Source organism: Leptosomus discolor, chromosome 4, assembly GCF_034619465.1.
Source record: "Leptosomus discolor isolate bLepDis1 chromosome 4, bLepDis1.hap2, whole genome shotgun sequence".
Classification (NCBI taxonomy): Eukaryota; Metazoa; Chordata; class Aves; order Leptosomiformes; family Leptosomidae; genus Leptosomus; species Leptosomus discolor.
The window spans coordinates 13,144,886-13,214,905 of NC_141394.1; the positions used below are offsets into that span (position 1 = coordinate 13,144,886).

The window sequence follows — 70,020 nt, forward strand, 5'->3', positions numbered from 1 at the left end:
AAGATGAGCTCTCTCAGATGTAAATAGGAAGTGGCAGCAGGCTTATGTCCAGCCGGAAAAAAAAACGCACAGCAAGGAAGTGCCTGTTTCTTATGGCTTAGCTCGTATCGGGGCTGGAGGTTTCCACATTATATGAGTGAAACCAATCTACTACTGGGATTTTGGCAGCATTTTGCCAGTTGTCCTAAAAATCACATATATATGGGAAGGAAATAGTTTCCTGCAGAGGCTCTTAGCTGGAATGGCTCTATGGCAGCGATGGCTGCCACATGGCTTTTTGCATAGGTAATTGGACTGGGAAAAAAGGTCTAGAGGTTTTGGTTTGCTACTCCCAGCAGAGAATGCATGAAGTTCTGTGGTGCTGCTGCTCTCAAAGCAGAGCTTGAGGAATTTGAGTGCAGCAGCTCTGCTCCCACCATGAGTGAGTAGGACTAAGGGGAGGAGGAAGAACCCAAAGCAACCAGGGACAATTTTGTCAAGTCACTGGTAGGCAGAATGGCACCTTGAATATTATTCCTGCCCTGGGACATGCTGGATCACCATTTTTCATCCCATCTCCAACAGCTTGAAAGTAACTGAACAGCCAGAGTTTTGTGGGAAGTAGTTGCCTTCCATCTCTAGGGATGCATCTGCTGTTCTGTGTGGCAAAGGGAAGCCATTTTAGCAGCAGTTATGCCAAACTGCCCTCTTCCAGGTAAAGCATTGCATACAAAGGCCGCTTCCTTGCCACAGAAATGAACTGACTGAAGAAGCCTGTCCTACTTGGTGGCATCACATCTATGATTCAAGTCATCAGTGAAAACAACATCTGAAAAGGTGACTGTCTCATGCCCTGGGCTGCAGAACACACACCAGCTCTGGGAGGATGGCGCCATGTGGCACAGTTGAGTGGGTGACCTGATAGGGCTATGTAATGGGACCTGAAATGCTCACCCTGCTGCAATACAGAATTACAGTACAGTAGGGGTTGGAAGGGACCTCTGTAGATCATCTAGTCCAACCCCCATGCTAAAGCAGGTTCACCTGAAGCAGGTTGCCCAGGTCTGTGTCCAGGCATGTTTTGAATATCTCTAGAGAAGAAGACTCCATAACCTCTCTGGGCAGCCTGTTCCAGTGCTCTGCCACCCTCAAAGTAAAGAAGTTTTTCCTCATGTTCAGGTGGAACTTCCTGTGCTGCAGTTGCTGCCCATTGCCCCTTGTCCTGTTGCTGGGAACCACTGAAAAGAGTCTGGCCCGATCCACTTGACACCCACCGTTTAGATATTTATAAGCATTGATAAGATCCCCTCTCAGCCTTCTCTTCTCCAAGCTAAACAGACCCGGCTGTCTCAGCCTTCCCTTGTGAGAGATGCTCCAGTCCCCTTATCATCTTTGTAGCCCTCTGCTGGACTCTCTCCAGTAGTTCCCTGTCCCTCTTGAACTGGGGACCCAGAACTGGACACAGTACGCCAGATGTGGCCTCACCAGGGCAGAGTAGAGGGGGAGAAAAGTCTCCCTTGACCTGCTGGCCGCACTCTTCTTATGCACCCCAGGATACCACTTCTTGGCCACAAGGGCACGTTGCTGGCTCATGGTCAACTTGCTGTCTGCCAGAACTCCCAGGCCCTTCTCTGCAGAGCTGCTCTCCAGCAGGTCGACCCCCAACCGGTTCTGGTGCGTGGGGTTATTCCTCCCCAAATGCAGGACCCTACACTTGCCCTTATTGAACCTCATTAGGTTCCTCTCTGTCAAGCTCTCTGCCTGTCCAGATCTCACTGAATGGCAGCACAGCCTTCTGGTGTATCAGCCACTCCTTCCAGCTTTGTGTCGTCAGCAAACTTGCTGAGGGTGCACTCTGTCCCTTCATCCAGGTCATCGATGAGTATGTTAAACAAGACTGGACCCAGTACTGAACCCTGGGGAACACTGCTAGTTACAGGCCTCCAGCTGGACTCTGTGCCACTGATCACAACCTTCTGAGCTCTGTCCTTCAGCGAGTTCTCAATCCACATCACTGTCCACTCATCTGTCCCACATTTCATAAGGTTATCTATGAGGATGTCATGGAAGGCAGTGTCAAAAGCCACCCATATGCTAGTGCCTGGGGCTCCTGCCAGAAAGGAGGGTGTCAGTGCCCCTGAGTGCTGCTGGGTGCCACAGCCTAGTCAGCTGCAGCACTGCCCTCTCAACCTTCATGGACAACAGTGCCTTTGCTTAATATCCACTACCTCACTTGTAAAACATGGGGCTTTAGGGGTGCAGTTTGATATTGTAGTCCCCTCTCCAAGGGATCTAGACTTAAACAGCTTGTTTAGCTGTTTGATGAGACGTAGGAGTGGAGATTAGAGCCCATGTACAACTTGAGTGCCATTTACTTTTCATGTCTTTATTTTCCTTTGTAAATAAAAGCTCTGCAAGTTTTCTTGCCTCCAGCTTTAAAGTAGATTTGCTTTGGTGAAATCTAATTGCCAGCACACATGATCCCCGCAAATACGTGGAAGATGCATCAGTTTTCTTCTAGCAAGACCACTCACAGCACTAAGCCACCCAGCACCTCCAGGGGATGCTATGCAGCATCCCCTACCACTTTCCCAGGCATCTTAAGCAACCAATGCTCATCCTGACTGGCCACACAAGTCTCATGAAATACACGGCTGCTTTGCAGGATTGCTAGATGCAACACATGATGAGATGAACTTCCTTGCTTTGCTCAGCCAAACAGATCAGATGGTTTGCAGTGGCCCAACATATCACCACTTATCATCAACACGAGTTTTGCCGGCCAAATCATGGGACAATGCCCCATCATTTCCTCACATATGTTGCCTAGATGCGGCCGTCACTGAGCCTCAGTAGAGGACAGCCATCCTTGGAACAGCAATGACCCTGCATGGGTTTGGCTTGACTGACAGCTACCCAATGGTCATGGAAACAAGTGTTTTCCCTTCAGTCTCTTCAATCTATGCCTTCCACAACGGTATTTCAAGTTCAGTTGTTTGGCATGATTTGTTCTGATGTTTAAGTAACATCGTGTTATTTCCTTTACTAAGATTGTGTAGTGATTGTTGATGCACATCTCCCCATCAAATAAATGGTTTGTGAGGGTGGGGAAGAGGGGACTTTCTCCCAGAAGCTCCTGGAAGACTTTCTGTTCTAGAAGCAAATGCCATAGCTTGGTGTTTTCGTTGCCATCTCCTACTTTGCCATACCGGTTTAGGACTTGTTCTGAAATGCTTGTTATGTGGTACACGCTTGCCGAGGGCAGGCTCACTCCACCTAACTTTTTTATGTACAGCACTGACCCACATCTTAGCCTGCTCTCATCTGACTCAAAGAGGGAAGCAAGACAAGCCTCACATTGCAAGTCAGAGGCTAATTGTTCAGCAATGAAGCCTGCTGTGCAGGTGATGCTCTGTACATGCAGCGATAGGTCTGTCAGTGCGTTACTCAGTGCAGAGTCATGCAAAAGAAGGCCTGCACAATAGAGGTACTCTGTTGCCAGTGTCCTCCCACAAGCTAGGTTATACTGAGCGCGAACGCTGCCAAGGGTCATATCTCTCCTACGAGACAGGGATATGTCCAACGAGCTTGTATTGCCTGAGCCACCACTGTGTGGTAAGCCTGGCACCAGGCTGCAGTTGGCCAGCAGTTTGTGATAAGCAGCCTGGAACACAGTGCAGGTGGGGCTCCCACTGCTGCCACAGGCTTGCTGGAGGGTCCTGAGAAACAGCTCCAGTGGGTCAAGGCTGAAGGCGTAGGTCAGGAGGTGGAGGGAAGGAGTGCCCTCTGGACACAAATAGTTGCTGTAGAGCCACTTGAGGCTTTCGCCATTGAGCAAGAAACTCAGAAATCCTAGTTTGCGTTTGCTCTTAATAATGTATCTCCCCATAGAGTCCGTTAAGGTGATGAAAAAACTCTTGGCCTCATTAAAGAGGTGGCTTATTTTAGTGTAATTTCCAGCTTGCAAAGGCCCTTTCAGTCCCCTTCGATAGGAACCTCTGCCATGAAATACATCGCACAGACAGCTAATCAAACGCACAAACTTGATAGTACCACTGCAGTTCTGGAATGAGGCCAGGCCCAGCTTCTGGAGGTGTTCCAGTGCATCAGCAACACCCTCGCTGAACAACAGGGTAGCAAGGTTGACCTTCAGGTGGTAACTCTCCTTACTGCCAGGTCCACCTGACTTGGGACTGCACAGCTCTGATACCCTCTGCTCCTGCAAAGCCGCCAGCTCCACCACATGCTGCCACCACACAGTATCACTGAGCCACTCTATCTTCTGGAAGCACTGCAGAGCATTCCTTATCAGCTGCAGTGCATGGCAAATGTCAAAGAAATAGGTGATGCTGTGAGCAGAGCCAGGCGGATGCCGGAAAGTGCACTGAATCCTTTCAGGATCTATCCTGATCCCCAGAGCTCTGGCAGTCTCAGCACCACGAGCAGTGGCGCCTGACGTCACAGCGAGCACCGTGATGCCAATGTTGTTCAGCTTATTGATGGTCTGACGAAGCAGCTGAGCAAGTAAGTGGCCAGTCATGCTGTTCACAAAGAAGTAACCAAGTGGAGCTGTCCAGGGACTCGAGATGCCAACTGCCATGAGGATTATCGCTTCTGAGGCCAGCGGAGCTTCATCAGCATCAAGGACACCTGCTCCCAAGTCAACAAAGCCTGTCAGGCGCTGGGTCTGTGGGTCCCACTCCTGCTGCTTCTGCAGGGACATGTCTTGTACCATCAGGGCACAGTAGCGGTACGCCTGTTCCCCTCTCTCTACCTTTTCCTGAAGGCGGAGAAAAATGTCATTGCTGAAGCCTGCAGCAGCCTCACTATTAGACAGCCAACTAGAAAAAAAGAGAGGATGCCATTAGGAAAGGTGATTCTGAGAAAACTGAAGCAACAGTCAGCACCTCTTACCACTTAGGATACGTCAGCCATGTCTAGAGCTGTAGAGCATGATAAGACAGAGCCCTGCCTTTCTTAATGCATAGTCTTGAGTTTCTTTTCTCACACCCTAGTGATGGTAAGCCAAGCAAAAGTACTGACCGTGGATGGAAGTAACAAAGCAGCTTCCTGCCTCTCCAACGTATAGGAGATCAGGATTAACAGGAAAAAAAAATAATTAAACCAAACACAGAAGCGCACATCAGGCTATGCAGAGGGCCTGCAACACCAGGCTGCTTTCCTTCCCAACCGGCTTTCTCGACACTGTACACTGTAACCCAGTTTGGAGGATGTGAAAGCCTCGGCAGCCCATGTGGAATGCTACTCTCCTCCATACACTCTCCGTCCACTACCTCCTGGCACACCTTCGAGCAGATTCTTTGGAGGAAGCTGTGCAAAACCCCCACAGGCTGGAATGGACAATATGTGTATCTGTTGGGCATCCTTCAACTGCACTACAGGTGCTTGAGACTCAAAACCTGTAGGGAGAGAGTTTCTTCAGCTTTTGTTTTGTGTGCTATTACAACTTCAGTCCTTGTTAATGGGTCTGATAGCACTTCAGGTAGTAAATTCTGAACCTACATAATTACTTGCAATGGGTAACACAACTGAGTTATGTGGTACAGAAATATCTCCCTTCTGTAACTCTGAAACAGACACTTGTCAAGATTCACTAACTTCCCAGAGCCCTTGTGGGGCGAGGTGAGAAAAACCAAAGCACTCTGTCCGCTTTATGCAGTCCTTCACGTTCTCATGTTCCCTTCTTGACTTCTCCCATTTCCAGAAAAAAGTTCCAAAGTTTTCCATGGATAGTCCTATTGGTTTTGATTTCCTCTACTGACACTTATTCCTGCCCATCTCTCCTTGCTCAGATCTGGCTGTTGGTGGAGTAATGCAGGTGCTCCCTTAACACTGCCTCCTGCTGCTTCTTTTTAGATGACCTTACTTGTATTTGCCCTTCCTTCCATTATTTGGCTCATCCCTCCCCTCTCACAAGTCTGCACAGCACATCACAGGGCAAGAGCATGTGCCAATGTGGTAAAGCACCTCTGCTTTTTTGTATTCCTCCTTCCTCACCAGCAAACAATAAAACACATATAGACCCTGCAGCAGCTGAGGCCCTGAAACATAGCTTTTTTCACCCCGTACTCATCCAAGAATACTTGGCAAGCTCCACCCTTACTCTAAAATCGTTAATGTAAAGAATGTGAAATTCTCATGCTGTGACCCACATGCATAACACATACCAGCTCTCTGAGATGAGGGCTATCAGTATTTCTTAACATTTACTTTCCATTCTGCTTCTGTTACAAAAACAAAGCCGGGAAAAACTACAACTGCTCAATGTTTTCAGGACAGATCTGTTACACCTATTTCTACATGAGTACCTGGAAATACATTCAGAATGAATGAATGAACAAAAACTTGCTTTGTCAGGCTGTAAGGATGAGGGAGCGGAAAAATCTTCCGTAGATAATCATAGGCCTTAATATGGTAGAGGTGGAGAATACAAGCAAATTGCCTCATTTCTGGTGAGTATTCTGCCATCTGTCTCCAGCTGTGCAACTCTAACGGCAAATCTGCTTAAAAAAAAAACCCAAGAGGTCAGCTTTAGTGAAGCAAATAAATAGCTCATAACTTAACAGAGGGATGCATAATACACACACATTGCACAATAGAAGGCAACAGGATGGCCTCTGGAAACACTCAGTCCTGAAATCTGGTGCGAAGCGTACAGCTCAGCAAAACTATCGCTGTGCCTCACCTCTTCCTAGGGACAGGTGGTGGCCAGGGAGTGTGTGCCCTACCATACTGTCTGAGGCTGAGTCCCCAACACATCTTTTCCTATCTCATGTCATTACAGAGTTTTGAGTAAAAACTGTCTTACATGTGGGTGCTGCTTAAGAATTGACATAACAGAAGAGAAGCCTTTAATTTATGGTTGGCTCTGCAATTTGAAATGGCTTCTTCAAGTTATATTACTAACGTTAACAGAGCTCACTTCTTGTCAGCATAAAAGACAAGGTTTTCCTAGATAAATATACCCTAATCTTGAGTCATCTGTCAGCTGAATGGTGGCACAGTTTAACAGCCTTGGTTACAGGTCTTACTGAGCACTGTAGCCAGCCTCAAGTAACTGAATTTTTCAGGGAGATTTTTTCTTTGTAGGAATGGTTCTTGCATTCCAGACCTACAAATCACAAAGCCTTTGCGCTATAGCACAGGACCTAGGGGTCTAACAGTCAAGGATTACCGATACCATAAAGTCAAACAAATACATAAAACTGGGGTAAGGGAGTACAGACCCTGAAGCACTATGCCTTAGCAAATGCCCCCAGCAGTACCTGAAAATTGGGCCTGCAGCAAACGCAGAGTTTCCTCAGAAAGCTGCTGCTTCTCCGCCAGTTCCCGGAGGATGCTCACCACCGTTCTGGGCCGGTGTTGGGGGAAGCATCTCCCGGCCGCAGTGATCTGCTGCTGCGTGGTCTCCAGCGGCGGCCGTGCCTCCCCGCCCGCTGCCTGCTGCCCCTTCAGGCTGTAGTTGTGGTCCCCGGCAGTCACCCCGGCGCAGGGGCTGGGGAGAGGCTGCTTCAGAGCTCGGACGGGGGCCCCGAACCTCCGGCCAGCGCCCAGCGACTCCTAGGCGGGGAAGGGAGAGGAGAGGTCACCGCATACCGACACGGCCCGGCTCGGGCGGGAGAGAGGAGCGCGGCCGTTACCCGCACGCACTGAGTGGGGGAAGCGGGAGGGCACGGCTCCCCGCCGCAGCTTCCGCCGCAGCCCGTAGCGCTCGAAGTCGGCCTCAGCGAAGTGCCGCGAACAGAGGATGGCCCCAGGGCCAGGCCGCCAGGCCTGGCGGCTCCGCGGGTCCACGCGGTTCACGGCGCGGATCCATTCGCGGCGCTGCGCGGCGTCCACCGGGAACCTGCGGTAGACGGAGAAAGAGAGAAGGAAAAAAAAAAGAGAGAGAAGGTGGGGGGGAAGAGGGAGGGAGGCGAGGGCGGGTGGGCGAAGGCTACCCGCCCAGACGGGGTCTGGGGTGCCGCCGCGGGGGCGGCCACGCTCACTGGTGAAAGGAGATACCGCGCTCCCGGCTCCGCCCGTTGTCGCGGGCCGTACAGCCCAGCGCCGAGCAGCTCCGCGTCATGGCTACCTCGCAGCCACCACCGCGGCCCGCCCCCACGCGCCGCCTCTGCACGGAGCACGCTCGCCCATTGGCTGCCACCGCCCGCCCTCCCAGCTTCCCCTTCCCATTGGCTCGCGAGCCACGACCACGGAAATTGCTTCTCCCTTAGGCGCGGCGGCCGTCGCTGGTCTTTGTAACAGCGATTCCGCCTCGGTTTGACGTAAGCAGAGGAGGTGACGGTAGGAATTGGAAGGCAACCAAGCCAACCGGTAGCGGCGGTGGAGGAAGAAGCAGCCAATTACAAACGGTGATCCTTGCAGCCAATGGGAGAAGTGCTTCCAGTACCTATATATGGCGGGGGCGGGAGAAAGGGCTCTTTCCCGCCGCGAGGTGCTTGGTTGGTGTAGGGTTGGGCTGTACGGCTGAGAGATGCCCGACAGCGGGGTCGTTGTCTGCGGGCGCTCAGTCTTGCAGAGGCAGGAGCCGCAGCCGCGCCATGGGGCCGGGGCAGCGTACTCCCCGGGCACAGCATCGGCCTGCTGAGCGGCCGCAGAATTAGGCGGCGGAAGGCGGCAGCGGAGCTGTGCTCCGGTTGCCGTGAGAGGTGGGTCAGGGGCCGTGTGCGGAAGCTCCCCCAGCTACGAGCCGCGTCCCCCGGACTGTGAAAGCCGGCGGGTGCGGCGGTTGGGTCGCTAATTCACGGGTGTTGGTGCTATCCTCCTGCCTCGAAAGGCGGAGGAACCCCCCTCCCCCCGCTCGCGGGTCGGGTCCCTGTCCGATGATGAGCCTCACTGCTGTTCACATCATGACAACGCCGTGATTACTGCCATTGAGCTGAGGAGGACAGGCGGCACCGGAGCCCCCGTCTTGCAGGCGCTTTCCCCCGCTTCCTCTAAACCCCAGCGGGGCAGCCGCCCCTAACGCCTATCTCCCTCTTCCCCAGGGCCGATCGCTGCTCCTACCCCGAGAAACCCGGAGGAGACCCCGAAGAAGGAGGCGACCGCGCCCCCCTCCCCCCATTCGCTTCCTGCGTAGGGAAAGGTGGAGCCCCGCTCTCCGCGACCGGAAGGCGTGGGGCGCTCCCGGAAACCGGCAGCGGGCGAGAGGCGGTGCCGTGGCTGCCACGTTGGAGCGGGCCGGGGACGGGTGAGCGCCGGGGACGCGGGGGGGGGGGGGGGGGGGCGCGAAACGCTCGTTTTCCACTTTTTTCCCTTCAGTTCGTGTCGGAAACGGGGCGTATGTGCCGATCGACGAGGCGCTCGGTGGCCGTGCACGGAGTTTCCGACGGGGAAACCCCAGGGTGTTGAAATAAGACCCGAAAAGGAGGCGGTGGAGGCTTTTAAACCGTTTTTCGCCCTCTGATCTGCTTGGCTTCTCAGGGTATTTGGCGACAAGGGTCTAGTGAGGGTTTTCTACAGGGTGCGTTTGTGACGCGGGTTAAGGCTGAAAGCTGCTGTAGGGTGCCCGATGTGTGCCTTGATGCTGCTGGAAGAGGGGTTTTCAGAGCAGTTGAAGCTTTGCCCGCATTTTCCTGTGTTGTGATTTGTTCAGCAACCATCAGTTTCCTCTACGTATCGATGTTATTCTGTCAAGGGAGGCTTGTTCTTCCCCTTCCCTCTGGGTGTGCACTGGAGAAGATGGCTTAGGAGTCTGTCTGCGGGCTATCTTTAGGAAAACGATCACCCTGGCTGCTTCTGCCAAATCCTAATGCAGCTGCTGAATCCATGGCAGTGTGGTTTCCTCGTGCTCCGTTTAAGCATTACCTTTCTTGGCTGTATCTTTTAGTGAAATGAAGCTGAAGGAAATTGATCGTACTGCCATGCAGGCATGGAGCCCTTCCCAACAGCACCCCATTTACCTGGCCACAGGTGAGTTTTTGGGAAGCATGTGTTAGCAGGCCTCAGGCTACATGTGGTGGCTGCCATGAAGTGGTCATACTTGAAAGTTGTAGGAGTTATTTTGTGTCCTGAAGGCTGGAGTGGAGTATATGGTGCAGTGTCTTTAGTGGAGTTCTCAAGTTGTGCCGTGCATGAAAACATACTCTGCATTCTGCAAGTGACAGCAAGCATCCTCTTCTTTTTGCCAGGGTATGGTGACAGCAACCCTAACTGCTAGTTCGCTCTTCTTTTCAGCTCATTTGTAACTTTGATTGTTTTCTGTTCATCATCAGGGAGAGAGAGGCACTTGCCCAAAGCTTTTCCTGTCCATATTGGTTAAGAAACCCCTAAAGGGAGAATCATATCAAGGAGAGTTATGTAGAACTACATCTAAGTAACAGAAACCTGACCTCATCTCAGAGTCCTTTTTGCGAGGATGATGTTTTTATGCCCCTCCTTGTTCTGCTTTTGCAGTTGCTCTTTTGTGTGCCGTGGCTTTCTCACTGCCAAGCCCACTTCTTTGCAGGTACATCAGCTCAGCAGCTAGATGCAACCTTCAGTACAAGTGCTTCTCTAGAAATATTTGAGTTGGACTTATCAGACCCTTCGCTGGATATGAAGTCTTGTGCCACCTTCTCCTCCTCTCACAGGCAAGCAGTGGGTTTTGAAGGGAAAAGTAATGTCTGTGGAACTGTTAAATGTGGTGTATGTGGAAAGGCCACTTCATGAGGCTTATGTGCAGTTAGAAAAGAGCAGAAGTTCAGCGCCGAAGGATGAAGGTGTGTGAGTGCCACTGTTGTGGGACGGTGAGGTGTCATTGTGAAGGCAGTGAGCTTGGATCCAGAGGAGTTGTAAGCAGCACATGCTCTGTCATAACCTAAAAAATCTGACATTGGCTGGTAGGTTTGAATATGTATGCAGACCGTTTATCCTGAGGAGCCTCTGGGATTCTCCAGATAACAGAAGGAAATAGGAAATTAAGAAAATACAATTGCAACTTTTCACATTACCCCATCCTGTTTGCATTTACGTATTTCAGGAAGACTCCTGTAACATAACTAAACTGGGTCATGTTGTGTGTGTAGTATCATACCTCACCCTGCAGCTGGGAAGCCAAGTTCCCAACTTTACAACTCCACTTAGCTCCAGTTTCTTACTATGCGTTTGTCCAAAGAAATATTGTTAGCATCAGAGAATCCAATTTCCACCTTGGCAGCACTTGCACTGGCTCTTTGGTGACTGGCCCAGTGGCTGCCACTCGTGGGTGAGCTGAAACAACATACGTGGAGGTGCAGGGTGTTTCTATGGGTAGAGAAGGAAGTGAAAAGTTTCATTGCCATTGGATTGGATTCGTGACTTTTTCATACCAGCTATGTCAGCATAACTACTCTTTGGCCTGGTGACCTGAAATGACATGACTGGAGGTGCAGGCAATTACAGCATTTTGCCAGTATGTTCAAGTGAGAATTTGATGCTTCTAGGGAAATGATTGCCGTCTCCCCAGCCTCTGACATGAGTAGAAATCTATTGGACTTGAGTCTTCATTCTAAAGCTGTAACTTTTAAGGCCTAAGGAACTACAACTGTTTCTTAAAGTTCTTGACCAAATGCAGTTTGGTGGGTACCTAAAGGTTAAGTGTTGTCTATAAACAACTTGAAATTCTGTGAAATTCTGTGCGTTTGCGCACAGTAAGGTTGTGACCCTGCTTAGGGTTGCTCTCCTGATTTGGGTAAATAACGGTTGCAGCAGCATTTGCAGGAGGCAGCACAAGGTGTTAGGCTCCTGGCTTTGTGCCATGTCAGTTTTGTTGTGATGATTTGTGGGGCTGGCAGAACAGTTGTGCTGTCAGGCAGCTCGCAATCTGTGCCCTGCAGTTGTCCACATTTTAGTATGTGGGTCTTGTGAGAAACAGCCACAGTCTCTGTTTAATGCCCTGCATTGTAGGCAAAGCTGATGTTAACCATGTTACTGACCTGCTGAGAGCAGGATGAGGTATTCAGTCTTTAAAAATTTCTTTGTTCTAGCTTGTTTTAACTATGAGTGAGATTCTTCAAGGCTTGCCAAGTAACGTTTCCTTACTGAACTTCAGGAAAACGCTCCTTATAGCCAGGCTGCAGTGCTCCTTTGAAAGTGCTTTCCTTGGTGAGCAACACAAGAACTTGACTTTGTCCTAGAAAATGCATTACAAAGGACAAGAAGTGTCCTGGCCAGCAATGTATACGTCAGGCTTTATTTTGGTTTGCAGCAAATGAAAATGTCTGGGTGATTAAACCCACAACAGATAAATCCTGCAATAAACCTTGTTAATTGTCCTCCAAGGAAAGTTTTGCTTTGCCTTTGTAGAGCCATACTTTGTCTTGGAAAGAGCATAGGGCAAGAGTAAAGTAATTGCACAGTTAACTCTGTTTTTTGTTCCTCACCGTTTTCTGCCTCCATTTTGGATTATCTTGAGTCCTGTTGAATCTTGCTGGTGGTATAATACTAGTGCCCAGACAACCCTGTCAGTCACTCCATTTCTTGTAACCTTGCATAGTTAAGCGCAGAAGTATAAAAATCATATGCAGGGAAAAGGTCTGTCCAAAAGTTCCCGTTTGTAGCATCATTCTTTGGTGACGCCCCACTGTAATCTGAACACTGTACTAGGAGACTGAACACTTGGCTGTTGCAATATTTCTTACCCAGCATATGTTCTTTGTCTAGCTTTCTGCAGTATGTATTTTATCATGCTGTATTTGCTGTGATTTAAAGAAATTACTTGAAGGTTGTCCAGGGATAACAAAGAAGTTAATAAGACAGTGAATGCTGAAGTAACTCATTGCCACCTTCCAGTCAATGTGGGTTTCCTTTCTGCTTGCATAAGAGCTGATATGTAAGCATGTCATTTTATGTAGAGGAAATTCGTTCTTTGCATGGCTGAATACACAGGAATGCTGTTTCAATTATGCAGCGAGTTCATTGAGTAGATTTGGGTATTTGCAGATGAACATACTGGTGTGAAAATACTTTGTTTCTGGAGTTAGGTTTAATTCCTCTTGATTTAGCATGGAAAACAGATTGTGGTCCAAGAGACACGTGTCTATGATGTGAATAAACTACTTGCTGAACCTCCAGTACAGCAGATAAAACTGTTGCACATCCAGAAGCACAAATATGGAAAAGGATTTGGAATTTTTCTAGTTCCACCTTTTTCCTCTCTTGTATGAAGAGTTGCTCACAAATAGCAGAGGTTTACCTCCAGGCTGAGGTTGGACGAGCTTATGGTCCTTACTTTCATTATTCCTATTGTTTTGCAAAGGTGATCTCAAAATCAGGTTCAGTTGGGAGCACTTACGTGATTTTGCAGTCAGGAGATGAGAGATGTTATTGGTTACCACGTTATTGGTTGTACGTGTCGTGACCCTGCATCTTGGTAATAAGCAGAATTGGGACATGTTCTAAGTACAGAGGCTCATCCTTAAGGTGAAATGCAGACAGTGCTTTTCTCTGATGTGTCTGCTCTGTCTGTTGGCAGCAGTCTGGAGACTTTAACTTGGGGTGAGCAAAATGGCGTGCATCAGTATATGTGGAGCAGGTGGTGGATGGTTGTAGACTGTGGGGACCTCTGTGTCTTACAGGTACCACAAGCTGATATGGGGGCCACACAGCATGACCTCGAGTGAGAGAGTCTCGGGAGTTCTGATTGCTGGGGGTGAAAATGGAAATGTCATTCTGTATGACCCAGCCAAAATCATAGCTGGAGATGCTGAAGTAATAATTGCCCAGAAAGACAAGCATACTGGACCAGTAAGAGCACTTGATGTCAACATGTTCCAGGTTGGTTTTCTGCTCACATACCATCATAGATGAGTGGCCTGTATTAAATTGTAATCTTAAATGTTTCTGTCCCTTTCCCCTCCCCTGAAAAGCATGAACTAAATTTGGTATTTGAGTGTCTGTTTGTATTTAGTAGGAAAAACCTGTCCTGTTACTGTCATTTCAGGATGGGGAATGCAAGAGTTTAAGGTTCATTCCTTCCCATTGTCAGTTTATGTTGTCAATTTATGTTGTCAGCTTACAGGTAAAGTAGAGGTGATCTTCTGTAGTGTTTTTAGCCAGTTGCCTTTTTTAGCTCACGCATGCTGTGCCAATATTGTTCTTATCACACGGGGAGTATTTACATGCTCTCAGTCGTGTTTCTAGTGACATCAGTTTTTGTATCTTGTTTGGGGGTTGGGTAGGATCCGGCTTCAAAACTTCTAAGTATTGTTACTTGGAAAGAGGAGACAGAACAGGAAACGTGGTAATGCGACCTCTTTAGCAGAAGAGCTCTCAAAACTGACAAGCTTTCCTCCATCACTAATGAGCATTTACTTTCTTTTAGATACAGTGGGTTGTTTTTTCCTCGTCCTCACCAGCTGTGTGAGAATTCAGTTGAATTTGTTTCCTAAATAGCACTTCTGTGCACACTTGCTTTCAGCGAGGCTGCCCTGTGTTCATTGTGTCCTTTCTGAATTGCTTCCTTTCCCTTTCTGTCCATTACAAAGTTGGGACTTGCCCATCACCAGCCACAGGATGTGATCAAAGGGTGCTTGGTGCCCTCTGCTCATGTTGCCCTGCCTGGACTTTTGCATCCCAGACACAGAATTGCTCCGGATGATTGCGCTCACTGTGGGTGGGGTGCTTTCCACCGATGGAGGCACAAATGCCACGCTCCATCCAGCTGGTCCCACATGTCATGGTCTGCCTGGAGCAAAGTTCTGCAGTGGCGATAGCTGCAGCACCACTTCCTCGTCTGCCCCCTCCCAGAAGTGCCACTGCTTTTCACTCCTGTCCGTGGCTGCACCCCTACAGCCTTCGCGTGGGTGTTTTCTGTGCAGTGGAAGAGCACTCCACAAAATGGGAATTTTGGTCTTGGCCTGCCAGTCTAGTGCAGTGTATGGACTTACCTGCAATCTCAAAACTTGCTTTTTTCCCCAAGCTGCTCTGTGTGAGCTAAAGGCTGTATCCTGAGCTTATAGGAGAAATTGGCAGAGTCCTGTGGATCTGATGCCTCCCAGCAGCTAAGACTGTGAAAGCTGATGCTGAAAATACTCTTAACATCTTTTAATGTGTCTTACAGACTAATCTGGTGGCCTCTGGTGCTAATGAGTCTGAAATCTATGTCTGGGACTTGAACAGTTTTGCTGCACCAATGACACCAGGAGTGAAGACACAGGTACCAGATTTGTATTTGTTTAAATATTGCAGAGCAGACTAATGAGAAATATGCATGCCACTTAAGTTGAGAGCTCATTGAAACCTGCACTTTTAAAGCTGTATCAAGGGTAGGGGGAAGCCTTTTGGAGTCTAATTTGGGTAGCAGTTAATTGTAGTTAGCCATGAGTTAGATTTCTGGCAATGTTAGATACAGTCCTTAAGGGATGATACAACAGATCTCTGTATCAAAAGGAAGAAAAATATGTTCCTGCATGTTGTTCCCCAGTGGCATTCCCAAAGGCCAACGAAAATAGGCCTTCTGTTGGTACTTAGTTTTTGTATAATGTTTATTAGACTGTGAGGTTTGAGTATTTTTCTGTTTGTGACATGCCTGTGACTCAAAGCATATGGCAGGAGCCCATGTCCTTAAGGACAGTACTCTCTGAGCAGCAGCATAGGTAGCTTTCTGTGAGCGCTTTTGGAAGGAAGTCAGTTGTGACAGCAGTATTTTGCTGCACTTTGTGTCTAGTTGTGATTTTTTTCCCAGCTCCGTACAAGGGTGACTGGACACTGCTGCCTTTTTAGCCCCTGGAGTGCGGTTTCCTGGCTGTGCCTGTAGGTGCAAGCATGCACAGGTCCATGAGATGAGTAGTTTGCTCTACTTCCCATGCAGCAACCCTATATGTGCAGTCATGTTTATCCACAACAGATCTGCAGTTTTGGCTGGCTGCACAAGCAGTTGATTCACATCTTCATGTGGTGGGATTTTATTTTTTGAAAAATTGTGTTTGTCCAGGGAAAGCCGAAGTATCCCCTTAGTCTGAGAAGTGTGTTGTTTTTTTCAAGCAACAAGTAATAACAAGCTGAATCTCTAAGGTTACACTACTTTTTAAGCATCCATAACTATTACATGTCTTCTAGTCTTCCTCTGCATGTTTCACTGCATGCATGACTGAAGATGATGAAGGTACAGATTGAGGAAAATAGGAGGAAGATAAAAAGCAGCTACTGAGAAGCAGAAGATGAGGCAGTAGGTTTGGCAGTTGCCTTCATGGGTTTCAGGGAGTGTTTAATTGCTGTACTTAAGGGCCAGTGTTTAGCCTGTGTCTCTTAAAGAGGATCTATGGGGAAAAGCAATAGCTTTTCATACTTCATGTGAAGGAGATAGGAGAATGGGAGGAAGTTGTTTCAATGCATGTACGTTTCTGTAGCTGTTACAAAATAGCACAAGAAGTTTGTGGTTACTGGAAAATGGGTTTATTACTGCTCGATAATTCAGGGACAACAAAGTGAGGAAATAAGATGAGAAGTAATCTTCAGTTTAAAGATTTTTAGTTAAAACTGTGGGTTTTGATATTTAGTCTGAGTTGTTTATCATATGGGCATTTTGGAGGATGCTTGCCTTAAAGATCCCCATATAGCATTTTTTAGGCTGGGAAATCTTTTAGTCCATATGCTTAATGACAGCTGGAAATAATAGTGCAACAAGGACTGGGTTAATATTGTTTTTAATTCTCAGACTAAAAATAAGCGGTCGGGAGGGGGTTAAAAAAAAAACCCACAGAGTTCTTCCAAGCAAGTTTTATAATTATTTTGTAAGTCAAAACCTAATAATCCGACACAAAAGGGCAGTTCATATACCCGGTTATACTTTCATGGAGTAAGTTTCTGTTCTTTAAGACAGTTGTGCTTAGATTCTTTAAGCGACTACTATATCATACTGTAAAGCAGAAAATGCAGAGAAATACTAGCAGCTTATAAATTGTGGGTTTCTACCCTACAGTGTGTGTACATAGGAAATCAGAACACACGCGGTACCTGGGATGAGTCTTCTTGCAGACTTGTAATTTAGCAGGTTCTGAAAATAATAAGTTTTGAGTCTTAGATTTGGAAGGGTTGTGACAGGCTGTTCTGTGTGTGTGACAGCCTCTTGAGGACATCAGCTGCATCGCATGGAACAGGCAAGTCCAGCACATCCTGGCATCTGCCAGTCCTAGCGGCCGAGCCACTGTGTGGGATCTCAGGAAGAACGAACCCATCATCAAAGTCAGTGACCACAATAACCGGGTGAGTTAGCTGTTGGATGGCTCTTGGCATGTGGGGATGGGTCGTAGCACCCCTTCTTACATAACATAAAGATACTGGTGCCTGGCCTGGTTTCATACAACCTGCTAAATATCTAATACTTTTTCTTATGCAGAGGGATTGTCAGCATTTTAAACAAAAATAGGCAGATGCAGATTGAAGCAAGGCAAGGCACTCAGATTTCCTATTGGAATGATAAATTAGTGTGGAGAAAGCCATTACTGATTTATTTGGGCTGCACAGAAAGATTTCTTTATTCAGCCAGTCAGAAATACTCTGTTTTGTGTGCTACAGAGAAGAGATTGCAGCTGATGTGCGCTGTGTGAGCACATTTAGTTTTGCAGAGGAGGTGATGTCTTGACTTAGTGCTCAGGCAGAGAGGGCTTCCTCCTTGGCATCACAGGTGGGATGAGCACAAGGGCTGAGCCTTGGCAAGACACTGATGACTGATGGAATGGGGACCTGTGCTTCTGCTGGTCTGGATATGGAGATGGAAGCAGGCTGCAGCCACGGAGAGGTGTTGCCATTGAGTGGGTTACAGGGGACACTGCCTCATATAGTTACAGCCACCATACATGCTCCTCAGGCAGTGTAAATGTGAAAAAGAGCCATTGAACTTGCAGAGAGTGATGTATTTGTGTAATTCTGTATATTTTAAATGCACTGTTGCTTTAACAAACTTTGAAAGTGTAGCAGGAGTAAAAAATGAAATTCACAAATGGATGCTCCTGAAGTAGTTGCTTGGTCACTGCACTCTTCTGATAAACTGTGTAACTCTCAATGTTTTCTGTATTTGTTGCCTAATGTAACAACAGCACGGTAGACTCATCATGTGATTGTAGTCTAGTGATACAATGTTCACATGACAATAACCACTGCATAACAATGGCTTTCATTAAAATATCAATAAAAATATTAGAGAAAAAGGTTTGTACAGCAGGCTTTACATTTTTCTTACATTAAAACATAGGACTGTGAACAAGACAACACAAAGTCATCTCTTTGAGAGGACCTTGGGAAACTTAACTGCAAGTCTCCTCACTTAGGGAAATGAAGACAGTATCCCAATTTGAATGCAGTCAGAAATAATGCCCGGAATCACACCTGCAAATTCCCTCACAATAGTGCTTTACCATGCAGGTAGACATATTTAGGCTAGTTGTATTTTGTCCTTCAGTGCTGCTCAGTTATCTTATGCTGTGGCACGGTGTTGTCCCTCAGATGCACTGCTCAGGCCTTGCATGGCACCCTGATGTTGCTACCCAGATGGTTTTGGCCTCGGAGGATGACAGATTGCCTGTGATTCAGATGTGGGACCTAAGATTTGCTTCCTCGCCACTTCGTGTTCTAGAAAGCCATACAAGGTATGCGTCTGATGTAGCCTTGCTCCATGGTGTTCGCGCTGTTTGTGACTGTGTACCATCTCGCTTGCTCAGTTCCCTCTGAAGGCTCACTTGGTTGGAGGCAGCAATTCCGGCAGCAGGCAGTGTTATATGCTGGCTTGCTGACCAGCCAACCCTGTGTCCGGAAAGGCTTGCCTTTTTGAGACCTGCTGGTTTGAAGAGAACAGGCCCCCCCTACACCACCACCACCCATCCCCCCCTTCCCAAAAATGCCGTCCTGTTGAAACACTGAAGTTGCTAGTTTGTTTCTGTGCTTTTTGAGAAGAGGGAGCTGAGGTGCAAAGAGTTAGTAATGGTTGATTTTGCCTGAATAATGGACTGAAGGTGCACCTAGGCACATCCTCACATGTGGACATGCACAGTCTCTCTGCCTCTTGATCCCCTGAGTGCCTTAAATGTGGGTACAAGAAAAGATTTTGTTAAATTCTTGTCCCATCTCAATCGTTAGTGAAACTTTCCTTATTGCCCAAAACCAACGCTTGATTTAAGGAGAGAGAACAGCAATAAGGATGTGTTGCAGCTTCTACCGAAACTGCTGCCAGTGGTTCTGCTGACTTAAATCTTCTGCTAATAAAAAGAAGCTGACAAATTTCATAGTCACCAACCTTACCTACAGGTTTGCACACACTATATGTTAATGATACTGCAGGCAAACAAGCTACTTCGTTACATTGGCATCCAGGTTCTCCCTCGTGACTGTTGCATTTAATTTTTAGATACAATGGCTGTGCCTTTATACCTCTTCATGCAGAAAATAGAAAGCATCTATTTCAATAGATAAATTGCTGATATCATTTCTTCTCTTGTAAGAGGAAAGAGTAGGGAGGGCAATTTGAGTTTGGAGTGCTCAGGTAATGTAGAAACTCATCTTAAAAATATGCTTTATTTATCACTTTTGCGTTCGCATTAAACTTTTTTTTTGTTGTGTCTTTTCATGCAGGGGTATTTTGGCCATTTCTTGGAGTATGGCAGATTCAGAGCTGCTACTTAGCTGTGGGAAGGATGCTAAAATTCTCTGCTCCAACCCTAACACGGGCGAGGTATTGTATGCACACTACTTAAAAAAAAAAAAAAATATCTCTGTTCACAGTGGCATGTGCAAAGCAGGTGTTGCTGTGCTTGCATTCCTAGCAATGGTGCTTCTGTGAGATGTTTGTCCCTATCCTGTGTACTTGTGTTTGGTATATGTGCCTTCCGAGCTTGTTCTGGTGGTACAGGATTCCTTCCTAATATTGCCGATATTACACATTTGTCCTTACTGCTTCTCTCCTGCTAAGTAGTAAGGTTTCTGCTCATTATAGGGATAGAAATGGCCCCACTTAAACTAAGTATTTCTTCCTGCTCTTTTGTTTTGGGCCCGATGTGGCTGGATTACTGTTGTGATTGCCTTTTTCCTTCTGTAAGTGTAAGAACTTTTATCCAGACCAGAGGGATTTTGTAGGTTACTACAGTAGTGGAAGATCAGTGAAAGCCACTTGGATGTGTCCCACTCTGCCCTTTTGGGCCTGGAGATAGCTTTCAAAGGGGATGCAGATCCTGTTTTCAGACAACTTGAGTGTTTCTGCTAGCCCACAAAAAGGGCTTCAGGCACGCTGGAGGGTTTCTTCCATGCGGTTGGCAATAATCCTGGAGGGTGGAGTAAGAAGTGTTTCTAAAATTAAGATGTTGGCCCAAAAGTTCAAAAGCTGTGTGGTGGTAAATGAGTTATCTGAGGTGGATCCTGTGCTGTTAGGAAGGCTTTACACATGGCTGATACTACATGTTTTTATTAAAAATAAAAACCAGTTTCCTGGGAGACAGCAAGGCAGCTGGCATTTTGCTCTTTGAGTTTCTCATAGTTTATGGCTAAATATCTGGTGGGCTTGTCTGTTCCAGGGCAGGAGAGGCTGTCTGCCCAGAGTGCAGGCTTTAACTTTTCCAATTTTCCTGCAAAACCAGAATGACTTTGGAGCCTGGACGTGTCTCCATGTCGTGTGTAGAGATACCCAGATCAGCGCTGAATGAAACTAGCATGAATATTAGCATCAGCTCACAGCTTGCAGTGGGACAGCACAGACATACCCTGCCTGCATAGTTTGTCCTGTGTGGATTAAACAGAAGATTTAATTGGAGGAGAAGGAAATTAAGCACTGGTGTATAATAATTTCCTGTTTGGTGATTGTCAGAATTTGACCACTAGTGTGTGCGGAGATGTAGAGGCTGCTGGGGAGCAAGAAGAGCAGACCAATCTCAGGGTACGCGGGAGTATTGTTGCTGTTGGACGTGGTGAACCATAAAAGCCCTGATTTGTTGGACTTGTTTTTGCTGCCTAGGTGCTGTATGAGTTGCCCACGAACACACAGTGGTGCTTTGATATCCAGTGGTGTCCCAGAAACCCTGCTATCTTGTCTGCAGCTTCGTTCGACGGGAGGATCAGCGTTTACTCCATCATGGGAGGCAGCACAGATGACTTGAGGCAGAAGCAAGTTGACCAGGTATTGAGAAATGTTCAGCTAAGAATATGGACAAAGAGGCGGGGGGGGGAAGCTGTGGGCTCATGGGAAGTCTTCAGTGGCTGACTGCAACCCTGCTTGCAGGAGTACCAATCCATTGCAAACAAATGCTTGTGTTTAGTTTATTGGAGAAATGTCACCTCTGTTTTTTCCCCCTTTTGTTATTAAAGCTTTCATCGTCTTTTGGGAACATTGATCCATTTGGTACAGGACAGCCCCTTCCACCCCTGCAGCTTCCCCAGCAGACTGCCCCACAGAGTGTCATTTTGCCCCTAAAGAAACCACCCAAATGGATACGGCGACCCATGGGAGCATCGTTCTCGGTAAGTGGGAGACAAAGCTGGGCATGGTTGGCCAGGCAGGGAGGGAGATAGTGGTGGCACCTGTGAAAAAAACACTTTAGGAACAGGGGAGTTGAACATTGTGCTTCACCTTGGGAGGACTTCCCTTGCTTGTTGTTGTGGTGGAAGATGCTCGCAGCAGCTTCCTGACTGGTCACTTGAGACAGCAAGCCAGCAAAAGTGACAAAAATGCTTGGGAAAAAGAAACAAGGTGTTATGTTGCCAACAGGTACTTGTTTCTTTCTGGTTTGGAATTAGGGCTTTGCTTTTATTTACATGCAGTGCTTGCTTTGGTGTAAACAAATATACATTGGGAGGGGGGAACAGGACCAAACTGGGCAAGTGTTTGAGACTTGAGTGCAGTTTGAAGCTATTATAGTCAATGTGGTGAAGAATAGTCAGGTTAGCTCTGATAAAGGTAGCCAGGAGTCGCTGTAACAGTACACAGCACATGGCTAGGCTCCTCCATGGCTGGTTGATTTGCAGAGGAGCCAAGTGAAACGGTGGCAAAGCCCAGCTTTTTGTGAGAGCAGTTATCTGCTCTTTGGCTCCACCTTTGGCTTATATCCTAGACCCACAGGCCATTTCCTGAAGTTTTTAGCCTACCCACTTGAAGTGGATTTCTTTGCCAAAATACTGCTCAATTTTCAACATGGTATGTCTGCTTATTCAGTCTGATGCACAAATTAAGTGCAATTTTCTCCCATCAAAGAGAAGTGATGTTGCCTAGCCACTGACTAATGTATCATTTTATAATAGTGTTTGTTCCCTTATTTGTCCTGTTTTTTCTGGAGCCAGCTGTCAGTCTTTCTTGGCTAGGCTTTTTGCATTTTGCAGTGCTGACATTGTCATTTATTGGACTGGCCTATGTAAATTAACTTTGAGCTATAGAATGAAATAATATAAGCCCCTTCTAATTTTTTTATTTCTGTTGATTTTACTTGTTTCCAAATGATGACACAACTTATTGCCCGTCTCTCAGTAGGCTTTTAACCGGTAAACAGCCTGCCAAGAGCAGAACAGACATCATGCTTCAGCATTTATTTAATGATGCATAGGTTTCTTTGGCAATTACATTGCAGTATTGTGAGATACTCCATTTATGCTGGGCATTGTACAGACTAACAGCTCTAGTTCTCAGTTTCTAGTCAGTCTTTTGCCTGAGAAAACAGGCACAGGACTAGCTATGCTCATAAACCTTGTTAAATAAGCGCCCACTTATTAGCAAGCTCCTTACATGCATAGAAATATGGGGTGATGGGGAAAAAAAAAAATCAATGAGTTGGTCAGGAATGTTTGTCCATTGGACGGTAAGCATATATACACTATGTAAAATCATGTGCATACATATGTGTATGTGCATACTTTTTCGTAAGCACTCCAGTGTATACTTGTATTTTTACATACTGTATGTGTGCCTCAATTCCAGTTTGGAGGCAAGCTGGTTACATTTGAGAATGCCAAGTCTCAGCAGCAGCCAGGCATCGAGCAGCAGCGTCACCATGTCTATGTGAGCCAGGTTATTACAGAGAAGGAGTTTCTGGCCCGCTCAAACCAGCTGCAGGAGGCTGTGCAGTCCGAAGGCTTCGTCAGCTACTGCCAGAAGAAAATCGACATGGCCCAGGCTGACTTTGAGAAAAATGTGTGGGCCTTCTTAAAGGTAACAGGATAACAGCAATTCAGGAGTTCCTGCACTGGAAAGCCAGTGCAGAAATGGTTCCTTCTGGACATTATGGTGTTTTAGCAGAAGAGATGCTGGGAACCAAAAGTGTAGGCTGTGGGAGTAGTGACCATAAGCCCTGTCATTGGAGGTGGTCCACTAGAAGAGAGGGGGTCCTTGGGGACAGGGGTGTTTGCAGGGTTCATGAGAAATCATGGCAGAAGCCAAGGCTTGGGGGAAGGTATCCTGTGTTTTTTGACATCCCACATCAGTGCATCTTTGTACAGGGAGCTCATGAGAAGGGATGAAGCTTTGGAATAGCTTTAGATGTGGTTTTCCCTGCTCCCTGTGAACATTTAGAGGTTCCAGAGTGAAGCAGGTAAGCGATTGTTCACCTACAATAACCAGGTTGAAGCCTTGCCTACCTGCTCAGGTGCCCAAGTCACTGAAGACCTTTTCAGTTCTCTTTATTACACTCAGTTTCCACAGCAGCTAGCTCTTACTGAGTAATTTGTGCTAATAAGTAAAAAGCCAGTGGGGGAGAAAATGAAAAATTGTGAGTTGCAGTATATTCTTTAACTTTTGTTTTTTTAAAGGTGAACTTTGAAGAAGATTCACGTGTTAAATACCTTGAGCTCTTGGGATACAGGAAAGATGATCTGAGGAAGAAGGTAAATGTGCTTGTGTTAAATGCACTAGTGATGGATGTGTCCACAGAGTACAGCCTAAAATGTTGGCAATGCCATGTTTGGTTGAAGTACTCGTTTACCTGTGGGCAGTATCTACAGGCTATTCGATAAATAAACATTTTCATACAATATTATTTTTGGTGTGTTTCCCAGCAGATAGTATTTGTCAGTGCTGCAGCTCTCCTAATAGCCGTAATAGAACTGGTTTGGTGCCAGAGCTCCTGTTTAAACATGGCTGACTTGGAGTTTTGTTATTTAAGGAATTCCTTTGTTCCAAAGGACACTAGAAATCTTCCTCTGCTGTTTAAATTTTGTCTAGATAAACAACTCATGAGTAACTTCAGAATTCTTACAGCAAGCGGTTTGCTGTGTTCATTTTTTTTATTAGCTGTGTCATCTCGTAATATGGATGTTCAGTGAAAAATTCAAAGCAGGCAAGAGACTTCAGAGGTGTGTCTGTGTCTGGCTGTCTAGTGTTGATCTGAAATTCTCACCCATCAAGAAGCTTTGATATTTGTTGGTTCAAGCTATTCATGTGACTTTTATGTGACATCTTTCTGCTGTAGCATCATGGAATCTGATCTGGTTTTATGCTTTCTGGTTGAACATGTAAGCAATCTTCAGGGCTTCATTAACAACCTTGGAAAACCTAGAATAGTCCCTTTTTTGTGTGGAATGCCATTCATTTTTACAAATAAAAAAAAAAAAGAAAAGAAAGATCAAACCAGGTTACATTTGGAATGGCAAAATTTGAATTACCAGGAAGCAACTTGTACATCTTAAGTATAGAGCTTTCTTCCAAGTTGGAAGAAGATTCTTATCTCAGTGTTACAGGGGGTTATCTGCTGTGCATTTTGGCTCTTTATTGCTTTCAGTGCTGTACCCAGGAACTGTATAGTATTTCTTCAGTTCTGATTCAGTGGATTTGAATATTTGACTCCTTTTCATTGTATCAAATTAATGTTTTATTTTCAAAGACTGGCTCCATAAAAATGTCATTATGGTTACAAATTAAATGGCCTCCAGGGCAAACTTACTATAATTACAGAAAAAAAATCGTGGTTTTGCTAACAGTCTGTCCTCAGCTTCTAAATTTTTGTTGCGTGAGTCAGTCTAGCACAGCAAGGGGAATCCTGTTTTCGAAAAGCAGGTCTCAATTAGAAAATCCAGTTGAAATTAAATAGTGGTCCTGCAGAGTGGCCTCATGCAGTCTGGAGCCCACTTCTGTTGTTGCTCTGGGTTTGATATGCCCTGTGCATGGGGAGAAGCTGGGAAAATAGGCATCGCTGAATTGAGTGGCCTGAAATGCTGTGCCTACCCCATTATTTCAGTATTTGAGGGAAGCTGCAAGGCCATGTTTTCATGTAGCTGTTTCTCAACAAAGCATTCCATGTTGAAGTTGAATCCATGTTTTTTAGTGTCAAGAAACACTACAGGTACACTACAGGTCAGCTCACCTGAAAATTTGTGATACCCAAATGATAAACTCATTAAATCACAACTTCTTTTTCATGTTACTGTTCTTAAAACCTGTGATTATCATATGCAAGTCAAGTCCTGGATTTCTTCTTTCTATTGTAAACTAATGACTGAAAAGAAAGAGAAAATATCTCCAGCAGTTAGAGCTCAGCTTTTTGTGACAACCAGCCTACAAGGGTAAAATAAACTCAGGCTCCCAGATGCTGAACTAATATATTTTCTGTATGTATTTTAAACTCTATACATTAAATTGGCATTTTTGAGGGCCCTAATTGAATCTGGAGTCATGATTTGCTTTGAAAAGCAGTAAAAGCTGGGCATTTTAACTCTTCTGTACCTTGGAAAACCCTAGCCCACAGCCATATGGTGCTATACTTGAAACCACAGCTTCCTGACAGGCTCCCTGCTCCAGAAGAATTGTCACTGCTTTATTTTCCCTAACCAGAGCAGACAAGAGGATTTTATCCTGCATGCTCTGATACTATTTTTATTACTGTGGTTTCCAGCAGCTGCAGTGAGGTTTGAGGCTCTTGAGTTAACAATTAAAGGTTTAAAGGCATAGGGCAGCTGTTGTTTCTATCAGAGCTTGGGGTGCAGGGGGCTTAGCAGTAAATCCATCACCAGGCTGGGAAAGGAAATGGCTTTATTTTCATGTTAACTGTTCTGTAAGCAGCATATTAGCTACATGCACCAGTTTTGCAATCCAAGAGATCAGCAAGAGGTCCACCTCTCTAACATAAAAGAGCACTTACTTAAATCTTGGTTGTTTTCTAGATTATGTCTGCTCTGAATAAAGAAGGTCTTGCAGATGGTGACTTGGGAGAGGTAAGTGAACACATGTGGACAACTCTGCGTTTAGTTTTATAGTGCCATGGTCACATGCAAAGTAAGAAGAATTTTTCTTTCCGCTTGGTAGCTGTCCCAAAGTAAGTCACAAATAATGCAGCATATGACAAGTTCCTACATTCGGTAGGATGAAGGTACTTATTTGAAGAAACAACCACTTTTTTTTCTACGACCCCTTTCCCAAAAAAGGGCTCTCAGTCACGTTTTAGTTCAGGGTCTCAGTGATGGCCCTCCACCTTTTCTTTTGGCTGCCTATGTCTTGCTCACTGTGAGACTTTGTGCTGCCTGTGGGGTAGGGCAGAGCCTTTCTGCCTGGCAGCTGGTTTCAAGAGCAGCACCTTCCCCAAGCTTTAAAAAAAGTGGAACTGAGAGTGTGATCCCATAACACTTACCCGCAATAATACAGTTAAGGCATTGCCTGTTGTAATTGCAGTGGCCTAAGCCTACAATGAGGGGACTGCATTGCTTTTGTGCCATAGACATTTGGGGTGCCATAGGCATTTGGGATGCCATCTGTAGTCACCTAGTGGGGAAGAGAAGTTTTGCTACATGTTTTCAGGCAACCAAGATGAGAACAGCACAACGTACTGTGTAATGACAAAGAGGAAGGAAATGTAGGGCCTCTACCATGTTTGTCATACTCAAGCTTATATTGCCAGTGCATTTCTGTGATTTGCAGTCTGTTTCTGGCTGTTGTTGTTGGGAAGGTAGCTATACTCTGTGTTGCAAAGTATTTCTTCCTCTTTTGCTGGCTTTTTTTTAATGGCATATTCTCTCTGCTGAAGGATCCTGCAGAATCTGATGAACCTGTGCCAAGCGAGGGGGACAAAGGCCAGGCTACAGAGGAGCAGTTCCTGGGAGAGGTATCTGTTGCCCTCTAGACTAACCCTGTTGACCTCCCATGCATTTGCTTTACTATTAAGAGCATTCTATTTTGTTGGCTTTTCACAGTGTGGAGGATATATGGAAATACAAGAAGTTATTTAGAATGAGTAAAATGTGGGCTCATGTGAAGTTGCTTGAGATTTTTCTCATCAGCCTCAGACATCGTAGAATCATAGAATGGTTTGGGTTGCAATCACAGAATGTTAGGGGTTGGAATGGACCTCGAAAGATCTATTCCAACCCCCCTGCCAGAGCAGGACCACCTAGAGCAGATCACACAGGAATGTGACCAGGCGGGTTTTGAATGTCTCCAGAGAAGGAGATTCCACAACCTTTCTGGGCAGCCTGTTCCAGTGCTCTGTCACCCTCACAGTGAAAAAAGTTTTTCCTTACGTTAATGTGGAACCTCCTATGCTCCAGCTTGCACCCAATGACCCCTTGTCCTATCATTGGACAACACTGAGAAGAGCCTGGCTCCATCCTCCTGACACTTGCCCTTTATGTATTTATAAACTTTAATGAGGTCACCCCTCAGTCTCCTCTTCTCCAAGCTAAAGAGACCCAGCTCCTTCAGCCTTTCATCATAAGGGAGATGTTCCACCCTTTTAATCATCTTTGTGGCTCTGTGCTGGACTCTTTCAAGCAGTTCGCTGCCCTTCTTGACTGAGGGACCCAGAACTGGACACAATATTCCAGATGAAGTCTCACCAGGGCAGAGTAGAGGGGGAGGAGAACCTCTCTCGACCTACTGACCACACCCCTTCTAATACACCCTGGGATGCCATCAGCCTTCTTGACTACGAGGGCACCTTGCTGGCTCATGGTCATCCTGCTGTCCACCAGGACCCCCAGGTCCCATTCCCCTATGCTACTCTCTGACAGGTCAGTCCCCAACCTATACTGGTACATGGGGTTGTTCTTTCCCAGATGCAAGACTCTACACTTGCCCTTGTTGTATTTCATTACATTTCTCCCCGCCCAGCTCTCCAGCCTGTCTAGGTCTCACTGAATGGCAGCACAGCCTTCTGGTGTGTCAGCCACTCCTCCCAGTTTCGTGTCATCAGCAAACTTGCTGACAGTGCACTCTGTTCCCTTGTCCAGGTCACTGATGAATGTATTGAATAGTACTGGTCCCAGTACTGACCCCTGAGGGCCTCCACTAGATACAGGCCTCCAGCTAGACTGTCCCATTGACCACAGCTCTTGACTTCTTTCCTTCAACCAATTCACAATCCGTCTCACTACCCGATCATCCAGACCACACTTCCTCAGTTTAGCTGTGAGGATGCTGTGTGAGACGGTGTCAAATGCTTTACTGAGATCAAGATAAACCACATCCACTGCACTACTGTCATCTATCCACCTGGTTATGTCTTCATAAAAGGCTATCAGGTTGGTCAAACATGACTTCCCCTTGGTGAAGCCACATTGACTGCTCCTAATGACCCTCTTATCTTTGATATGTCTAGAGACAGCACCGAGGATAAGTTGTTCCATCACTTTTCCAGGGATGGAGGTGAGGCTGACCGGTCTGTAGTTACTCGGGTGCTCCTTCTTGCCCTTTTTGAAAACTGGAGTGACACTTGCTTTCCTCCAGTCCTCAGTCACCTCTCCTGTTCCCCATGACTTACCAAAGATGATGGAGAGTGGTCTAGCAATGACTTCTGCCAGCTCCTTCAGCACCCGTGGGTGCATGCCATCAGGGCCCATGGATTTATGTGTGTCCAGATTGCTTAATTGATCCCTAACCCAGTCCTCATCAACCAAGTCAAACTCCTTCCTCTGAGGCTCCTGAGGACAGTCTCCAGCAGTATAGATAGAGGCAAAGAAGGCATTCAGTATCTCCGCCTTCTTTGTATCTTCTGTCACCAGGGCACCCGCCTCATTCAACAGTGGGCCTACATTGCCTCTAGTGTTAGTTTTGTCTGCAGTGTATTTCAAGAAGTACTTTCTGTTGTCCTTGATCTACAAGGAGGCCTTAGCTTTCCTAGTGCCTCCCTACATCCTCTGAGAACAGTCTTACATTCCTCCCAAGTGGCCATCCCCTCTTTCCAAGATCTATAGACTCTCTTGTTCCTCTTGAGTTTGCCTATTAGTTCCCTGTTTAACCATGCGAGTCTCCCGGCTCCCTTTCTTGATATCCTACCTGCTGGGATGCCCTGATCTTGAGCTTAGAAAAAGCGGTCCTTGAACATAAACCAACTATCTTAGGCCCCTTTACCTTCTAGTACCCTGTCCCATGGGATTTCCGCTAGCATTTGCTTGAAAAGGCCAAAGTTGGCCCTGCTGAAGTCCAGGGTTGTGATCCTGCTACGTATTCTGTTCCTTCTGCTCAAGATCCTGAACTCTACCATCTCATGATTGCTGCAGCCAAGGCTGCCCTCAATCTTCACCGCTTCAACCAGACTCTGCTTGTTAGTGAGTATAAGATCTAGCAGTGCTCCTCTCCTAGTTGGCTCATCCACCATTTGCATCAGGAAGTTATCATCGATGCACTGGAGGAACCTCAAAGAACCTGGAAGCGACCTTAAAGATTATCTAGTTCCAACCCCCCTGCCATGGCAGGGACACCTCCCACTAAACCAGGTTGCTCAACGCTCCATCCAGCCTAGTCTTGAACACTTCCAGGGATGGAGCATCCACAACTTCCTTAGGCAATCTGTTCCAGTGTCTCACTCATCGATTCATGTGAATAGATTTTGGTGGCAATGAAGAATGAGCTCATTTTGTAACAGTCCAGTTGGCACCAGACTCAAGGACTTTATTCTGCTGTGATTTTCACTTTGACATTTCCCTAACATGCACTAAATGATTTGCCGCCACAACTCTAATGCATTCCCCCCCTCCCCACCCCCACCCCCTTCCTTATTCATTTCTTCTGTCCCTCTGGTTGATTATTACCAAGCTGTCAGCTTACTACTGCCCTGCTTCTGAGTGTAACCCTTTGCAGAGATGCAGCTGTGGTACTGGAGGAGAGTGGGAACGTTTGTTCTCTGTATTGCTTCCACCAACATCAAAGTGTCATCCATCCCCTTTGCACCTGAACAGTGAGTATCAGGGCTTTGGTAGCTAGCTGCCTCATGAACATGTGTTGCAACAGTTCAGCCAGGTTTATCACAGGCATTTTGTGCTCCACTATGTCTGCCTTTGGGATCCTACAGCTTTTGTTCATTTCTGTCCATTTGAGCAGCATTGTTTTCAGCCCTGTGTTTAAAATATGGAGACAGGTCTATAATTAGAAATAAGGACCCAGCTACTGCCATGTGGAGTTAATAGCACTCAAAATTCTAGTATCGCTGTGTGAACAGGACAGCTTCATTCTCCTCCATTCTCTTGCTCTCCTTTTTGGGTTAGAATTTGAGCTGTTAACCCAATGCTTGTGCCTGTCTGCAGTTGTCTGTGAAGGTAAGGAGATTGGTTTATAGCTCATGCATGTTGGAGTGGTGCACTTGTTGACTTTATTTAACAGCCTGTTAAGGACACCAAGTCAGAGTGCTCTGCTCGGATTAGGTGCTTGATTGCCTGTTAATTCATTAGAAACTCTAGAAGCAGACACATGTATCTGACTGTGCAAGGATTTTGCTGTGTGCAGTCATGAAGATATTAGATGTCTTATAACAAATGCCTCTTCTAGGAGAGTATTCATAGCCAAACATGACCTTACCCTACCAGCATGGGTGGTAGATATTTGTGAGACTGACCCGAAGCCACTGATGATGCATCAGGGAGTGCCATCACATACATAAAGTAAATAGATGGGCGCATTATTCCTGTGATAGTCACAGCATGCTTTCAACTGCTGCCAAACACATATCACACAGTATTTGACAGCGAAATAACTTTCCACATGCTACCTCCTTTCATGAGCCAAACATAAAGCTTGTTTCAGACTTACCTCCCCATCCCAAATGCCTGTTCTTGGTCAACTGTTGTTGTGTTTTGAGCCCACCCAGCGAGCATCAAAGGACCATGCAGCCTCTCGCTCACCCCTGCCCCATCCCCTGAGGGATGGGGAGGAGAAAATACAACTAAAAAGGCTTGAGGATCAATACAGAGGATAGGGAGGGCTCTCTCACCAGTTGTGGTCACAAGCAAAAGACAGATTCAACTTGGGGATAACAACATCAATGTAATACAAACAACCACCACCATCAAGGCTAATGAGACTAACAACGACATCTTAAATACAACGCATCTCCCCTGCACCCCTCTGATCTTCCCAGGCTTGGCTCTGCCACCTCTTCACCCCCCAGCAGCGCAGGGGGGCAGAGATTGGGGGTTATAGTCAATCTGTCACAAGATGTCTCCGCTGCTCCTTCCTCCTCAGAGAGGGGCCCTCTCAGTCCTCCCCTGCTCCAGCATGGTGTCCCTCTCATGGCAGACAGTCCTACAAGAACTTCTCCAACATGAGTCCTTCCTGTGGGGCCCCAGCTCCCCATGAACTGCCCCAGCACAGGTCCTTCCTACGGGCTGCAGCCCTCCCAGCAGCGGGCTCCTCCAGCACAGGCTAACTCGGAGTCACAGCGTGTTTTGGGCTCAGTTGCCTGCTCTGGCCTGGCATCCTCCACGGGCTGCAGGCCAACCTCTGGGCCACTGCTGATGGGCTGGAGGGGCTCAGCCCACCACAGGGAAATCTCTGCTCCGGCACACCTCCCCCTCTCCTTCCTCACTGACATGGGTGTCCATATGGCTGTTTCTCTCACATCCCCCTTCTCTTTCCTGCTCACCAACGCAGACAGACAAAACTCCCTCAACAGGTTCTTCCCCTCTTAAATAGAGTTATTTCCAGAGGCGCCAATTGGCCTGGCATTGGCCAGAGACGGGTCCAAAATTGGAGCTGGGGGAGCTTCTCAAAGCCTCTTATGGGAGCCACCTCTGTAGCCACTTCCCTGGATGCCAAAACCCTGCTGGCCTCCAAACCCCCACAACTGTGTTCTTGCTCCTCATTCTCTGAAGTACAGTTTCACTGATCAGCATATAAGCAGGGTGTTCTCAGCAGCCTCCTACTGCATGTACTAGTGCACTGACTTATGACAGAGGACATGTTTTGTGGGACAATTTTTGCAACCCTCTTAGGCTATGCTGTGAAAATTGATGGTGGAGTGAGACTTCCCTCTTGGTATTATTTTTTTATTATTGAAAGGTATTGTTTGAAATCCCAAAATCCAAGTGCTTGCAGGAAATGCTTTCTATCTTAATTCCTGGGGGAGTTCTATAAAAAAGTAGCTTCTGTCCCCTGAGCACTCCTGTATTGAGTTCAAAGCACTTAAGTCTACGTGGACCATGCTGAACTTCTGTGTTGAAAATGTGTTCATGTGCTTTGCTTAATTAAACTAGGGTGTATGCCAGTGCAGAGTGTTTCAAGGATGAGCTGGAAAACTAAGTGGAGCAAAGTGAAACCTGGGTAGCATTACAGTAGACTGTTCTTGGTAGGGCTTGATGTTGAAAGAGGAGGGAAGGGAGAAGTTTTCTGATTTTGTGATTTTGAGGGGGCTGTGTGTATGTGGGCATGGATGCACGTATACAAGTCAGTACCCAGGATCCAGGTGTCTGGTTGCTGGTATTTGTGATCTCTGCGTATGCACGCTTGTGCTTGCATAAGCCTTCCCTGGTGGTTAGAAATTTGGGGCTTCCAGCACTTTTTCCCCTTGGCACCCATTTTAAAAAACAATCCCCTCTGATCTCTCAGAATAATGATTTTATAATGGTGTGTTTTCTTGCACTGGAGGTCCTTTGATAAGCCCAGGCCTTTCTCGGTGTGCTCGGGGGGTGACTTTGTGCAGGAACCAGAGGAAGTTGCTTATCCTGTGCTGAAATGTCAAAAATTATGCTTTTCCTTTCTCTTAGAGGGTGAAGGACCATAAACAAGAAACTGAAGATTTTGGATCTGCAAAGACGACGTTTAATATCTCTGTTAGTGGAGGTAAAAAAATGTTGATACTGATTTCATTGTATGTGCTGATATTTATAAATACTGATGTTGACACTGATGTTCCAGTGAGAAGGCAATTTCTGCACAAATTGTAAAGGATTATCATGACTTTCCTCTAAGTCCGTTCATTTAACAGCAGTCTTGAGGCACTTGAAAACAGAGCTTCTTTAGGGGAGGAAGTACACAGCACCCCATTGATGAAATGCAGCTGCTCTGAGTGATTTCTCATATAAAAGAACACACACCTGATCAGGCATGAAGTGTTGACGTTGCTGTTTATACAGAACCTCCCAGGGGATCTTGAGTAACACAGAAGCCATTGATCCCTGTCTAGGTTGGACTTTGTTTCTGGCACTGTATGCAGGGTAGTTATTTCAGAGGACATTTAGACCTCTAACATCTTGCTAGCATTTACTAGCATCTTGCTCTGCAGCAAGGTAAGTGATGCTTGACAGCTCCCCACCTGATGCAGCTGTGACCATAGTGTCATAGTGTTGGAGACTGGAGACGAACTTGAGCATCCCTGTAAGTACCTGCCTCGAGCAGGCTGGTTTGCAGACAACTTTGTGCAGTGTTGTACAGCTGGACAGAATCACCTGCTGTTGCATACGTAAGTGACTTTTGTGCCATCATTTGAAAATGCACTCCTCTCTTGTTGCAGATGTGGACGGTTTGATTACCCAGGCTCTGCTGACGGGTAACTTTGAGAGTGCGGTAGATCTCTGCTTGCACGATAACCGCATGGCTGACGCCATTATCTTGGCCATCGCAGGCGGACAAGAGCTGCTTTCTAGGACACAGGAAAAGTACTTTGCTAAAATGCAGAGCAAAATTACCAGGGTATGTTTTTTTCAGTTAAGAAACAACATGCATGTAGGCCTTTGGCAACTCCCTTTTTCACCTTAAAAGTTTTCTTGCATTTTCATAGGTTTATTTCTGTGAGAAGCTGATAAGCATTCAAGTCATGCAGAAGATCTGAGAGCAGAAGGATTTCTGTTACTCTTTTTTCATACATTGATAAGGAGAAAAGAGGCACACTACCTTGATATCAGTACACAAGAAGAGTATTCTTTACCTTGTCTCCAGTGTCTCTGAGTTGCATATTATGACAAATAATAAAGTTGCATAATACTAGTATTAGTAGATTCTCACTGATAAATATCTTAAGCAGCACACATTTCAGTCAGTTGTCTTGTCACATTTTTCAAGTTCACACATGATGCATGCTTAGTCCCAGCAGCATTATGTTGGTTTCTGCCTATGATCAGCCTTAACAGATTTTGCTGGTGCTTTGTTTCACTGTATGCGCAGAAGAGAGCTAAGTATGCCCAGTGTAGATCAATCACTCTTTGTCTAGGAGACAGTGTTTTATGGCCAGCTGGTTATTACTCTTTTCAGCTTTTTGCAATGCTAGAAATTGCTGATGCTGCTAGTTCAACTCTTTCTTCTTTACTACTGACATGAGAAAGTAGCAACAGAAGGATGAAATGGGAGAAGTGGCCTTAAAAGAGCACAGGACGATTGGTTTGGCAAGGAGGGGGGAAGGTTGCTCGTGGTCACTTTTTAGCAGTCCATTGTCAAAGAAGGGCGTTTTATACAGGAGCAGGACACAGCCTATAAAATGGACATGTGCTTAAGTGCTTTCCTGGAGCAGGGCTTAAAGGCCTCAAAGCACAGTCACTTGGGAAGTTAGAGCACAGGGCACTACAGGCTAGGGTCTGTAAGTGGGATTTTGCTGGTCATTGCCCGCAATCCAGTTTGAGAGAAACAATTTGCATTTCTAGTAGTGGAGAAGTGAAAGGAGGAAAATCTCAGGTATTAAGACTTTCATTTATTGTAGGATTTCTTCCCCCGCCCCCAGCTCCTTTCCTGCCTCTGGCCTTATCAAAGGAAGGAGAGTTTTGTAGTGCGTGGGAAATTTCTTCAATGTAGTTCGTCCTTTGGGAAGAGGTATTTTTATGGAGAGCTGACCAGTTATCTGTGCCTGTGCTAACAAGTGAGTGTTGACCTTGCAGTTAGGACCTTGCATTTGTTGTTCAGCTATGAGTTTTTGTTTTCTGGTCCCAAACTTCACACTGACTGCTTGTTCAGCTGTTTCTGAGATTGAAGTCTTGGCATGACAAGGGCTTTGTTCACTAAATAGCAGCAGAGCTGCCAAGTCTGTCTTTTGTCGTAAGCAAAATAACTGTAGGCAGAGTTTGAGACAGAAGAAACTGGAATTTCATTCTGAGGGCTTGTGGACAGGCAGCCTGTGTATGTGGGTACAGGGTAGGGATACTGCAGCCAGCTCAGGTAGATATTGCTGCCAACTTGCCTCTTCCTTCAAGCAGCCTTTTCAACTGCTCCTTATTGGTCAGCCTGAGGCGAGGAGCTTAAATCTAAATGAAACAGTTTGATAAACAAAATTCACACCCCTGGCTGGGCGTTGTGTAGAAGATTTATAGCTAAATACTTGGTATGTTATCTTTGTCTGCAAAAACAGTGCTGAAAACCATCTGCAGCAATCCCAGTTTGTGAAAATTTGTGCATTCTATTCTTGCACGTTTTGTGGCAAGAATAATTGACCTGTCTGAATTTGTGATTTTCACTGAACTACTTTTGAAGTAAAATGTACTCTTGTGCAGCTGTTGAATTGCAGTGCAGTATCTGCCGTGACCCTGGATACAGTAGGGATGAGTACACTTGAATAAATACAAATTATACTGTGTCCTAAAAAACAAAGGAAATCCTACCAAGATTTTAACCGTGATCTCTCTCCTTCTGGTCTAGCTCATCACTGCGGTGGTAATGAAGAACTGGAAAGAGATTGTGCAGTCTTGTGATCTGCAGAATTGGAGAGAGGCTTTGGCTGCTGTGCTCACTTACGCCAGGCCAGATGAGTTTGCAGCCCTTTGCGGTAAGGACATTTTACAGACTGGATGTCATATATTCCACTTATAGCAAACCTACAGTTTGCCATGGTTGTTTTCCTTCCAGTAAAGTGTTGTAATGCCTCACTAGCTTCTTTGATGGATAATATAGTTCTTTCATCCTGTTGCAGAGGAGGAGAGGAACCTCTGGGGTGCTGTGTTCCCAGTATGTTCCCTGATTTTCTGGGCACAGAATCCAGACCCTTGTGAGCAGCTGTGTCCTGGCTGTGTAGTGCATAGCTCCCAGTCTTACCATTTCCACATGGGTAACAGTTACGTTGATGTGACGGGTGTCTCAGCCAACAGATCAGCATCCTGGAGTGTTTGTGAATGGGACACAAGTGGAAATGTTTCACAGAAGTGCTTTGCTCTTCTTTCCCAAGAGTAATTTTGACTTCTTGGAAGGAGTCCTCTTTCGCAGGCAGTGAGTGTGCTTGCCCTGATGTATGCTGCATGGCAAACAGCTGGCTGGGTTTAACCCACAGAGAAGTATATTGCCAATACCTGTGTGCGTGACACTCCTGTGCCCCTCAAGACACCAGCCATGATGTCTAGGGAGCTGTACAACTCTCTTCGGCATGCATCAGCTCAGAGCAGTATCACAGCTTTGTTGCTTACAGTGCCTTGGCCAGTTGTACACTTGGGTCATGCTCCTGAAATGAGGGACTGCGAAAAGTTGGTGGTGGAGGGGAGAATCGAACCCTGGCCTCTTGTCCTTTGTCATGTCACTAGATGGACTGTCCCCTCTGACGTGTCTCAGGTTTGCAGGCATTTGACAAGTCCTTGCCGCAATGACGTTAACTGTCTCTGAAGTGCCCTGGGCTCCCATGAGATTATCTGTGCTGGACACTGGATTATGTCCTTACCAATGGTGCCCAGAGGCAATATCCTACCTCATAGTGCTGAGCAGAGACACAACAGGCATTGTAGGCTTCCCCAGCCTTGGCAGTGATGGAGGGATCACCAAAGTGATTCACTAGCATCATCTTTGTTCATATTTTTCCTAGATCTCTTGGGTAACAGGCTGGAGAGCGAGGGGGACAGCCTTCTGCAAACACAGGCTTGTCTCTGTTACATTTGTGCTGGCAATGTGGAAAAACTTGTTGCTTGTTGGACCAAAGCTCAGGATGGAAACAGCCCCTTGTACCTTCAGGTTGGTAATTCTGTTAAGAAAGATGTTGGAAGTAACACACTGCAATCGTTTGGCGCTTAAATCAAATGATCTAGTGTGGAGCTTTGATGCTGTCTGATAGCTGCATGTATCTCAGGATGCGAGCCTTTTCCTTCTGGAATGGGTGGCTTTTGTAGAAATAACACATAAATATGATAGTGGAAAATGTGTTGTGAAGCACAATGGCCCTCGTGTCTGCTCTGTTCTTTGGGTAGTCATGCTAATATGCTTCTTGTGTAAAAAAGTAGTTGTAGGGCTTAGAGTGTTGTGGTGAAGAAGGGACTTTGAATGCTTGCATCTTTTGCAATAGGGCAATACTTGGGCATTTTTATATGAGATGGCTTAGATATTCAGGGGAAGAAATCTAATAAATTTGAGTTAAATCTGGAGAGAAAACTTGTAGGAAGGTTCTCATGACAGTTTTCTCTAGGGCGTTGCATATACAGGGTTTGGTTTCCAGCAGTGAAATATATTGCATATAGCAATATATCATGTGGGAATAGGATTGATGACAGTGAGATGAAGCAGTTGTGGAATAATTTATTTCACAGTATAAACTTAGTTTCTTCCATCTATTCAGGGCCTTTGAAGGACCAGTTTTAGAACGTACTTAAAGTAACGTTACCTGGCAGTGCTGTGACTGCTTAGTTAACTGAAGGAACAGAAGTGTGAGTTTCACTTTGCATTATTAACTCTATCCAGTTTTGCATTACCAAAATTACTTTCCACTTGATTGTGAGGGGTTTGTTTACAGATTTACCATCAGTTTGATATTTGCATTTTGATTGCATTGCTTTGCTCTTTTGGACACTAAAATTTAAAAATATTGTTGGAGTCATAATTAGGCTGCTTGTTTACCATGATTGAAATTGATGAAACTCATAGAATATGTGGGTTATCTTGATTCTTTTTTTTTACTTGCCTTTTTTGAAGTGCTGATTTGTTGGGAAAACCAAAAACATATTATTGAACAGTCAGTAAACAGTCCTTACAAGTGATGTAAGGTTGAAATCATTAGTCATTAAATCTGTTACACAATTTTAAAGAGGGATTGCATGTTAATATTGACGAATGAATATTTGTAGTGTCTTCCAATATAATATAGCGAGAGTAAGAAAAACATGAGAGAACTGACCAGAAGATGTACCTGTAACTTAGCACTAGGAGGAAACCCAACCAAGACCAGCTCTGGTATTTGGGGATGTGCAAGGAAGGCAAGATACAGAGTATTCCTGGTGAATTTCAAGAAAACCATCTCTGCAGTGACAACCAGAAAACCATGGGCAGCTCTCCCAAGCGAGTTGTTAGATCCTTTTGATTAAGATGGTTAAAACCTGACTTAGTAAAATGCTGCAAATGAATGTGTGGCACCCCAGCACTAATAGTGGTGATGGGCCTGATGACTTCTGTTCACTGCCATGGCTCTCACCAGATATTTTTATGAAATAATAGTTTTTTGGTGGACATGCTCAGTACTGATAGGGCCCTGAAATCCTGTTTAATAAAAGCAGTTCTTTTGGCTTTGAACTCTGCCCGATGCACTTCTGGCCTTGCTCTTAGAAGCCACTTGGTGTGTGATTGCCGGTTGCTGTTGTATCATCTCATGTGCTAGGAAAGTCGTGCCTTTGGTGTAGCTGTAACTGTCCAGGAAACATGCACTGGGCTTGAGCTTCCCATCAGGTGAGAGGTGTTCTGCTGGGCTGCCCTGAGGAACAGCCCTCTGAGATGGTTGTTAGCCAGGGCCTGCTTCACCCCATTGTTCTCATTTGTGTTTTGTTGTGGTTTTTTTTTCCTGATCTTCCAGGATTTAATAGAGAAAGTCGTAATCCTGCGCAAAGCTGTGCAGCTCACCCAGGCTGTGGACCCTAATGCTGTGGGGGCCCTTTTGGCTGAGAAGATGAGTCAGTACGCTAACCTCCTGGCTGCCCAGGGCAGCATTGCTGCAGCTTTGACTTTCCTCCCTGCGAACACCAACCAGGTACGGGGCCTTCAGGTTTTTTACTCCCTCTTTCTGTGTTAACAGGTGTACTTTGAGCAAAGGCCTCTGCATGGTGCAGTTAGCCAGCAGGACTGCCATTTAAAATGCACCTCAGGATGTGATGGTCAGCCTGTCTCCCCTTTCCCTGCGTTGGCCTCACTGAGCTGGCAGAAGTACATGGCCTTGTTTTCACACCCTTGTCCTTGCAGCCAGTGGCTGACAGAGGGGCAGCTGTCCAGCCTACAAGTCAGACACCTGTACCTGGACACTTAGTTGGTCGTTTTCTTTTGATTTTTTTAATCTATCACCTGGTATTCATAGACAGGCAAGCTTGGGAATGATGTACCCCAAGATGGGAGGCAGGCACACATAAGGCAGTTCCAATGGCCCCATTCTCGTGCAGAAAAGACTTATTCTGATCAAATAAAGCAAAGCAGGCTTCTGAGAGAGAGTTTATCAGTGTGTGGCCAGTCAGTCTCTTGGTGTGATGCACTGGGTGACGGGCAGTGCAGTTAACCTTCCTTTGCTAACCTTTTCTGATTGCAGCCAAACATCGTGCTGTTACGGGACAGGCTTTGCAGAGCCCAAGGGGAGGTCCCAGTGGGACAGGAGGCACTCAAAGCACCGTATGAGAGACAGCCTGTGCCCAAAGGACAAGCTGGCCCTGTGGCTGGACAGATGCAAGGGCCTCAGGCTCCAGCCCAGCACTATTACCAACAGGTAAATGTTTTTTGGCAGTTAGGGAGGAACTTGTGCTTGAGTTCTGGAGAGTGATGGATAGAGGAATTTTTTTCTTTTCTCTTGATCTGAGCTGGGGTTGTATGACATACTCTACCAAGAGCCTTGTGGTGAAAGTCATTGGTGCTGCTTTTCAGTCAGTATAGATGCCTCCTTTACTCCTCATTAGGAAACATCCATTAAACACCTTGTCAAGTAGCCTGCTTTTGAAGATTAGGTGTTTTCCTCCTTTGTTTGAAAATGTGCTTCAGAGCTAAGATGACTGTGTGGGAGAGCACTGCAGGATTGCTGTCATAGTCACTAATGTTGTCGCATCTCTGCATGCCTTGGGGGCTTGCTCATGCTGCTCACCAGCCTCTTCTGGGGCTGATTATTGCCCCCCCAGGCTCTGATGTTGGCTGCAGAAGTTGCTGAGCGGTGGCAATAGCAAACTGAGGACATGTTTCAGCAGGTGTGGCTACAGCCTACTATGAAAACACCTTCCTAGCCAGGCGTAAGGGGGCATAGGCAGCATGGGCAGGGGTTGAGATGGCAGTGGGGAGGCAGGCCTGGGCTGGGAGTGAGCTGTGCCAGAAGAAAGACCTGGTGAGTATGGGACTGTTACGGAAGCTTGGGGGCTGTGCAGGGACAAAGAGAAGAAATGGGGGAGGCAGATGCCCTGGTTTTATTTCTAGCCTGAGGATGACACTGCATCAGACCACACTGGCCATCACCAGAGTATGGTGCAGTGGCCAGCCCTGGCTGCATGCGTCCTTAAAGATTGTTGCCAAGTCCCTAATCCCTCAGCACAGTGCTGGTACTCATCTCGCCTGGCTCTGCACAGGGGCTCTGGGCTGGACTTTTCTGAGAGCAGAGCAGTGCAGCCCTTCAAGCACTGCCTGCCAGAAAAATGGAGTCACGAAGGAAGAAGGGCTGGGAAGTCAGGGGACTTGGTCTTTGTTCTCCCCCTCTTGATGTCAACAATTATGCGTGCCTTCACCTTCTCTCCAGGTTGTTAACAAGGTAGGTTTCAGAAGAGCCGGTAGGTTTCAGAAGAGCCAAAGCCTTCATCCTATTCATACAAGGTTGCCTTGTTTAACGCCATTGCGTATGATTTTAAATGCGTCATTGTCAATAATTACTCTACTATTCTTTCCTATGTCTTTGACCTTCCTCCTTATAACCAATGAATTGCCTTGAGGAGCAATGCTGCATATTTCCTTTTTGGCTGTGGAAAATAGCAGCTGTCCTTTAGATGGCAAGATCTTAGCAATGCTTTTTAAACCAGAGTTCCCACTTTCTCCTGCTGTTTCAGGAATGCCTCAAGCTATTATTTAAGCAAACTCTGCTCATTAATATAAGGCTAAGTGTATCACAACCCATGAACACACTGTGAGTGAGTTGTCCTCTGTGTTTTTAGCTTTCCAGGGAGCTCATGCTTAGTAGGAAGAGCTTGAAGGGGACAGGTGCCATGTCAGAAAGGTGCCCAGCAGTATGCTCATGAACCAGAATGCGAAGAAATTACATATTTGGGTGTTAGGATACTTGTTTTGTTTGACTTCCTTTTAAGAAAGTGGGTACATAGGGTTTGTTCAAGCTTGAGGCAGCCTTTGTTTTGATTGCTGTCTGAAATAGGAACATGTAAGTAAAACTTGATTTCCTTTCAGCAGAGGTTTTTGAACCCTCTTTTTCATCTGAAAAAAAACAGGCATGAAAGGCGATGGAATAGACTTTTAGATGACTGCAGTGACAAATTATGCAGACTTTAATAGTGGTGGTTGTACGGCTGACTGCACCATTAGCCCAGCACTGCACAGGGTTAGAGACCAATAGACTGAAGCTAACGGAGCCAGCCAGGACTTGAGGGCTGCAGCTTTCCCTCTGCCTGTGCTCTGGTGGGGTGTCAGTCTCCTGACCCTGCCTGTGCATCCCACTGTTGGGCAGGACACCCTCTCCTTTCTCAGGGATATTGCAGGCATAGGAGGTTCTTGGTTTCTGTCCCATCAGAAAGGTAGTAGTGGTCATATGGAACTGAAGGCCTTTGGAGTGGCAAAGAAGGAAGATAGAGGAAAAGAGCTGTGGGAGACTGGCTGGAAAGCAATAAGCATTAAGGTGTATGTTTGTGCATGTGCAAGAGCTGAATATCAGATTTTAACCTTTTTTTAATTCATCTTAAGCTCGATTTAAGCAGACTGCTTTTTTGTGAGGCAGCATGTTTGAATTTAACATGGAACTTGGGAAATCCAGCTGTGGTTAGCGATGCTCAGTGTTACAGTAGCCTGAGGGGAGCTTCTGCAATAGGAAAATGTGATGAAAGAGGCAGACATGGCTCACTGGCACGTATGGCACTGCACTCACTCCACAACCTCTTGTAGCTGCGTCTCTGCTCTGCTTCATCTTCACTCTGCAATTCACTTTGGCTTCAATGCACAGTGATTTCGTCTGTCTTGAATGCACTTTTCCTCTTCCTCTGAGATTTTATGGCTGCGTTACAAGTGCCAGCATGCAAACCTTTTTATGTTCACTTCTCTGCATCTCGTTTTGTGAAACCCTTTAGACTTTATTGTTTTGTTTTCCATGATTGGTATTTCTTTGTTCAATTCAGGTTAGAATTGCCCCTACTGTCACTACCTGGAGTAACAAAACTCCTACTGCCCTTCCCAGCCATCCTCCTGCAGGCTGTCCCTCTGACACACAGGTATAACCTTCATTATTCCTCTCTGAGCCCCTGCTCAACCCTGATATGTCCGCTGATGTAGTCTATGTGCTTGACACAGTCTGGTACGGATAGAAGGAACAGCTTCCACGTGTGCTCTGGTTTTGCTCTTCTGCATCTTGTGTTACGTTTTTTTTTTTTCCACCAACGCCTAGATGAGTGGCTCTGGAAAGCCTTGAGTGGGAGCCTAGTGTGACCTGAGCCCCACCAGCCCTTGCCCTGCACTGGAATTATCTGAAGTGTGATGACATTTTTCCTTTCCCTCTTTCCCATGGAAATTAGAAGCTTCAGAGTTAACATTTACATTGTTTAGTTGAAAGCTGTGGATGGCAGGGCGCTCTCGGACTGTCTGAGTAACAGGCAGCACTGGCAAGGACCTCTTCCTTGTGCGGGAAGGTATGTGCTGCTCTGCTGCTACTGAAGTCACTGCACATACAGGCTGTGATTTCAGTGTTACACTGGGCACCCTAAGGCACTGGTGTCATTTGAGGCACTTGCCCCTGTGCTGGTGCCTCTTCCAGGGAATGGGATTTCAGGCCCTGAGATGTGAACTGGTCATTTTGTTACAGTTCTGCTTCAGCACTGCATTACCGTTGCTAACTAAATCCTATCTCCCCCTACCCTTTTTCTTGCAATCTCTGTTTTACAGGGAGACAACCCACCTCCTCCAGGGTTTATCCTGCCAGGTGCTGTTAACCCCAACATGCCACTGCAGCAAGCCACATCTTCCAATTACAGCATGTACTCACAAGCAGGGGCCCGGCCAACATACCCACAGAGTGAGTAGCAGCAGCTCCCCTCTCTCTCCCACTCAGGTGGGCTAGCCAGGTGATGAGGCCACAATTACTTGGGGATAGCAAGTCCCCTCCTCAGGGCTGGGAGGGTTCAGACCAAGCCAGTCCCACATTTCTTGGCGGGGGAGAAAGCTCCTGAGATGTCATCTGAAGATTGTAATTTCTTAGTAGGATCCAGACATCAGGCGCCCTTCGTCAGACACTGTCTCCTCTGCTGAGAAAGGTGTCTGCCCACAGCTCTTAGACTCACTACTCAGCTGGCCCTTTCCAAGGGTGTGCTGGGGTCAGAAGCCCCACAATGTGAGTCCTGGAGAAGCAGCACAGGCCTGGCAAAGAGGGACCCAGCTCATCTGTGTGTGGCTAGGCCATCCAGTTCTCATTGGGACTCCATGAAGATGGGAAAGGGGATAAGGAGACAAGGGCAGTAGTAGAGGTGAGTGAGGAAGGGGGCAGAGCACTGACACACTCAAAGCAGTGGACTGAAAGTACAGGTACCAGGAAGGACAAAATGGACGTAGATGGGCAGAGAAGAGGCAGTGAAGCTGAGCTGGAGGGCCCACAGTGAAAAGCTGTGAACTTGCATTCACTTCCAGAGACTGTTGTTCACCTCCTTGGCCTAGGCTTTCCCTTTGTGCAAACCTGGGACAGGGGTTTACCTTCCCTGTGAGGATTGCAATGGTCTAGAATACAGCCAAAGCAACAGGATCTGTATGCCCCAGCCCCACCCCAAGTGGCATGATGGCTCTGGGCAGGAGAGTGTGGGGGAGAATGAGCATCCTTACAGCCAAGGCAGTCCTTTCTCTGGTTCCCCCCTCCTAGTGGCAGGCTGAGGTTTTGAACAGTCCTGCAAGTGCAGGCAGAGTTGTAGGAGCCAGGATTTGGCTGGGCAGGTAAGTGGTTTGAGGGGGAAGGGGCAGGAAGAGAGGAAAGTCAGGTGGAGAAGGAAGCAGAGGCAGACAAAACCTGCTCCTCTGTTATGAACTCACTGACTGAATGTCTTTTCTCCCTGTTTGTAGTGTATCAGGCCACACAGCAGTACTCCTGTGGAACAGGGGGACCAGCTCTCTATCAGCCTCAGCAGCCTATTGCTGTCCGTGCTTCAGCCTCTTACCCGAACCCTGCCCCTAACACCACCCCTCCCTACCTGCCTTCTGTCCCTGCCCATTCCATGCCCTCCCCACTGTACCCCGGGCAGCCTCAACCCTCCCCAACAAGCCTGAATCCCTTCTCTTCCTTCCCTCTTCCTCCTTCTGGTGCATCCTTTCAGCATGGCAGGCCAGGACCTCCAGCAACTTCTGTGGCTTATGCATTACCTACTGGACCAACAGGTACTCTGCCTGCAACCAGTGACCTTCCTGCATCCCAGAGAACAGGTCTGCGCTTGGACAGGGGACAGGCAGGGAGGGTGGAGGGTTTTGCTTTATCACTCAGTTAAATGTGCACCCTTTCCTTGTGAATGCTGCATACAAAGTTTCCTTTTGCTTAGAGGTCAATTCAAAGCATTTCTAGAACACATCATCTTCCCTGGGCATCTGGCAATGATACTGTTACATTGCTGCAGTGGTCACTTGCTGAGCAGCATTAGCAGTTGTCTTTCTTTTGCAAGTCAGACCTTGCCACAAGCACAGAGCTTTTGTCTTGCCCAAGACAGTGTGCTACAGCATTGTCTTGTTATGAGGCTGTCATATGCTGTGGATGTGTGGTGGCACAGTTTTAACCTTGTGAGGCTGGTATCAAAACCTATGTGGCTTGAGAGCAAAATACAAAAATTAGCAAGTTTTCCTAATTGCTGTGGAGAAGATGATCCCAATTCTCCTTGCAGAACAATTTTACAAATGTAATTTGTCCCTGTGTCCCTGATTTGTGAGCAGCATTTCAGGCCTGGGTTTGGCAGCATATTCAATTCAAACAGCATTTTCTGTGGCATCATCTCAGTTCCATTATTTTTTTCTTTACTGTTTAGTGCAATGGGATTTCCTGTAGCTGTGAGTGCCTTAAAAGTTAATCAGAAGTGATTTAGAAATGCTTTTACATGTCTCTTTCCTGAATGTTAATTAAAAGCATGTGTGTGTGGCCGGTGCGTAAGAGCATGTTTGAGCATGCATGGTTAGAGAGCATGCACTGAGGTGGGGCTCAATGTCTCCTTATGACCGCCTGGATGTAACTGTTCGCTGTGGGACAGTGGCCTTGCTTGTGATAACAAACCTGTCTCTTCACTTAAAAGCCTGTGAAACAACAGCTTTGCATACATCAGACTGTGCAGGAAGTATGACTGGTCCTTTTCTAAACCTGGCCATAAACATAAACATCCAGGTGGTCCAGTTGGAGAGTCAAGGACCAGATCTGGGAAGCAGGGAGCAGAAGGAATATTGAGCAGGATTTGAGGGATGTTCCAGGGATGCTGACTCTGCTGACAGGCCCTAAAGACCCCACTGTGATACCCTCTCGTATTTTAAAAGTCTGTTAGGGGTGATGCAGTGTAGAAAAGGCATATTGCCTTTGCTTGGCAGCAGCAGTCCTATAATCAGGTGCTCCTGGTGTCCTTGAGGCTGGGAGCCCACACCTCTCATGTTATTGCCTTCACGCACATACTCGTATTTTGCTCTGTCAAAAAATAGAGTGGACCAGTGTAGGGCAGCCGCCAGGGCTGCAAGGGGAGAAGAGGCCTTTTCCCTCCATCCTGGAGCCACATTCAGTGTCCTCTCTGTTCTTGGAGATTCTGTACTGTGACCTCTTCTGACCCCATTACAGGGCATGTCAAACTTCTATCTCTAAGTCAGAGGATTTACTAAATTGGACAGAGGAAGAGGTGTTGGGTAGGGTTCTAGGCCTGGGATGTGAAGCAGCACATCGTAATGCAAACATCATGGCTTCTGCACCTCCAAATAAATGCAAGGAACAAGAAAATTTTCTTTCTTATCCATTTAACTACTCATGTCACTGGCAGGCACTTCAGATCTATCAGTTGTTAAGTTTCTTGTGTTAACAGTGAAGTGACGTAGTCCATGTGGCACGCTGAGCGCACCTGAAGCTCTGTACTCTAGACAATAGAAATTAGGAACATTAATGACAATACCAGTCGATTTGTAAAATTGTGTAGTCCACATAGATAGTAGTCTAACACATCTTGCCTATGTCATTTTAATATAAGGGGAATTGAAGCAGTCATTATCTGCCCTGCCAGATTTCCTTTCAAAATTAAAAGTTGCCCATACTAGGCTTCTTATAAAACTTTCTGAGAACTATCGGTGCTGCTTGTGTTTTTCTCAGCAGCTGTGGTGAGATGGCAGCCAGTACAAAGTGTGAAACCTTCAGGGACACAAACTTGGGCATCTCTGATTCCTGGCAAATGCCAGCCTTGGTCTGAAATGCATAGGTGCTGAGGCCAGGTGGCTCATTGTGTGTGGGATGCTGGCATGCAACTGCTGCCTGCAGTTGGAGAACTATGGAAAACAGATAAGAGGTGTCTGAAGAGCACACTCTGTCCTTTTCCAATTTTTAGATTATGCCTTTCAAAAACATATAAACAAGAAGGAAAAAAAGGTTGCTTTGTAAATGCAGAAATGACAGTATACATGCTTAACATGCTTAACCACCAACATATTTTCCAGAGTAGCTGTATTGCTTAGTGAAGGATGCCTTGGCATGAGATTCCATAGAACCACAGAAATCTGCAGCCAGAAGTAGATCTTACCTGTAACTCTGAATGTTCCAGTGCACAGTGTATAGTGATGCTGATCTTGGCTTTGAAGTGCTTTTGTGAGTGATGATGATCTAATCTGGGAACAGCATGTTTTACTTTGCAATTGTGGTTCATTAAAGGAGGGGGTAAGGGAGGAAGGAAAAAAGATCTCAAATTTTAAGTCTTGAAAAGCATGTGACCTTTGAACTGGCTTGGATTTAAAGATGCACTTAAAGAAACAGTTCTATAAATGTCTTCTGGTTTTTGCAAATGCATATAACATCAGTAAGTTAAGCTGTGTTTGGAGCTCCAGTAGCAAGAAAAGCCCACATTTAGTTTCATTTCCAACGTACCTCACTTTGGTTTGTGATAAATATTTGAATCTGCTTTCAAGGGAGTTTTAATTTTCAGAGTCTTGAATCTTGTTTGAAATTGTGATAGAGCAATTCTTAGATAAGGGAAGGATTTGCAGTAGAACTATAAGCGCATCAGACCAACCCCAGGGACAAGAGTATCTCATTCCCAACATTCCTCTTCTCTTTGAAATGGCAAAGGCTTTATTGGTTGTGTTTTGCCATTTGGATTTGTTGCTCTAGCATGAGCAGGCAACATGCCTTTTCACATGGGTGTAAAGCTGCTGTGTGAACATACTTTTTTTTTTTTTTAATCTGGGCTGGATGCAGTTGAGGGCATGCCTTGATTTGGGAACATGCTTAACATCTACCTTGGAGTCAAGTACTTTAAGTACATGTCCTGAAAAGCTTTCTGGAATGGTAAAATGATGGTGAGAAGATTGTTGCTAAGAGTAATAGTCTGCCAGCTGCACTGGCTGGTAGGAATAGAAAATGAGAACACCAGAAAAGATAAGAAAGTGGGCCAGGACTCTGCAACATTTGTTAGAAACACCTAGAGACACTGATTTACTGCATGGAAAGAGCCAACAGGCTTGTTTTCAGGAGTGGCAGACAAAAGCAATTCCACAGGATGGTTTGGACAAATGACAAGTCTCTAAACTGGCATTGTAATTAGGTTGGGTGGTTTTTCTCCTGTCTTCTTGTGCTTATTGAAACTAAATTGCTAATCAAAAATTGCAGGCCTTTTTTTTTTTTTTTTTTCCAAAATAATTTTTTAGTTCTCTTTGCATTTTATCTGCAGAAAGCCTACCAACTCAAGACCAGGCCTCTCCGTTTGCAGGTGAACTAGGTACCACCTAACCTGAAAATGATTATAGCCACTACATGAAATTAATTGAACAAACATCAATAATGCATATGTTCTTCAGAGAACATTAAGTGTGATGCTGTTTGCGAATTAGACTTTAATCAAATAAATTTTTAATTCCTTAATTACAACCAATAACAATGTATCTGGAGTTTTTAACCACAGAAACAAATGCTGATTCTCATTTTTTTAAAGCAAATTATTCCAGGAAATTAACAGCAGAAACAGTCTGGAGATTTTCTTAGCGTGTTATCACTGTCAGCGCTGCAGAAGTTAGACTTCCTGTATCAGAAATACTCTGGGATTTTCTGGACAGGGAGGAACAGAGGAGTCCCTGGGGCATGTGGCTGTCAGGAGATGGCACTGCCTTTGGTTAAAGAGAAAGCAGATGTGAAAGGGGTTTTAAATTATTTTTCATTTACCCCTTTAACATGATCTGGATGTGGAGCTTGTTTAACAAACACTCAGGAGCAAATGAAATCTCAGGTAAATTGAGCAAATTCTGCAGTGGTGTTAAGCTCTGCTGTCTAAGGTGAATTCATCATCTGCTAAGTGAAAAATGCTGTGGTGAAAAAGTCCATTGAGCACAAATTTGGCTTTGTTGGCTTTTTGTGGCTTTGTGCAATAAATCCTGATTACTTGGCGAGGCCATAGTAATGCTGAGATATAGTGCACTCCATGATGAGATAGGGAACTTTCTAATGCACTAACGTGAGCTTTGGTGTACAAATCTTGCAGCTGCACAGAGCATGCTTTCTTGGAAGAGCAGAAGGTTTGGTATAGGACAACACCCCGAACTCTGAATCTGCTCAGACATCCTCTGCTTCTTCCAGTTTCGAACGAATTGCCTCTGGTGCAAAAAGCTTCATTTTGCTACTTTGCTCCAGCAGCTCTGCTCTGCATTTGGGACACGAAGCGCCCATAAACATACTGTAGCTGGCAGGGGAAACCTGGGTTTATGGCTCTTCTGTGTTTCCAGGGTGGCTAGGTGAATCTGGCCTGAAGTGTTTAAGGCTCCTGCTGCCTCTTATGCCTCTTCTTTCTGTGTTGTGTTGCTGGGGAACATGTCTTAACTGGCATGTATAAATCCATCATAGTAGGCAATTGCAGCAGGAGCTCTGAGGAAATGGATGCAGCTTAATCGTGTTCTTTTTCACCCGTGTTTTTTGACATCTGTGCTGCTGATTAATAATAATGTTATGGTGATTGTGGGGAAAAAAAAAAAAAACAACCAACAAAACAAAACAAAAAAAACATTTAAAACCGGTTCTCATTTTTTTCTCACATGATACAGATGAGAGAAACTTTCACCAGTAATTGAAGCTGTCTTCACATATACAGTCTGTGTAGCAGAGCTGTATTTTGGGCGTGGTAGGCAACTACCTGCCTTTTCAAAGGCCATGTCTGCTCATTATTTAAAGAAAAAAAAATTTAAAAAGGAATCAACTTCTGTCAAATTTGACAACAGTTGGTCAAGATGCCAAACCTTTGCAGTGGGCGCAGAGCCCAAAGGGTCTGATGGCTAGAGTGTTGGGAGGCTCTGAGTGGTGCAGGAGCTGTTCTGGCCCCCAGTGAAGGACAGAGGACCAGACAGCTGAAGGCAGCCTCTGCCAAGCCCCTGCTAGTAGAGCTGTGGTGGCCAGTCAGCCCAACTGAGCTCAAGAAGGCATCACTGCCCTCCTCTGGTGTACTTAAAGTCTCTGTTTTCTTTCTGTCCCAGGGCCTCAGAATGGCTGGAACGACCCTCCTGCCCTGAACAGAGCTGCCAAGAAGAAGAAGGTACTCTAGGAAATTCTGTCTCGACACACTTGAGTGCTGACCACTTGAAAAGCAGTAACTTAAGCTGCTCGGGAAACTTGTTGGTAGGAGAAGGAAAAAGAAGGGTTAGCAGCAAACTAAAAGCTGCACCTTGTGAGCAGAAATAGCCTTTATGCCTCTCCCATATGCATTATCTCTCTCAAAATATTTAAGCCTCTGAAGATATGGTGGCTTTTTGGTGAAGTTGTGGTTCTTAATAACAATATTGGTCCTGATTTGAGGGAAGAAAATACCTCAGACTATTTTTGTCTGCAGTAAAGCAGATGAGTTTTGCAGAAGATGATGCTCCTGAAATGATGAGGCCATGCAAATTGTTATAGATTACTGACTTTGCTGGAGCTGAAAGCAATTTATCCTGATTAAGGATCTGACCCTGAGAGGTCTGCTGAGAGTAAGACAATTTTTGTGATGGAGACAATGTAGTTCTGTAAAATGGATTTAGACTGAAGCAGAACAGCATAACTGGGGACACTTTGCACTAAGCAATGTAAGCCTCTTCATCACCTAGTGCTGCTGTAGTCTTGCATATCTCCACAGTGTCATCCACTGCTCTCTGAGCCTGGTGCATTTGGGAAGCAAGAGTCAGTCTGGAGTGCATGAAGTGTGGGGAGAAAAAAAAAAAAGTTGGAGCAGGCAAGGTGAGATCTGGGTGAAGGTGAAGGCAAAAACTCCCATTTGGGTTTTGGTCTCTGCAGTTCAAGATTAAGAAGCTTTTGAGGGTGGATAGGGGGTGCTTTGTGTGTCCCTGACTGCCCCAGTGCTGGGACATTTGTCACACAACAGCTGGCATGCTGCATTTTGGGGCTTCAGGCTCTTAAGTAGGAGGAAAGTTGTCAGAGTAACTGCTGGACCTGAGAGCTCAAGAAGCAGCCTTCTCCAAATAGAATTTTTGCTACTGTGTGTGTCACAGACAGAATTTCTGCCATAGCCAGGGCTTGAGGATTGGCTCCCTTCTAAATGAGCAGTTGTGTTTTTGCATTCCCTGTTGGGTATTTAATAAACCTCTGTCAGAAATGTTTCTATGTTTGTTTCCCTTATGTCCACTGTATGAGGGGGTGGTTTAGGATATTATAAAATGACTCACTATATGGGCTGTTGTAAAATAGAAGAACCGCCTGGTGTTTCAAGCTGCAGTATAATTTGCAGCTCTTTTCCACCTAACTAAGAACTTATCCACTGCTCAAAAGTTTATTGCTGTGATTCTTTGCTTTTATAACTGACTTTGTTGGTGCTGGATTGGGAATGTTTTATTGCTGTCCCAAATAACTGGCTTAATTTTGGCATCATTCAGGGTAGCATTCAGGGTTCTGTAATCTTTCCTTTTTTTCCGTGCACGCCCGAAGAAATGTGCGCGTTCTCAGGGGAGCTCACTCTTCTGGTTGGATTCCTGTATGATTCATAGCAGAGGCCAGTAGCTCATTTTGTTGTTTCTTCGCTCTACCAAATGTTGCTAAAACACCCCCATGTAAAGACTGGCAGATGCTTAGGGATGAATCTGAAATGCACTCATAATCTGTGTTAGTGCAAACCTGTTTGCCAGAAGCTTGAAAGGCTTTCAGAAGCTTTATTGGTGCGTGTTGCTAGCTGTGACCTATGTACTGCATGGACAAAAATGTACCCTTGAAAGTGAGACACACAAATCTGGATATAATGACCCAATAGTAAGAATAGATGTAAGTGTGAGTTAGTTTTCATTAGTGTAACTCTTCCGTTAGTGCTGGTCTGCCAAACCTCTATTTTGTGCCCTTCGCAGAGCGCAAGTGGCTCTGGTTTGAGGTGGCTGTACTCAGCTCTTGTGGCCAAGGGCAGGCTGGGCAGACTGCTCCTGCCCTGTGCAGCTTAAAGACAGGCAGGGCACAGGGGACTGGAAACGCAGGAGGATATTACTGCCCCAGGGCAGCCAGAGGAATGGGTTTGTTCAGCCAGAGTGAAATCCTGTATTGCCTGCCCCTGTTATTTCTATGTCCTGGGAACTTGTCGGTCTGCTTGGCAGAGCTCGCAGTTGCTGTGAGTTGGGAAGCGTGTAGAAGCTGGGTGTTGTGCTTTGCCTGCAGCAGCCACGGCAGCATAAATGCACTGTTTGTTTTTTTTTTTTCCCCAGGTCCCTGATAACTTCCTGCCCCCAGTTCCCATCACCTCCCCCATCATGAACCCACTTGCAGATCCACAGTCTCAGATGCAGCAGCCTCCAGCTCCAACACCACCCACAGGCACATGCAGCTTCCAGCCTCCACACCTCCCCGCGGGGCAGCCAGTGCTGCAGGGTGGCTACCTGTCTGCTCCCCAGCCTCTGGGGCCTTGCATCATGTCACCCACTGTTTCCAAACCCAGCACGGAGGGGGCCCCTGGGGCCCCAATCGGCAATGCCATCCAGGTAACGTAGCCCCAGTGTTGCATGGGTTTGGGTTGTACATCAGCATAGCCTCGCAGCTGGGATCCTCTTGGCCAGGCATTTCTTGTACGTCCAAAGTGTACTGCAGAATTTTTAGTCGCTAGCTTTGCACCATGCTGGCATTTTGCTACTGTAATCTCCACCTAGACACTTAACTCTTCGCAGTTAATACTCTAGTTCGTATGGCCCAACAAGCTGCTTCCTTCTACAGCTTCAGAGCTCTCCAGAGGGAGTGACAGCAGATGCTGATTATGTCACCTCCACACACCCACAGGGAAGAAATAGGAATTGTGCCAAGCTGGCTAATAATGCCACTTGATTTAGTTGAAAACAACCTGTAGTCACAGTGAGCTGGAGAAGCCTTACCTGCACTCTGTTTCTCAGCATGTACAGGCACTGCCGACAGAGAAGATTACCAAGAAGCCCATCCCTGAGGAGCACCTTATTCTGAAGACTACGTTTGAAGCTCTTATCCAGAGGTGCCTGCTGTCTGCCTCTGATCCAGTAGGTCCCTGTGCTGTTCCCAGAGTACCCCTGTGTTTGGGTGAATGCATTAGTGTCTGCAGCACAGCCAGCCATCACAGCCTCTCCTGAGACAGCTTTTTCCTTTTAAAGATTGCATCAAGCAGCCACAAGCAACGGGTAGAAAAGCCATATGCACAAGGGACATGGCAATCTGAGGCCAGAGCACAGCCCAGCTACCCAAGCACTTTGACTCTGGTCCTTACAGCCCTCAGTATGGGCACAGCATGATGGTGCTGTTTATGAGCAGGGAATTGCAGCCCCGTCTGCTGCTCTCTTCTAAGGAGGAGGGTTGGAATTGGTTACGGTTGAGGTTTTTATATTGATAGTAAAAAAAAAAAAAAAAACCTACAATCTTCAGAAAGGGCTGTTCTTCCTTCTGTCAGGTGATCACTGTGGAGACATGCCCTGTACATTTGTTTAACTGCTTATTATAATTCAGAGCAGGAAGCAGCTGGTATTATGCCAGGTCTGAGCTGAGGCTTACATACTGAGTAAGTGCCTCACATTTTCGTCTGTGATTTTTGATTCCTGATAACAAACTGATTTCAAAAGGAAACAACGGGTAGCAGGGAAGTGAAAGGTTATGAGTTTTAACATGACCCCTCGAGCTGGATAGGAAAAACGTTTCCTGTGGCAGTCAGTACTTTGTAAATGAACCATCCATCTCAAAGCTGCTCGTTTATTTCCAGTGGTCAGTAAATAACACACTACCCCAAAGTCCAGATGCCTATGCCTGCTGCATGTTGAAAGGTGGATGATGAAAGACAGGCTGGTGTGCAGAAAGCTTTGTGCCCTAAATGTGCTTGGTGAGCAGCACGGACTCCCCCTCCTGTTGTTGTGGTGACTGGGAGCTGAGCTGAGGGCTCTGTGACAGTGGCTGTGGGGGAGTATATTGAGCTTTTGGTGTCAGTTCTGTCTTATGTCCGCTGTACAATTTCAGCTTGCTTTATAGTTTAAATTTGATATTTGCATGTATGTACTACTTTCCCCTGTGGGCCTCAGCCCAGCAGTTTCAGGGTGGACTTGCCCTTGCAGTCCTTTCAAGGCCGTGGACCTTTCTTTGGACAGACCTCATAAGGTTCAGTAGCATTTGATTGCTCAAAATTCTTTCTTTAAAGGTTAGGCTGTAGAGTACAGGGATAGAAGTCGTATACTGCATGGACCCTTTGACCTTTTCTTCTCTGAGTGCCCCTTCTCGCAGACACACAAAGGCGGCAAAAGCCTTCAGTTCAGCTCTGCAGCCAGGGATTGCTTTTCTGCTCTGCTAACACATTTTGCTTGCTTCTTGTTAAGTCTCTCTGATTTTCTTAGGCAGAGCAAGCATTTCTGGTATGCAGTGCTGGGAGATACCACCCTGACTGTATACATCAGTTATTGTCAGAACAGACGCAGGCACTACTCAGTTACTACATTCCAAAGGGGAAAATGGGAACAGGAAGCAAAGAGTGAGGAGAACAATCAGTTTGCACTTCTTCCACCTTATTTCCTTTGGCTGGAGAGATGTCTTGCTGCTCATTAAACGCAGTTTATTCCTCTTTGCCGTAGTTGGCCATCTGTAAAATGAAAATTACGTGTATGCCTTTTCACAGGTTTTGAAACAAATGTTCCGAAGTCATGTATCTGAGAGAGTTAGCCAGTCCAAAAGAATTAGCCAGTTTCTTATCTGCTCCTCCTGGGGTACTTTTTCCTTACTGGTCTCAGTTCCTTGACAACATAACTGTTGCTGAGGGGTTTGCCACATGCCTGTTTACTCTATCTAAAATCATGGAAGCAGAAAGGATCTGTAAGGACAGTTTGGGTTATGCTGTTAGTTTTTCTGTTGACAGTAAAAACTTAGAAGCAAACTCCTGATTTTACTAATTGCATAATAAAAAAAATATAATTAGGATTTGCAGTAAATGATGACAGTTGTACATACTTAGACTTCAGTGGCTGTGTGTGCCCTTAAGCTCTCATTGACGTTGCTGGATACTTGATTTCAGTAATAACTTTGTCCAGCTACCATTATGCTTTGCCAGTGAACCATAGAAAAAAAAATTTGTGCTGCATCTCAGAATTCTGTCACTTTCTGTATCAGCTATACCAGTGGGTTTTGCAAATGACCAGTGGCTTTTGGGATGCACCTCTGCAGTTAACTATTCTCTGTAGCTAACTAGAGCAGTTATATGTGGAGAACTACAGTCATATTACATGGTCTTTCCTAGCAAAATCAGGGGAGAAAAGTACAGAGCAAAGAATTCAAATGATGCATTAAGAAAGTGTTGTTGAGAAAGGAATTTCCTGTGTAGCATGGACCTCTTTGCAATACCAGATCACTATGGTGTTCTTAAAATCACTGTGTTTTAATGTATTTATTTCTTTTGCAGCAAACTAAGAGGAAACTAGATGATGCAAATAAACGCCTGGAGTTTCTATATGACAAACTTAGGGAACAGGCAGTAAGTTCTGTTTTACTTCCCTTCCCTTCCCCCCCTCTCCCCCCCCTGCATATTGCAGGTATGGTCAAGAACTTAATTGGTGGTGTGGACTCCTCTGCAATATGTAGCAGGTGCTTGTTCTTTCTTTGGAAGCATGCTTCAAATCCATTTATTGTCTATTTCCATACATTTTCCAGAAATGGGTAGGTAAAGTGCTTGACCCCAGGTGACTTTGCAGATTTTACAGGATTTTGGGGTCATGTCATGAGTTTTCTGGTGCTCTGCAGGGACTGTGTTGAGCCAACTAACAGAGCTCTTTGCAGTAGACACTGGGTGAATGCATGAGGGTCCCTGTCTCCAGCTGCTGGCAATGAGACAATACAGCAAGCGCCCCCACTCCCAGCAGGAAGTGAGAGACATGCAGCCTGGGGTCAAAAAAAAATCCCAGAAGACTTAGATGTTGGAGGCTCACTGACTTCACTGGAAGGCAGATGTGCAAGTACTTTGGAAGATCTGCTAATTTTTCCAAAGTCTTCCAGGAGGTCTGTGGCAGAATAAAGGACTGGGCTTAGATCTCTTAGGAACCTTAAGATCAGAGTGGTCTAATCCTGTCGTTGTCAGGCCATCTTTGCTGAGCAGTTACCTTTACCGCAAAGGCATAAAATCTCAGTAGGATTGTCATGTGCCACAGTCTGTCACAGCAAGTCTCCCACCTCGGGGAGCTGCATCCAGGGGCTGGCAGTGAAGGCTTGCAGGGCTTTGCAGTACTGCAGAGAAGGTACATTCTGGTTGAAGTCTGTTAGACTTCCCAGTGATTGTTCCCAGTGTCGTGCAGCTCTGAAGATGGCTATCTTTAAAGAAGGGAACTAATTGCTGTACCTTCCTGAGGGCCAAATGTTGCATGTAGGATTTCTGTTTTTCTAGCACTAGTGTATGCACTGGTTTTAGTTTCCACTGACATGCCTTGCCTGGCTTCCTTGTAGCTCTCTCCAGCCATCATTAGCGGTTTGCACAACATCGTGAAGAGCATTGAAACCCGCAACTACCAGGAAGGACTGAACATCCACACACACATAGTCAGCACCAGCAACTTCAGCGAGACCTCTGCTTTCATGCCCGTTCTGAAAGTTGTCCTCACCCAGGCCAATAAGTTGGGTGTCTGAAGTAACACTGCATTTGCAAAGCCTTGACGGTTGCTTTTCCAAAGAAGTGCATTTCTACAGCAAACGTGCAGGAAATGGACCAAATGCTAGTCCTTTACGGTAGAGTGCTTAACAAATGGCATTACACTCTCCCTGCAAAATACTTTGTTCTGGGAGGGCCATGGAGCCCTGGTGCTTTTCATTTTAATCTTTTTCCCATCCCTAATGATTCTTGTCTGCAAATAGTATATTTAATGGATGATGACCCGTATTGTCAATTTTTAGATGCATGTTATACTGCTAAACAGTGGCTTTTAATAGATCTATGTGTTTAAAACAAGGTAGGTTGTGTATCAGACCCTAAAACAGATTAATCCCTTCCATCCCACTGTTCCTTATCCACCAGATTAAAGAGTCTGATCATATTATAAGTGTATTTGGTCTTTCATTTTATGAAGCTGCTTGCAGTTCTGTTATTACAATTTACATGTTAAATAGCTTAATTTTGCACTGGGTCAAATAAGCAAAATAAAGGCTAATGTGATATTTTCAATAAATATTAATTTATTAAAATCTGTTTTTATGAAGTGCAACTTAGATATTTTTTTGAATGCAGAGTACAGGGGGGCGGCTTTCTGTTGCATCCTAGGCTGAGGATATTTTTTTTTTCTCCATGCGCATCACTAAAAGCTCTGTTTAACATTTATACTGAGAGATTTAAATTTCAAGGAAAGGTTTAGCAAGGATTCTGAACACATCTCTCTGTATTTTTAAAAGCCAAGAGCAGAAATAATGCTGAGTGGTTTAAGCCACCCATACAAAGACACAGATATTTAGTGTGTAAACAAGGTGCAAATTGTTTCTTGCAGTCCCCTGAACCTGAAGGTTGCTGCCTCTGCTGCACTGCTTACCACTCCCAAGGGCATCCTGTGCTGTGAAACTGCATGCTTCTGCTGGCCATTAGCAAGTTGGATTGGGTGACTTTCACAGCATGCTGTCCTTTCCTGTGGCACAGTTGGAGGTGGCTTTAAGTTTTAAAAATTTGAAATAGTGTGCAATGACTAGCAAGTATGTCTAGAAAGAACAGCAGTTGGAAGAAATGTCCAGGTTCAAAAGAAAAAAAAAAAAAAAACCCAAACAGTTTTGCCTGAAAACTACCTAAAATATCGGTGCCTGTGGAATGTAGATTTGGCAATACATACTGCAAGAAACATTATAAATAACAATGCAAATCATTGCTGACTTCTGTGACTTAAACTGATTGAGTTACCAATTTGTCAGGCAAAACAGTTCCTCTGACAAATTGAGCTTAATTTTGTTTCCTTACCAGCATTTTCTGACCTCATAAGCTTTTATAATTGGTGAACATAAAGCATCAATTTGAAGTTGCTTTGTTTCAGGAGTTAAAAAAATTGGAATAATTTTCTTCCCCTTGATCTAGGTTATAGGTTTCTAAGCAGTGTTGAAATAGAATGTATTCTGCTCCTGTCATTCGGAAGGTTTACAAATATCCTTTTTTCATCCATGCCCTTAAAAAAAGCTCCTTGCCCAGCAGGCTCTGGTATCAGTTGACTCACATAAAAAACTTTAAGTACATTAATGCTGCCAGAAACTGGTAATAAGGAAATTGCAGTCTACCTCAGTGGGAAAAACATTCAGGTCACCAGCCCCACTCCTGATTGCTGGGACCAGATTGTCTAGTATGTATTTTGCAGCACCTCCCAATACAAATGAGAATGGTAACAGCTCAATGTGTTCCACCTTTCCTTCCCAGGGACTGCTTTCTGCAAGCTTGGAATGAAATGCTGGAGCCCCAGTAACAGGGAAGGCAGGAGGAAAGGGGCTGCACAGAAGCAGAAATGTTGCCATCTGCAGCAAAAGCAGAATTTGGACAGCTTAGTACTCCAGGATCTCTGCATAGGTGGACAGGGCTGCTGCACTGAACTTCAGTATTGATGCCTTGGAGAAAACTGGGCACAGTCTGGCAGTAACAACTAGGGGGGCTGTGGCAGAAGTGAGATGCACTCTGGTAGGTGCAGTGTGCAGGCTTGTGGGCAAAAGCATTGCTGTAAATTGGAAGTTCATAAATTAGGAGTAAGAGGAGCAGCAGGACCTGTGAGGATGAGCTGGGAACAGCTCCTCAGTACGATGTGGCTTTGTAAAAGCCAAGGAACGTTTAATGGCATCACACAAACCTTCATAAAACTTCTATCCATGTAAAAGAGGATGCCAAGTGAAAAGGGACTCAGTGAGGCATGCAGATGTCAGGGACTGAAGAGTTTGTTTAATGGGAAGAGACTGAAAGCTTTGCTTGTTGACCTAGTGAAGAGCACAAAGGAATCAGGTTGATTGGAACTCAAGAGCAGTGTTAGCATGAGAACAAATGTGTGAGCTGTCCATGAGTAAGCTTGGTCTGGGAAGTGAAGTGGTCAAAAAGGAGACCACCGGCTCAGAGAGAAACACTGGGGTTTTTTGAGGTGATAGTGTCTTTGGGTACTGTGATGTTGCATCACCAAGCTGGACGCTGTACATCAGCAACAGAGTAACCTCGCTCTCCTCACTGAAAGGAAACCTGTCCTCTGCCTTGGCTGTCCTGAGGAGCTCAGGACTGGAAAACTGTACTGCCCAAGTACATAACAGGAGTGGACGCAAAAATCTGTTACTTCTCTCCTGAGAGCAACTGAGATGAATAATAATAGTTAATGAGTTATGCTGCCATCTGTTTATATCTTCAGGAATGCCAAGCAATTAGCCACCCATCTGACGTTATAAAATGTAAATGGCCATCTTCATTTACAGAAGGCAATGAAGCCCTGCCAATTTATGCTGGTAAAAGAATCTCTCTGCAAATAGCCTAGTTTTGATCTCACTGAATGAGATTTATACCATGGCATTAACACCAGTCAAGCTACTCCTCTTTGCAGCCCCATAAGGGTGCAGAATCATAAGAAAATGGGATGGAAGGAAATTCAAAGATGTAATCTACAGCAGCATAGATGTTGTCCAACAGCAGCTGCCATGAGGAGGTATCTTACTACTTCAGTTACTCCCATCCAGGCAAAAGCACTAGTAAGAGTTTGTGGGAAAGGGCAGCGTTAATGCAGTTCTCTCCTGCTGCTGAGGCAAATAGGTGGGGATGTAACAGGGGCAGTACTGCAGAGCAGGCTGACTATGGGCAGAATGTCTTAAGTACTTAAATGAAAACCTTTTTCTGCCTGTAGAACTCTGGAATGATTTACCTTGTTTTTGCTGGTAGAAGTCCAAGGTCAGCATTAGACATTAATGTTGGAGATTCTTTTCTAATCCCTGCAGCATTTCTAGCCTGTGCAATGTTTACATCAGATTTGTTCTGCGTTATGCCTTTCAGATAACATAGTTCCCTAACATACAAATTGGGAATGTGGGTTTACTGTTTAGTAACCACATTTTCTCTGCCCAGAAGGGAGCATATGGTAGATTGACTGGGCTATTGAGAGAGAAGGGAGTGGGGGTCTTGCTGCCATAGCTGTTTCCCTCCAAAACCATGGACAGGAGGGGACATGTTTTGGGAAGCATGGCAGAGGCAGCATGCAGAGCAGTGGCACCACTCCCCAGAGTCCTGCAGACTCCCCTCAGTTTTGTCCTCACCCTCACGACCATGCTGGTCATTTGCTTTGGCAGCAGAAACCCCACTGTGTCGTTAGCCTGGCTGGAGACTGTTATGCCTGAGGGAGGAATAAAAAAGTCTCTGGGTCAGATATTTCTCTCCCCTGTCCATCCCCCCCACTGTATCTGCGTGGCTCTGAACCCATAAGGGTTCACTGTTCTGAGCCATGTTAAGCATCCATTGCAAAGACAGGGCAGCATGTATAGAGCCAGGCATGGCTCAAAGCTAAAGGGAAAAAACAGGCTTATATGGCCAAGCATCTGCCACCAACTGATTCTGCCTCCCCTGCAGGGGTTGCTGATCATCCTATTGGGGTGCCTGGTGCCAATCTGAGTCGCTCAGCCTTGAAAAAGAGCCGAGTATACTGAGGAGTGTAATAAATAATGTACTGACACCAGGAACAGTTTCAACATGTTCAGTCTTAAATAGGGAAGCTCATGATAATCTCCCAGCCTTGACTTGCTGTATGCTGAGTTGGTCATTCACATGTTTCCTCTGCCAGTCCTGCAGATCAGACAGATACGTCACCAAAGAGCCAGGCAGGATGTATGGATACATTTAATGCAACCCTCAAAAGAGGCTAAACCAGTTAAAATTCCTATGAACTTTAGAGCTGCAAGATAGCCATAAGAGAGTCTAATCAAGAGAGGATTTATTAAGGAGCACCCTAAAAAGGCAAATGTAGCTGACCTCACCACTAAGTCCATACCTGCCTGGACAGCACAAGGGAGACTTCTTAAGAACCTGTTGCTCAACTTCTTTGCCAGGTACATCAGAAGCACTTCAATACATAAACATTGAGCACATATTTTTGATGTTTTAGGCTTTGTTTCCTTCTTTACCACTTAAGGCCTTCATTTGAACAATGCTTTGAGGTTGTTACTTCATTTTTCGTGGCAAGAGAAAAGAAAAAGAAAGGCCACTCTTGTCAGCATTTTAAATAGCGCTGCGCTGAAATGTGATGGTAGCAGGCAGCAGTAGCATTAAAATGATACTCACTGTTCTCATGAACTGTTTGCTACCTTTCATTGTCACTGCCCTCTGTCTTTCTTCCAGGTGAAGAATGTTTAAAATATATCAAAAACAATCTTGAGTTTAATTATATACTCTCTGCTTATTCACTTGCCTCAGGAGGTGTAGTTAGTAATTAATTAGCACAGCAGATTAACATGCTTTGTACCAATATCACTCATAAAGCCGCTCTCCCCCAGGTCCAGGCCTGTGTCCCTAGCAGTTGTCCATCAGGAGTCAAGGCCAGTGCTGTGCCAGGAGCCGTATGGGGTGGAGGTGAGCTGGTGTCTGTCTGCCTCCCCTTGCCACGCTGCTCTCAAGCTCTGGCAAGAGCCTCTGTCTCAACTCCTTTGCGCAGCTTTATGAAAGCCAAAAGGGGTAATGCTTTCAGGTCAAATAACTAAGAAAGGACAAGTAAATTCTGGAGCTATGCAACATTACAGCTCGGTTTTTGCTATGTTTCTTAAACCTTTGTGATAATAAAAAAAATCGTATCTATTTATCTAAGACGTTGCAAAGCCTTTTGAGGCCTTTGCAGCCTTAGCTTGGAGTACCATCCCAGCCTAACTCACCTCAGTAAGGGAAAGAGCCTCTAGGTCTCGTGTTATTTGGCAGGAAGGCTCTTCAGTGGGATAAGCATCACCCTGACAGCTGCTGCTGCCTGCCCACGCACTGCCACGCAGAGCACAGCACAACAGGCAGGGGCCTGTCGCAGGTTTAAGTGGATCCCCCTGTGCTACCCTCTGCACAGCGAGAAATAAAAACATGCTTTGTCTGCAGGGCAGTACGTAACTCCAGCAGCAGTGCTGGATCCCTGCAAGTCCACGATGTTTTCAACTGGAATAGAAAGCCCCACAAGATTTAGGTCTTTGACCTTTGTTCTTGCATTGGTTATCTCACACACAGTTGTGTTGCCGCAGAGTAGCCTCCTTCTTTCCAGCAAGCCAGAAGTGTCTTTGAGGCACAGAGATGCCTGTCCCCATCAGCAGCAGGAATTTGCCAGTGAGATATTCAGAGATTCATGTCATGGGCAGCATGTCTCACCTCAGTGCAGATGATGGAGAAGGCCTCTCTCACTGGTGAAGCTGCAAGAGGATGTTCACTTGCAGGGTAAACCAAAGCAATACTCAAAGTCTGTGTCTGTTAAGCAACCTGGTGTAGCATTTCAGCCAGGTTCAGAAAGGCACACCCTGTCCCAGGGGGAATCACATGCTTACATACTGCCTACGAGCGGATCTGAGCCTGTAGTCCAGTCCTCTCATCAGTGAGATGTGAGGAAGACCTGTGCTGAGACAGACAACAGGGTGAGACTCATTTGAAGTTAGCTCGTAAGATAGCACCAACGGCTACATACAGGTCACCCAGACCACAGCTAAATGTCATGTCCCTCTTTCACCTGGACAAAAAGGGCATTATTGCAGCAGAGGAGGCCAAATTCAGCGAGCAGACAGACGCACGCAACAGCGGAAAGTCCAGCTGGGATTGCCAGCAAAATCAATATGTGCAGAGAAGAGAGGGAGGCTATAACCTTTCTCTCCAAACACTGCCTTGAGTTCTCATTTCCAGGATGTCTGCAGTCACTACACCTTCACCATTAAGTGCAGCAGACAAAAATAAGCAGTTTCTAGATCTCTAAACTACACTCGGGCATTTTTTTTTTCAAATTTGCACATCCTTTGCTTTTAAAAATACAAACCCTGGCGTGTTTACTGAGAAAATCTCCTTTTGTGTTTGTTGCTGTTTCGGTTGCAGCTCCTGAGGTTTCTTTAGGCAATTCTGGCTCACTAAAAGTTCTCCAATACTTTTTACTAAGGGAAACAGGAGTCAGATTTGCAAAGTCTTTTCTTTGCATCTCTGGGTACCAGCAAGATCTTAGCCCAGCAGTCCAGGTCTCTCTGGCACGTGGTCCTGACATCATCATCTATGTAGCCAAGTAGCTTTTTAAGAGAGAGATGATTTCACAGCATCAGTCTCAAAATGTGCTGCTGCCCCCAGCCACTACAGCGATCCTGGGACAAACACTGATGCTGTCACTGAAGTGCTGCTGCCTGAGCAGTGATTTCTGGGGTCGGGAACAGTGATGGGCTCCTCTCATGAGGAATGACACTGTGCAACGACACTCTCAAAGGGGTAACTTTGGCCTGGCTTGGGATTCATCTGTTCCTCCACGAGGACCCACAACTCCATGAGCAGTCAGGACCATTCTGGTCCCACGTGAGCTGCGTATAGGACAACGTCCCCCTTCCAGTTTTGCTGCTGCTCTTGACAAGTTTTATCCACATGCAACCAGCTTGGCTAGGGCAGAGGTGATATGGGAAAGTAGAAAATATCTGAAAATATTCTTTTTGAAATATGTGATATGCTTTAGTCTCTGCAATATTAGCTAGCCAGCCTTGTCTTTGGTAAACAAGAGCGTAACCCCCTGCCCTTGGCAGGGCTTAAGCAGGGTCTTTATCACTTGAAGGCCTGCTTCAGTGTGCTCAAGCAGGGTCTTGGTCACTCGAAGGCCTGCTTCATTGTGCTCAAGCAGGGTCTTGGTCACTCGAAGGCCTGCTTCATTGTGCTCAAGTAGGGTCTTGGTCACTCGAAGGCCTGCTTCATTGTTTTAGGTGAGATGGGGATGGGGGAGGAATTGTATTTGTGCAACAGACCGTGACCACGGGGAGGGATGTTGCCTTGAGTTGTGGTCGCAGGGGCAGACACTGCCCAGCTGTGCCTGAACTGCGCACTCTGGAGGACGGGTTCAAAAGGACAATCATGATGAAGACTATCGAGGAACTCTTACTTCCTCCCCAAGACCACCAAAAGACCTCCGAAGGGGAAGACTGCGCCTGCGCAAGGGGGAGGAGATCTAATTTACATCCGAAGCGGGACAGAGCGATAAATATGTAAATATGTAAGTTTTGTTGCTTTAAATAGGAGGCAATTACCGCAGCTCAGGGTGCAAGCATCCTGAGGGCACCTGACTCTTGCTGCACCCAGCGCTGCAGAGCTGTAATAAACACACCTGCTTCACAATCAACTTGGATTGCGGAGTTCTTTCGCAGATCAGAGGCAAGAGGCCTTTTCCTTCGCAAAAGATACCCAGCAGTGTCACCCTAAACATCAGCACTCCTCACCCAGAGGACATCTGGCCACAACAGAGCATTTGTTGAGACAAATGACAATAAAGAATCTTTGCTCACCTGCTTTCCATGCTGTGTTGGCTGCTGTGTAAACAAACTGCTATGAACTGGAGATAAAAGTAAGACATGAAACTTACACTACAGTGTGCAAAGGTAACATTGGGTTACGGGTTAGCATTAGGGATAGGATTAGGGTTATATTAGGGTTAGGTTATGGTTAGGGGTTAGGGTTAGTGTTAGATTTAGGGTTAGGGGTTAGTGTTAGGGGTTCAAGTTAGGGGTTAGTGTTGGGGTTAGTGTTAGGGTTAGGATTAGTGTTGGGGTTAGGTTAGGGTTATGCTTAGGTTTAGGGTTACTGTTAGTGTCAGTGTGGCATATTTGCATGTGCCATGGTGTCCAGAGGTGAACTCAGGCTGTGCAGCCATTAGGGTTAGGGCTAGCGTTAGGGTTAGGGTCAGGGCGGCGTACTTGCATGTGCCATGGCGTGCAGAGGTGAGCTCGGGCTGTGCAGCTTCCTCCCCACGTGTGGAATATCCTGGCACCACTGGTCAGTGTTCACAAAGGAGACAGAGGAGTCCTGTAAAATAAACTTTATTCGAATAAAGGGAGAGTCCACTGGGCATATCCCGTGGGGTCTCTCAAAGTTGCTGGGGTCGCAGCCCCCTTTTTATCGTAATTTCCCGGCTGCATAGGACTCTCTCCCGTTCCCCATTGGCTAAGGTACTAGGAAGGCACAGACTTCCTGATCTGCCTACTACATATACTACATTTTTACCTCTTAACGTGTGCCCCCCTTTGCGTCATGCATCGTATGTTTCATTACCATGTCATTATGCATCTCCTGGGCAGAGAAGATAATAAGTCTATTAAGCCTACACACTGTTTCCTAAAGTTGAAAATTTCAAACTTCCCTTGAAATTTTTGAGGATTTTTTTTTTTTTTTAAATGATTTTTCTCTGGCAAGTTGTCTTATCTAACAGAGCTTTGTAGTCTGGTCAGTTCTCCTGATTGTCTCTTGCAAGTTGTCTTATCTAACAGAGCTTTGTAGTCTGGTTCTCGGTTTCGGTTGAGATTCACTAATTGCTGAGATATATGGCACCTTTTGTTTTATGAGACCTGCTGATTACTTAATAAACACATGGCTCCTCCTTATCTATTCATTGTTTAGGTCTGTGGTATCTTGTACTAGCCTGGGTAAATGGTACTATATTTTTGTAAAGACACTCTCATAATCCTACCACCTGTAAACCCCAGGGTGACCTACAGTGTTGTGTGCCCAGCAGCATTCAGGGAGCAGCTGGTGTTAAGGGATGCGGCTTCTTTCTGCTGTTGCACACTGAGAGATTGAAGTCATTAAACGATGCAGTCCTTTCTTCTGCCTGCCCCCAACATCACATGGCAGAGTCCTAAAAGGAAAGCAAGTATCACATATTAAGTCGGTAGTAGGTACACCTGAACTTGGGCCCTTAGAGGAAGTCAGAGCAGAAAGCATACTGCAAGTTAAATCTCTCCCTTCTGCAGTCCTTGTGCAGCAATGGAAAGACATCGCAGGCTATAAATCATGGAGGAGCTGGCCCCAGCTAGGGTGGTTAATTGCCGACACGCCTGTGCTGCTCCCTCCTTCCTCCTGTCCTCCCAGAAACATTCAAAACTGAACAAAACGCATCACAGGCAAACGTTTCATCCGGACTTAGCGCCTGGTTCCCACCTAGTGACTTAAACCCTCCATACACTGCTTGTACGAGATGCGCCCTGCTCCGCAGCAAGTGAAGCGCTCCACTAGTAACAGTGAACTACTTTCTGCCTGCTGCTCCTCCGTGTATCTGCGTCATCCCTCTGACATGGGCAAACTCGCTGTTAGCAAACCCCACCCTGGCATCCCGAGTAACGCAGGGTCCTTTCTCTCCCGCAGCGGCTTGCAGCGGGAAGCCGTGGCAGCATGGGGGGAACAGCATCCCCAAGAAACCACATCTGAACCCTGAAACAATACCCCATCCGCGGTTTTACAGAGTAAACAAAAAGCGTGGCGTGCTGTTCATTCGGGTATGCACTGCTGACAAAAAGCTTACTGTCTTTTTTTTGTTTGTTTTCATTGCCCACCTTAGCAACAAGGTGTCATCCCAGTCAGATGAACTCTATTAACTAGCTCTTAAGTATCTGCCTCTCCTCTCTAGCACCAGTGGCATCTTTTATTCTGGTTTCAGGTGCTTCTAAAATTAAACGTCTTTGAAATCCGTCTCTCCCGGGGAGCGTTTGCCTCCTCACTCTCGGGCAGCCAGCAGGAGAGGCGCCTGCCGTTCTTCAAGGGCATCTGCCTAAAAAGGCGCAGGCAGGGCGGGACGGAGGCCTGTACCTCTCGGCCATCAAATGCGGAGCCCCGGCTGATGCCTGCCAGCGCTCCCGCTCTCCCTTCGGCGGGTCAGGACCGGGCCCGCGGGGGCCAGCTGGGGAGACCCCCACGCACCCGCGGGCCGCCGCTGGGGCTACCACCGCGAGTGATCTCGGAGCCGCTGGGGCGCCCCGCGAGGCGGGCCCCTCGGCGACGGCGGGGGCGGGGCGGGGCGCTCCGCGGCCGCTATTGGCTGTCGCTATGCAGGGCCGGCGGCCGCCCCCTCGCCCGCCCTCCGCCGCGGTGCGGGGCGCAGCCGGCGGCGCGGGAGCTCCATGGAGGAGGCGACAGCAACAGATGCGGCGGCGCGGCCCGGGTGCCCCTAGCAGCTCCTTGGCCGCACTGCGCGGGGGTCACCGCCACTCCTAGCGCCCCACCGGCGAGATGGCCGGGTCCCGGCGGGTGGCGGGCGGCGAGGCGGGCACGGCGGGCTGCGGGCAGGCCATCGTCTGGCGCAACGTGGTGCTGATGGGGCTGCTGCACCTGGGCGCCGTCTACGCGCTCAGCCTGGTGCCGCAGGCGCAGCTCCTCACCCTCCTCTGGGGTGAGTGTGGGGCGGCTCGGGACTGCGCTGCGCCACAGGTGGGGCGGGGCGCGAGGAGGCGGCTTCCTGGCGGCTGGGACCCCGGCGCGGCCCCCCCTCGACTCGGGGCGGAGGGTTTCCCACACGGCCTCTCCGGGGCCGGCGGTGGGGGAGCAAGCCGCGTCTTTTTTTTTTTTTTTTTTTTTTTCCCGTGTATTTATCCCCTGTTTATTTGTGCAGTCGTTTCGCTCCGTTTGGCGTGGCGAGCCGCGGGCGGGCGTCGGCTGAGCGCTGCGCTGGGCGCCGGGGGCGGCGGACACCCCCGCGGTGCCCGGCAGCCTCCGCCGCTTTTGTTCCCGTCCCCACCCGACTGCTCCCGGGATGCCATTTCCAGCGCCGCGCCGGGCCCTCGGTTGCTGTAGAAACAGGAGCCACCCTCCCTCCGGTTAAATTTATCAGTGTGTGGTGTTTTTTGTTTTTTTTTTTTTTTAAAAAAAAGCGTCAAGCAGCTGATATTTCGGTTTAAAAGTATGATAGAGAACGTGTTTGCCTTCCCTTTGCTGCTTCCTCTTGTTACTTTCTGAACACCCACGTCTTTCTGCTCCGGTTGGGAGTAGAAAATCACCCTATCCTTTGCCTCTTGGGAAAGGTGATAGATCTTCTCATTGTAGAAGATTTAAAAGTCGAGGAAGAGCTGTAAGATGCTGGTGAGGAGAAAATAAGCTCAGCTGTGCTTTCTGAGGTGAGGCATCTTGCTGCATCGGTCTTACTATCTGTGAAAACCTGAGGATTTGGTTTGGGAAAGAGAATATAAAATAGAGCGTAATACAGCGTGTTACTTCCATCCTACAGTAAGGGCCTCTTTTCTCCACAAAAGAATGGTGCTGGGAGAAGAGCTACATAGAAGCACTGCAGTGTCGTGCAATGTTTCTCAGGGTTTGTGAGACTAATAGATGGTGGATGCCAGCATCATCCTTTACTGGGCAGAATTGTGTATAGAGTAATGTAAATGTGGGTGACCAAGAGGTAAAAGATAAAAGGATAAAAACTTGAATGCTACTTAGAGCTGGTGCAATTTCTTGGGTAAAAGACCTGCTTTGGGGAGCTTTTGAGTGAATGGAGAATGTAATGGCCCAGGGCTCTTTTGTACAAGTAGAGGAAAGAAGGATCTCTGCAGGGAATTCAGGTTGTTAGGCAACTGTCAGTAGTGTTGAGGTGACTCTCAAGAAGCCCCAGCCAAACACTTTAGAAATCAGGTTTATTTCTTCTGTTTGAGGAATTCCTAAATCTGTCTTTCGCTGGTTCAGCTTTTGATACTCGGTATCTCTTAAACCCCTAGAAATAACCACCATTGCTGTTTCAGATTGGGAAATAAACCGTTCTCTCAATTACTGTCCTCTGACAACTTCTTAATTGGGAAATTCTTTCTGGGTCCCTGGTGGGGACCTGGTGTGTGACTGGCTGCCTGGTTTGCACAAACCATTATGTGGCTCGCTCGTGACCAGAAAAGGTTTGCAGGATGGTTGTGTTTTGCTTGGTTTCCTTCTATGAGTGCTACTCCTCTCGCCTCCCTATTCTTGTCTTCAGGCTGATTTGATAGTTTACCTTGGCTAGAGCTTGATGGTTGGTGAGACTGGGAGATCCTGCAACCAGCTGTGTGGCCAGAACACACAACTTGTGGTCTAGGTCCCATAGCATGTGGACAAGTGGGCTTTCTTTTTATCTGTTTTGCCTTTCTAAGAAGACAAGTTGAAATCATCTCTAATTTCACTGTGTCTTAATTACAAAACTCCCTAAGGCTGGATCCAAAGGATTGAATTAGCAATTCAGCGCTCCATCCCCCAAGGTACTTTTTCCTAGTTGAAATTAAACAGATGCTAAATAATAAACAGGTCTCAATGACTTTGCAGCTTAATGCCTTTCTTTCTGAAAGTGAGAGCCTCCCATTTCTCCTTTTTTTTTTTTTTTTTTTTTTTTGACAGCCACCCTAAAGCAGACCACAAAGTTTTTACAAGAGTTTGTCGGGTGGTTTTTACAGTGGCTTCACCGCAGGGAGCGAGTGCATTGGCTCCAGCTGTCCTGGCCAGCTGGACACTATGTGCTGCTCTCGCAGCTGGCTGCTGTGGAGTCTGCCCCCCTCAGAGTTGGTGGGCAAGGTGAAAATACAGGATCTCCTGCAGAGCATGTCAGATGAAAGTAGCTGGCTGTCATGGGGAAGGCCTGTGTCCAAGGTCCCTCTGAGAGACTCAGGGTAGGCAAAAGCAGAGTTGCTGTTGCTTAAGTTAACAAACCCACATCACTTCGCTCTGGAAGGAGCCAACCAGTAGTGTTGGAAGGAAGAAGTGTCGATCAGGTGTCTTCGTTGCCCTCCCCAGTTCTCCATGTCTCTTTCCCTGTGCAGACCAGCTGTAAGACTGCCTTTCTCTGGGTGGTGGCTGCCAACTAGCCTTTGGAGCAGGGCTAGCACAGCGGCAAACTTGGGTGGCAGGTGAGTAGTGTCAGGTAGTGCAGAGATGTGCGTACACTGAAGGATGCAGACAGAGGAGCTGCAGCCCTTGTTGCATCCATCTGTGGTTTTCTTTCTCTTCCCAAGCTTGCCTGGGTCTTTGGAAGTTTCCCAGTAATCTTATGCAAGCCCTTGCATTGCTCTCTCCTGTGCTCCCCACCACTGCTCCCTCGTGGGTAAGATGCGGGAGCAAGTGTTGCGAAGAGTGGCTTGCCAGTGCTGACTGTGACCTCTGTGGTGTCTGGCAGGAACCAGGCAGCTTCCCGTGACTCACCACTGCCTGCTTGTCTTTTTACTTTCTTGTCCCCTGAGACATCCACTTCTCTGTGGGTTCTCAGCTGGGGCAGACTGGATGCTTCCCTCCCTCTGTACAGGGTTTGCTTTCTTCCTTCCCACCCCAGAAGGCAGATTCACCACTGCTTGCTAA

General features: G+C 46.4%; 3 protein-coding genes across 4 annotated transcripts in view; 2 read left to right on the forward strand and 1 right to left on the reverse strand.

The window, feature by feature from the left end:
• Window positions 1-2,349: 2,349 nt before the first annotated feature.
• Window positions 2,350-8,068, reverse strand: THAP9 (THAP domain containing 9). The gene is given in 5 exon segments (XM_086464289.1): window positions 2,350-4,820; window positions 6,350-6,500; window positions 7,266-7,560; window positions 7,651-7,846; window positions 7,989-8,068. Coding segments are annotated over 5 exon segments (2,724 nt in total). The 3' UTR covers window positions 2,350-2,818.
• Window positions 8,069-9,167: 1,099 nt separating this feature from the next.
• On the forward strand, window positions 9,168-56,846 carry SEC31A (SEC31 homolog A, COPII component). Of its 2 annotated transcripts, XM_086464063.1 has the most exons (29): window positions 9,168-9,193; window positions 9,833-9,915; window positions 10,451-10,574; window positions 13,539-13,737; window positions 15,023-15,118; window positions 17,026-17,166; window positions 18,406-18,548; window positions 19,528-19,627; window positions 20,900-21,061; window positions 21,250-21,402; window positions 22,850-23,080; window positions 23,677-23,751; window positions 26,023-26,073; window positions 26,880-26,957; window positions 32,827-32,902; window positions 33,573-33,751; window positions 35,681-35,807; window positions 36,828-36,973; window positions 38,796-38,969; window positions 39,516-39,689; window positions 42,292-42,384; window positions 43,052-43,181; window positions 44,213-44,569; window positions 48,034-48,081; window positions 49,820-49,878; window positions 52,019-52,291; window positions 52,694-52,813; window positions 55,201-55,272; window positions 56,235-56,846. In XM_086464063.1, exons 2-29 carry the CDS (start codon window positions 9,837-9,839, stop codon window positions 56,412-56,414), a joined length of 3,840 nt encoding a protein of 1,279 aa, XP_086320189.1. In that variant the 5' UTR covers window positions 9,168-9,193; window positions 9,833-9,836; the 3' UTR covers window positions 56,415-56,846. The 2 variants fall into 2 exon arrangements, with proteins under 2 accessions (XP_086320189.1, XP_086320190.1); XM_086464064.1 differs by lacking the exons at window positions 9,168-9,193; window positions 10,451-10,574; window positions 26,023-26,073; ... (1 more) ...; window positions 42,292-42,384; window positions 48,034-48,081 and having other exon boundaries at window positions 9,875-9,915.
• Window positions 56,847-66,948: 10,102 nt separating this feature from the next.
• The window catches only part of SCD5 (stearoyl-CoA desaturase 5), a 32,798-nt gene continuing 29,726 nt past the window's right edge, over window positions 66,949-70,020 (forward strand). Inside the window, exon 1 of the mRNA XM_086464314.1 lies at window positions 66,949-67,108. Within this exon, the coding sequence (XP_086320440.1) occupies window positions 66,949-67,108 (160 nt within the window). The remainder of the gene's footprint in view (window positions 67,109-70,020) is intronic.

Excerpts from the sequence above, each read along its gene's own strand:
- SEC31A (XM_086464063.1), top strand. The coding sequence starts at position 9,837 with ATGAAGCTGAAGGAAATTGATCGTACTGCCATGCAGGCATGGAGCCCT. Across the intron at positions 17,167-18,405 it reads TCAGTGACCACAATAACCGG|ATGCACTGCTCAGGCCTTGC; the intron begins GTGAGTTAGCTG and ends GTTGTCCCTCAG. Across the intron at positions 52,292-52,693 it reads CAATCGGCAATGCCATCCAG|CATGTACAGGCACTGCCGAC; the intron begins GTAACGTAGCCC and ends TCTGTTTCTCAG.